We start from the raw sequence: 72,089 nt of genomic DNA, 5'->3' as shown, positions 1-72,089 counted from the left end.
AACAGTTGTATTTCTTTTAGACTTTTACTTGTAGTAAATCCTAGAAGTTCGTAAATTGTGACTCCAGATCCGGGTTGTAGTAAATATTGAGGCTGTTATATTACTCCGCACTCGTTTTAATTCGTTTTACCTTATTTGCTATTATTTATTGAATTGAATAAGGATTGGCTTAATGATTCTCTAACGTTGGCTTGCCTAGCAAGTGAAAGGTTAGGCGCCATCACGGTCCCAACGGTGGGAATTCCGAGTTGTGACACAGGATCAAATTAATTCACTTGTTTATAAGCCACATATAAATTCAACTGTACCATTTTACGGGTAAACATATATATTCTTTTAAATACAAAAACAATACTATAGAAAAAACTATTTGATTAATTTGTCTTTTGTTGATTCAAATTAAAATGTAACTTTTCCATTAAATATAGATATTTTGCTTATTAAGTGTTATACGTGACAAAGTTAATGTTAAAATGGTTTTAACAAAAGAAGTAGAATGATCTCACAAGTCAATGTTATTGGTAAATAATAAGTGGCGAAGCATGAATTTGACTAAGAATATTCAAGATTTAATATATACATATAAAAGTAATTTTTAACCTATGTACAAATATAACTTTTTATATATGCAATATAATTTTCTATATATAAAGTATCATTTCTCGACGAAAAGTATTCAATTGCCCATACTTAGTTGTATGGGGCCATGCTTAACGATCATCCCGAAGAACAATATTGATGCAACAATATACTCTTAGGGCTCTACAATGACAAAATCTTTGCAAGGTGTTTCTTACTTTTTTTAATCTAATTTGAACAGGAATCGATAGGCACGTACGTTAATGTACTTTCATGAAGATCAGCACAGCACCTGATCAACTTTATAATTGCAGCAGCTTGTGGTTTGAAAAATGCTTGCATATGCAATATGGTGCACCAGTACTTTCACATAATCAAGAACATGCAGTCTTTTGCATATTAATAAACATGAAGCAAACAAAAAAGGAATTATTATTTACTCGTAAAGTGGTACAGTTGAATTTATACCGTGGTTTATAGATAAGCGAATCGATTTGACCCTAAATTAAATAAAATGCAAGGCTTAGCGTTGAAATTGACATAAGATGACAGACAACTTGGTTACGGGAGCAAGGCTTTCGAAGGCAGCGATAAGAATATTGATAGACAGAAAATAAAGTATTATTTAGCTTAGAATAATGTGTAGTATAAGTTTGTGAGAAATTTTTATGTCTTACAATGGCCGTTGAAGTCACTATTTATAGCTAAACATAGGGAACAAGGTTCTAGGATCAACCCCCTCTTAAATGACAATAATGAGGGCCATTGATGAATATGCAACGGCAAGCTATGAATGCCAAAATTCTCTGTAATGGATGTGTATTTAATGCTAAGAAATATTCTGCATTGAATGTCATGGTAGCAAATATTCATTTGTCCCCGTTGATAATGCTCAAAGGGGTCTACCCGATGTCAACCAAAGTTGTTGTCTTCGGCCTTGACTTTCATTTGCTTCATCTTCCGCCTGTCCTCAGTTCCACGTGTCATTCTGTTATTCGAGTATTTAATGTGAACCGATTTTACCATATACAGATTGTCCCCCTGCTTTCCGATGGCACGTCTTTGTGTCACCGAAAAGTTGGTGAAGATTCCTTTCTTGGCGGAAAATTTTTTGAACCCTTCTGAAAAGTTTCTGACGCTTGATTAGACGCATGTCTCTTCGCATTTAATACCCCGAACATGTGTGACTCCATGATTTAATAATATTTTTGTCGATTCTCGAGGTAATCATGGCCATGATTTTAGCCGCCTATTCCTTTGCTTATACGCCTCATTCTTCTTCTTTTACACTTAACAGTTTGACAAACTCTCTCAACTTCTTTGCATTCAAATATTTCATGCTTTCACTCTTCTTTAAACTTCTTCTTCAAAGAACTCTTATCACCTTCTACTGATCATGGCTTCTTCTTCCAAGAACTCACGTACGTTTTCTCATCGGTGGGGGTCCGAAGGAGAGCTGTTTACCCTTAAAAATGAGTAACAATTAAATTTGTTCACGGTTTAAAGGATACATGATTTAATTTAACACGAATGATGTAAGAACAATAAATGATTAAATTAAAGATAGATAAAATGATCAAGCCAAATGCAATGTAACAATTAGGCCCGGATTTGAATTGAACACTAAGATTGGCTCCGATTGAGCCCTAAATATGGGCTCGGTTGTAACTAAAGAAAAAGAGAACCGAAGAATAGTTTTTAGCAACAACTAGAAGACAAAAATGAACTTTATTTCTATGATATGTGTGCTAACAATGATTTAAAATATAAAAGTTCTGCCATTTATATAGTAGGGGAATATCAATCCTAGTACAAGTCTAAATAACGTAAAAATCTTGTTTTTTCGGTAAATGTCGATCTGTCGTTGTTATTGGACGGGATTTGCACCATAATATCCGGTTGAGGGCGGATATTACGGCTCCATGCTCATCGTGCTAAACCATTTCTCTCTTTCGTTAGTCCCGGAACTTCATGCTACCCGGATCCGATGTTCAATCGTACCCGATATCGGGTGTGCAGTCCGTCCTCTCGGTTTCAAAAATGAGAAACCCTTTGGCCTTACTCGAGGTTGCGTCAGATCATGCTTTGCTCTCATTTTTTTATCGGGAAGTCGGAGATAATATTATCCTTGATTTTACCCGTACACAGATAGTCCCCTCAATTTTCGGAGAGCAGATTTATTAGAGTGACGAGAAGTGATTAATTGACCCCGGCTCATCTCTCTGTATGCTACAATCAGGTCAATGGGTCAGTAAAACGTCCCATCAGTCACGTCGTTCTGACTTCAGACACATGTTAGCCGCCAATTGACCGTCCTTGAATGTGAAACGTCACACATTAATTACCTCTTCCCTATAAAAGCTTTGGTCCTTTTTTACTTTTTTACTTTTCAATTCCAGAACTTCTTAATTTACCCCCCAACTTTTCACTTGCTCTTAACCCCCTCAAATCTTCATACATTGTTTTTTATATCCTCATATCTTTATCTTCCTATCTTGAAATTTTCATACCTCATCCTTGAATCTTCAAGTTTGACCTTCAAACCTTCATCCCCATCTTCAAATCTTCATACGCGCCTTCATACATTCATATTTTCCAGAATTCAATAGCAAAGACTTCAAAATCTGTTCCCCAATAGACCGTCCCTTGAACTTCTAACCCGGACATGGATGGTGAGGTGGCCGTACCTGAAGTGGCTCCGGAACCTCCTCTAAAGAATTTCATCCCTAGAGGTTGCTCTATAGAAAATGACTTCAAGGTGGAAAAAGCTTCCAGCAAGGGGATCGAGGTGAGGAGGTTTAGAGGTACATATGCTCTATCACCGAGGACACGCTTCCTACTGTTCGGGAGGACAACAAGTGGGAGGGCAAAAAAGTGGCCGTCCTTGGTCCTGATGAGGACGTCACCACACATGTGGAGGGGTATCTAAGTGTTTATACATATCCCTTCACACTTTGCCCGGTGGATACCATAGTCCTCAACGTTTACAAAAGGTACAAGATTTGCCTCAGGAAGATTCACCCGTCCTTTTAGAGGATCGTGATCCTTCTCCGCCACTTCATCAATAACACTGAGGCACCCCGATTTCCCATCGACCATTTGCTTCATGTCTACAGTCCCCGAATCTTCTGAGGGGGATTAATCAAGCTCGTTCGTCTGGCAAAGAAAGCTCCATTATCAAGCATTGACAAAGATAGGGATCGAGGCTCGCAGGGGAGATTCGTTCGGGTAAAAACCGAGGATCTCATTCTCCACGAGTTCCTGCCGTTCCCTGAAAAGTGGAACCTAGCCCGTAAGTTCCTTTTCTTTTTGAGTATTTAGAATTCTACGTGGATTTTTGTTCTTCTTTCTTATCGCCTAGTTCTACCATCGTGCAGCGGTTGCTCGAGTCCCCATTGCAGTTCTCCGGTTCAAAGAGTGGGTCGATGGGATCTACAAACAACTATCGTACTTCAAGCACGAATGGCGCAAACTCTCGAAGGGCAAGTGGGAGGCCCGCTCCCATGGTGAGTGTTCTCCCACCGATCAAGCTTCCTTTTATATTCAACTGATATTTTCACTAAGCCCATCTCTTCCTTTCACATGTTTTCCCAAGACCTCTGAGCTCCAGGCAGTGGACGAGGATGAGGCTTCGTCCTCACCTGCTAAACCCTCCACTTCGCGACAGCCTGAGGCCGCTGCAAAGGAGGAGAAAAAGAGAAGAAAAAGGAAGTCTTCGGGTTCCCCAGACGTGAACGCCGAGGCTAAGAATAAGAGGGTGGTGGTCCAGGTTCGAAAGAGTAACAAGAAGAGTACCCGGGCTAGGGGACCAGACCCCGAATCCCTTTGTCGGCTCAGGGAATACCCTGAAGATGACGACTTGGAGTTCGTCGCCCATGGGCCGGCCGTTGATGAAGAAGAGCGGGCAGCATCGGGGGGAAGTGGCCGGGAAGTCGAACCCTCTTTTGCTCGGGAGCCCGAAGGAAAGCCATTAGCTACGGCCTACCGAGAAGCAACTCCTGCTCCGAGAGAAGCTGTCGGTGTCATTGACATCACATAGTTTCCGTCTCACACAGAGTCTTTATTTGACATGGCTTAGCTCATCAAAGGGAAACCAAACGATACATCACGGGCCGCAAGCGAGGCCCTCAACCTGTTCTTTGAGGACATAGACATCGGTGCATTGAAGGACTACTCCAGGGTCGATCACCTAGAGATCCCGAAAAAAAATATGCCGTTAGAGTCAGGCGGGCCAAGTTCGAGCCCGAAGCTGGTGAAGCAGTTCCCCGCCTCGAGCGTGGATCTAGATCGCAAAAAAATGGTCGTGTTTATGATCCCGACGGATACCTGAATGCTATTTGTACTTGTTGGCATTGCCAGCTATCTTCGTTGCTTGGTGATCGAAGAGGATCAGGCAAAAATGAACGAGGTGAGTGCATCGAGCCTCTTCAACGAGGCACAACAGGCGCTGAACCGGGTATGCTTCCCTTTCTTTGTGTCCTTCGTGTAGCTCACTTAACCTTAGCGTATCTTCATGATCTCATCAATTTGTTTCTCAGGCCTCGGTTCTTCATCATGAAAGGTACCATCGGTCTCGGATGGAGGTGAGCTAGCTCGAGTTCTAGCTCATGGAGCAGGTCTCGCAGAAGGACATGTATAAATCTCTCAGCAAGCAAAGAGATGAGGCCCTCAAGGACATCCCCATTCTCTAAGCTGGGCTGGAAAATGCTCAAAAGGAGGCCTCATCAATGAAACAGGAGCACGTCGTACTGGTCGAAAAGGTAAGGATATTTGAGATTAATAATGAGAGGTGAAGCGTAGTAGCTAACGCCGCAACCTCCCAGGTCCAAGAGAAGATAGACCTGATTTTCCAGCACTGAGTTGAGATGAACGAGCTCAAAGCTTTGGCCGAGACGTTAAGGAGCATGATGGATCTTCTAGCCTAGGAAAATGAGGCTACAAAAGAGGAGTTGGCATCGGTCAAGGACCAACTTAGGGTGATGAAGGATAAGGCCGACAAGTGGTCTCGGCTAAATGATGAGCTCCGAGCAAAACTGCATTCGGCCATCTCGGAACGAGATGCCCTAGGCCGGGAGTATATCACGTTGAAGTCTAATTTAGAGGTAGCTTTGACCAATTCCTCCAAGGTCCAAAATATGTTGGCCCAATACAAGAACGATTTGGAAATAGCAGAGTCCCGCTTAACAACAAAGGCCGTATAAAGTGGGTATCCCGGAGGGATACCCTCAAGGAGATTCATGCTAGGGGGTTCGATCTATCGGTCGAGATTGAAGAGGATAAAAGGCTTGAGGCTGAGGCTAAAGAGATATATGAGCCCAAGGGTTCCGGCAGTGAATCGGGCTCTATTGAAGACTAGGCGGAGATGCCTTGGTTTATTTTTCGTTTTCTTTTGTACATTATTTTTCCTTTATTTTGAGGCCGTTTTACCATGCCTTTGTAAATATTTTTGGAATATATACAAAATTTTCCCTTCGGCTATATTGTGTCTTTTACTTTTCAGCATCCGTTTGCAACTCTGTATTTGAAGAATGTTATTATTGCATTAGCATAAAATTGGAGATAATTTAGAGTGCTCGTTCCCCCAAATCCCGAATGAGGCCTGGTTTCAATAACAACTCCGAGTTGCTTAGGCTTCGGAATATCTAATAAAAAATAAAGACTTTATGATACTTGAATGTTTCAATCGGATACGATGGTGTTTTGCCGAGGGTGGCCTTTCTTAATAGGTTTTAATCATGTGTAAGGGCCTTACTTTCTAAGTACGGACTTGGACGTCTCCGAGTCATTTTAAGTGGGTCATAGCCTTTCATGTTTAAGCCCTGCCTAATAGGCTCGGTGCCTCTGTGATTCGATAGCCCGAGCTGTCCGATCGTATTATCGGACAACAATCCCCGACTCGGGGAGGCCCGTAGGCTCTAGGATTTTTGACCCATTATTTGTTCTAAATAACTTAACAAATATATCGGTGGTGCAAATGTGAAGTGATGAAATATAGAGGGCAAATTTCTTTCATTACTTTGCATGTAGAGTACATGATTGAAGGCACATAAGCTTTCTGCCATGGCAAGAATGAGCTACATTGATACGGTTTATTTGACCGTTTGACCCTTACAATGAATTCTAATATTCAAGCCTTGGATTTTATCATCAAATGAAAATGTCTTCTAGGGATCCTAACTTAGGGTGTAATGGCTCCCCCAGTATTTGGGACTAATCTCGTAAGGGCTCGAATACTATCGGTCATGTACAGGTGGTCAGCAATTCTGGCCTCAGGCCATTTTTCAAAACTAAGGTAATACGTTTTACAGTTTTCTCGTTAAAAACCTTGCCGTAAAACCCACTTCAGGAAAAATCGGTCCAAGGGAAAAAGAGTACAACACGTGCTTTCAGACATAATTGTCAAATTTATCCTTGACCGAATACTTGCATGAGTTAGTTCAAAGCATAAGAAATTTCAAAGGAAATTGTGTTCGTACCTTAGCAGTAGTACCGCTTTAAGTATGACACATTCCAGTTGATTGGTAGTTGTACACCATTCCCTGACTCAAGCTTATATAAACCTTCCCCGATTATACCAGCAAATCTATATGGACCTTCCAAGCTCGGGCCCAGTTTTCCGTCGTTCGGGTTCTTGGTGTGTAGCGTAACTTTACTTAATACCAAGTCCCCGACTTGGAAATGTCTAAGGTTAGCCCTCCAGTTGTAGTATCTCCCCATTCGCTATTTTTGGGCTACTAATCGGACTAGGGTGACTTCGCACCTTTCGTCCGATATGTCCAAGCTTGTGGCCATTGTCTCGTTATTTGACATCTCGGTAGCGTATTGGAACCTTAGGTTTGGTTCCCCTACTTTGATCGGGATCAAAGCTTCCGCGCTGTAGACCAAAGAGAACGGGGTCGCACCGGTGCTTAACTTCAAAGTCGTTCGATATGCCCACAAGACTTCGGGCAAGATTTCTTTCCACTTTCCCTTCGAATCGGTCAATCTCTTCTTCAAATTTTGGAGTATAGTTTTCTTTTTGACTCCGCTTGAACGTTCCCACTAGGGTGGTAAGGCATCGACAAGATCCTTTTAATTTTGTGGTCTTCGAGAAACATACTTACCTTGCTGCCGATGAACTGCTTCCCGTTGTCGCAAGTGATCTCGGCCGGTATCCCGAATCTGCATATTATATGATCCCAGATGAAGTCGATGACCTCTTTCTCCCGAACCTTTTCGAATGCCTGTGCTTCTACCCACTTGGAGAATTAATCGGTCATGAGTAGATGTATTGGGCTTTACTGGGTGCCCATGGTAAGGGACCGACGATGTCCATCCCTCATTTCCTAAATGGCCATGGCGATAGGACCGGGTGAAGCATTTCCTTTGGTTAATGAATCATCGGGGCGTGCCTTTGGCATTTGTTACATTTTCGAACTAAGTGTTTTTCATCCTTCTCCATCTCGTTCGAGTAGTAACTGGCTCTAATCAATTTCCGAACTAGGGATTCCGCTCCCGAATGGTTTCCACAAGTACCCTCGTGTACTTATCTCATGGCATAGTCAGTCTCCCCCGGACCCAAACACCTAGCTAGTGGCATGAAAAAGGATCTTCTGTATAAAATTCCCTCGACCAAGCTGAACCTGGAAGCTTTAGTACGTAAGGCCCTTGACTCATTGGGATCCGATGGTAATTTCCCTTTTTTTAGGTAGTCTATGTATTTGTTCCTCTAGTCCCATGTCAAGCTTGTCGAGTTTAACTCAGCATGACCTTTATCTACCACCGAGTTCATCAATTGTACTACTACTATGGAGTAGAATTCGTCGGAGTTGACTGCCGACCCTAAATTGGCCAATGCATCGGCCTCGTTATTTTGATCCCGAGGTACGTGCTGTAGAGTCCATTCCTTGAATTGGTGTAATGTCACCTGTAATTTATCCAAGTATCTCCGTATCCGTTCCTCTTTTACTTCAACTTCCCGTTGACTTGGTTGACGACAAGGAGGGACTCATAATTGGCCTCGATCACCTCGGCCCCCAGGTTCTTAGCCAGTTCTAGACCTGCAATCATAGCCTCATATTCGGCTTCGTTGTTAGTCAATTTTATAGTTCTAATAGACTTCCTTATTACGTTACCCGCATGTGGTTTTAATACGATCCCCATCTCAGACCCCTTCGCGTTGGAAGCACCGTCCGTGAATAGGGTCCAGATCCCTAAGCTAGTCCCCGAAGTGAGCAGTAATTCCTTCTCAACCTCGGGGATCAAGGCCCACATAAAGTCGACCATGAAGTCCTCCAAAATCTGATATTTTATGACGGTCCAGGATTTGTACTCAATATCGTACCCGCTAATTTCTACGGCCCATTTGGCCAACCGAGGTGACATTGAAAGTATGATTTTAATTTCCTAAACGCGCTTAACAAGGCGAGCGCTAATATTTCTAAGTGTGGATACCTTATTTCGGCATCACCTATGGTTCTACTAATATAATAAATAGGAAATTGCATATATTCTTCTTCCCGGACCAAGATACTACTTACCGCTACCTCGGAAACTGCGAAGTAGAGGTATAGCTGCTCGCCCGCCTTTGGAGTGTGCAGTGAGGGAAGGCTTGATAAGTATCGCTTGAATTCCTCTAAAGCTCGCTGTCACTCCGGGGTCCAAGAGAAGTCGTTCTTCTTTTTTAATAATGAGAAAAACTAGTGGTTCTTATTTGACGATCTCGAAATAAACCGGCGCAACGCGGCTATCCACCCGGTCAGTATTTGTACTACCTTAACGTCTGATATCTTCTATAGCTTTTATTTTGTCTGGGTTGATCTCTATTCCCCAGTTAGATACCATGAACCCGAGAAACTTGCCCGAGCTAACCCTGAAAACACACTTCTCCGGGTTTAGCTTCATGTTGTACTTCCACAATATGTTGAAGGTTTCCTCCAAATGTTTCAAATGGTCCTCTGCTCGCAGGGACTTAACCAACATATCATCAATATAAACCTCCAATGATTTCCTTACTTGTTCTTTGAACATCCGATTAACTAGGCATTGGTACGTGAAACCGACGTTTTTTAGCCCAAACAACATCACGTTATAATAGTAGGTGCCGAATTTGGTTATGAAAGAAGTCTTTTCCTGATCGTCCGGGTCCATACAAATTTGGTTGTACCCAGAATAAGCATCGAGAAAACTCAATATCTTGTGTCCGGGCGTCACGTAGAACATTCATTTGATTTTAGGCAAAGAGAATGAATTATTCGGACACACCTTATATAGATTCTTATAATCCACACACATTCTAAGTTTCTTTCCTTTTTTAGGTATGACTACTACATTAGCTAACCAATCCGGGTACTTAACCTCCCGGATGAAACTTATTTTCAAAAGTTTAAATACCTCGTCTTTGATGAATGCGTGCTTGATCTCGGACTGCGGCCTTCTCTTTTATTTGACCGGGTGGAACTTTGGATCCAGGCTCAATTTGGGAGTTCTTACCTCCTATGGGATAATGGGATCGGGAAAAACAATCGGCATTAGCTTTAAGAAAATCAATAAGGTTTTTCCCAAGCTTATGAGTTAGTCTCGTGCCCAAGTATACCTTTCGATCCGATAGGTGCTTGATAAGTATAACCTGCTCCAATTCCTCGATTGTTGACTTAGTGGCATCAGTGTCATTGGGTGCTATAAAAGATCCCAGGACACCGTAATCATCCTCTTCGTCCTCTATGTGCTCCTCTTGTTTTTCCAGCCCGATTGAGGTCGGGATCATTTATTGATATTTGGTTTCCTTTTTTTCGGCCATTCATTGCTTTTTGATGTCAAAACCGCGGGCACCAGGATTACTTCATTGACAGCGAACATCTCCTTTGTGGCCGACTGTTCCTCGTAGAGTATTTTGACTCCTCCCGGAGTGGGAATTTTCAATGCCTGATGTAAGGTTGAAGGTACCTCTCTCATTCTATGAAACCATGTCCTCGTATGCCATGTTGAATCTGTTCAACACCCGGACCGTCGGTATAATTTGGTCCAACAATCAAAATTGTTCAACGACCCTCCATCGGATGATGTTGGCCGAGCTAGCTAGATCAATCAACACACATTTAAATCGAGATTTATTAATAAGTACAGATATTACCAGTGCATCGTTGTGAGGCTAGATGATGCCCTTGGCGTCTTCGTCACTGAACGAGATAGGCCCCTTATGGGACATAATCACTGGTGAGTTTTTCCCTTGTGATAGAAACTTTTGTGCGTTTTATCATTTCCCCTTGGGGGACATCCACTCCACCAATGATCATGTTGATCACGTGCTGGGGCTCCTCTTATTTGACCTGCTTGGGCGTCCCTATTTTTGAAATGATTTTTGGCATGTTCGCTTAGGAATTCTCTAAGGTGCCCATTGTTGAATAATCGAGCTACTTATTCCCTTAGCTGTCGATAATCTTCGGTCATATGACCTTGAGTACTGTGGCACTTACACACTAAGATATGATTCCTCTGGGCGAGATCAGACTACAGTGGTCTAGGACACTTGGTCTCTTTGATGCATCCTATGGCTGACACTATACTTGCGACATCTACATTGAAATAGTACTCCTATAATCCAGGAGCTTTCCCTAGTCAGGTGGCACCCAGATCCGTTTACCCTTCGATTCGAGCTATACGACTGATATCAATCTCTGACTGGCCTTGTCTCATGGTCGATGATTCTCTTAGATCTAGCATTCCCCCTTTTTGGGTAAACAAACCCCGATGGGGCCCCAGTTGTTCGTCCTCGACTCAGATCTTCGATTGATACCTGTTATGGACGTCGGCCCAAGTGACCATCAGGTACTCCACCAAGTTTTGCTTCAATTGTTGAGAAGCCACGAAACTTTGGGGGTTGAGCCCTTGAGTAGATGCCTGAACGACCCAATCATCCGCGACCGGGGCAGGTCCATTCGTTCCATCTGGAACCTCAACATGAACTCCCTAAGCATCTCGTTATCCCTTTGCTTGACTTGGAAAAGGTCCGAGTTCCTCGTCTCAACCTTGATGGCACCGCCATGGGCCTTTACGAAAGTATCTGCGAGCATAGCAAATGAATTAATAGAATTTGGAGGCAAGTTATTATACCATATTATCTCTCCTTTGGACAAGGTTTCCCCAAATTTCTTCAACAACACTGATTCGATCTCGTCGTCTTCTAGGTCATTCCCCTTGATTGCGCATGTATAGGAGGTTACATGCTCGTTTGGATCTGTGGTCCCATTATACTTGGGAATGTCGGGTATTCGGATTCTCTTCAAGGTCGGCTTCGCGCCGCGCTCGGGGGAAAAGGCTTTTGAATGAATTTTTTGGAATCTGGCCCCTTCAATATTGGAGGTGCTCCCGGGATCTGATCGACCCTAGAATTATAAGTTTCCACTTTCTTGTCATTGGCCTCTATCTTTTTCTCACCAGACTCCACCCACTTTGTCAATGCTTCAAGCATCCTCATCACCTCGGAAGTTTCCCCGGACCCGAATTTATCCGGTTTCACGGCAATTTGTTCATCCCTTTGAGTGTTTTCCCTGACCCGCTCAGGCTCGATCCTATTAGGGACGTGATTTTGGGTCTGCAATTGTACTATTGCCGCTTGCTTAGCTTGCAACATTTCAAAAATCAACCGCAAGCTAACCCTATCACCTTCCATTTTGGGTGCTTCTCGAGCTGACGGCCGGGGTGCCCGCGAATGCTATTTTTGGGGTCAGTTGGCAGATTGATGTTGATGGAAACCTGTGAGTTAGCGTCGATCGGGTCAGCGACTCGGAAACCATTTGGATCAACAGGGGGCACATCATTACGAGGTACCACATTATTGTTTTCACCGTGGTGGCCTGACTCGGCGTCAACGTTCAAGTGAGTAGGCTGAGAATTTGACATCCTTAGGTTAACCTAAAATCAAACTTCAAAGGACAAGTGTAAAATAGGGTGTGTTACGGAGATTCGTATTAAATCACCACTATTATCTTTTGACCGACGGTGGGCGCCAAACTGTTTACCCTTAAAAATGAGTAATGATTAAATTTTTCGCGGTTTAAAGGATACGTGATTTAATTTAACACGAATGATGTAAGAACAACAAATAATTAAATTAAATATAGATAAAACAATCAAACAAAAATGCAATGGAACAATTAATCCTGGCTTTGAATCGAACACTGATACTGGCTCCAATTGAGCCCTAGATATGGGCTCGGTTGTAAATTAAGAAAAAGAGAACTGAAGAACACTATTTAACAACAACTAGAAGACAAAAATGAACTTTATTGCTCTGATATGTGCCAACAAAGGTTTAAAATATAAAAGTTATGCCCTTTATATATGTAAGGCCCCGTAAACTTTTACCTAGAACCTGTGGTTTTGTGGTGTTGACGTAGGATAATGCGCGGTACAGACTTTTTAGGTTATGCAATGCGTTGGGGAGTTAGAAGAATAATTTTTGTAGGACATGGTATTTCTGCGGTCCACTAAGCGACCGCAGAATCACTCCGCAGACCGCAGATCTGTCGCAGAGAGCAACAGAAGCAAAGCCAATTTTTGGAGGTCATTTTGCAGTCCATTATGCGACCGCATAATCATTAGGTTGGCCGCACATCCATCACAGATTCAGCTTGAGAAATTCCAAATGGTGATTCCACGGTCCATTTTGCGGCCCCATAATTGGTCTACGGACCGCAGACTTGCCGCAAACCTAACCCGACCAACCCAGTTTTGGAGGATGATTTCGTTGTCCCTTATGCGGACCGCATACCTGTTCTGCGGTGCATTCTGTGACCACAGAGATTTCGGAGGGTGCATTTTCCTTTTTATAACCCCTCCCCATTTTGATTAAAGGCCCCGTTGGGGCCCGTTTTGAAGGCAAAAATCAGACATTTTATATAAGGGGAGAGCTAGCTAGATAGAAAGGGTGAAGCTCAATCACTTTAACACTCCACTCTTTGATTAAGCCTTGAGAATTCAACAAAGGAAGCCTGCAAGTCTTCCCCTAAGAGGTAAGGATTCCATACCCTAGTCCTCAATTTCGAATTTAGGCTGAAGATGGGTAATGGGGAGTATGATTCTTGGGAGTAGGGTGTTCTTTGTACATGCATGTACCAATAAAGGTGGTGGGGAGGTCGTTGAGTTGATTTGGGTAAACTATTGGTGTTGGATTTGTTGTGGGGTGAGGGAAATCATATAAAAGAACCTTGTAGTCAAATTTACACACCTTGTGCTTGATGAAATGCCTAGGTGAGCTGAACCCATGAATCTCTTCCTAATTATGGTTCAATTTTTTTATTTCTCTAATAGATTGAAGTCGCTAGGATTTTCGAAACGTTGTAGTAGTTTAAGGAAAGTTCAAGCGAGATATGTTGGCTAAATTAATCTTATAGAATCGAATTTCATGATATTCTCGTAAGTTTCAAGTGTGATTGGCCCAAGTTCTTATTTCTCATGTTCCGAGTCATTCCTATTAAATTCAATTTTTCCAAATAAGCTTTGTGTCAAAAAATATATACTCAAAATGTATTCCAATTGCTCCTAGCATATTATGTTCTCTTTCGGGAATGTATTCAAGTATGACGAATTATCAAAATGTTATGATATAAAATCATGTTTCAATTGCAAGTATATTATGCCTTATTTTGGAAGGAAAGCCCAATGTGCTTAAGACTCCTATTGCACATATACATATTTAAAGTCTTGATTTTAAATGCTCTTATTCTTGATAACCAATGATGATGCTTGAAAGTGAAAGAAGAGAGTATGTAATTTAAAATGCGTCCATCGTGCCAAGAATGACAATTACACTCGTAGGCAATAGTGCCAGTGAAATGAAAGGAAGCGTGGAAGATTATGAAATGAGCTATAACTCCTTTATATAATAAATATTTTGGGAGTATCGTTTAGTCACCGATGAAGGGTAGGTTGAAATAACCTAACCCCAAAACTACGCGTGACGGTGTAGGCGTGATTGAGGGATAAATCCCTGTGTTGGTGTGTTGAGATTATTCACCTTAATTGGGAAGAGATTGATGCGTTGAGATTATTCCCCTTGATTAGGATGAGTTGATTGCTAGCGAAATATGATGTCGACCCACGCGGCATTGTAGTGAGACGGCTTAGACAATCGGGCAGAGATCGAACGTCATGACGCGCACATGGTGGTTTTGTATTTGGATGTCGAGCCTCATACTTCTGGGTGAGACGGCTTAGCCGCTCGGGAAGAGATCGAATTCTGTGCTATAAGCACGGTGGTGTATCGGTGCTAAATATCTCCCAACCTAAAACATTGACTGTTACTTGAAAATTTACTTGAATCTTGATTTGATATTTTAATATTACTTGGTTTCTCATGTATACTTGTTTCTCCCCTATTGTGTTGTTACTCGATTCATTGAGAGAGTGTTTAGCCTTACATACTAGTATTATTCCACATGTACTGACGTCCATTTTTTCGGGGATGCTGCATCTTTAATGGATGCAAGTGGTTCTATAGCATGCGGCATCGATCACTGATAACGGTACACCCTATTCTCAGCTGATTTGGTGATCCCCATTTTATATCGGGGTCTTGTATCTTTTGTTTCTTATGTATAGTGTTTTGAGGTATAGGTGGGGCCTTGTCGCTGGCACATCATATTACTCATTTGTATCACTTAGAGGCTCCGTAGATATAATGTGAGTTGTATTTTGAATTGGAAAAGTCAAACTAGAAATGTTGTATTTGTAACACATGTTTCCACTTCTAATCTACGAAGGTGTAATATATTTTGGAATTCGGGAATGAAGTAATTAATGATAATCAAATTGGTGTTGAACATGAAATTCTCTCACTGTCTAACTAATGGTATGCATCTTCACTTTATTCATGGGTAAGGTCAGGTAGAAGGCGTCGAGTAGGCTTGCTTGACTGGGATATCTCGATTGAGCGCCAGTCGCGCTCCCCAAGGTCAGGGCGTGACAAGCTTGGTATCAGAGCCTAAGGTTTTAAAGTATCCTAGGATGTCTCAGAGCCGTGTCTAGTAGAGTTCTTCTTATTGGAGTGTTGTCGACCACATCTATAATTTGGAGGCTAATTGGACATTTAGGAATGTCACCCTTCTTAGATATTCTAGATCGTGCGATAGAGCTAAGGAAAGGAAGCTAATTTCACCATCATGTCTCTTTTTCCAGATGAGTAGACCTCGAGTTCGAAACAATGAGGAGAGAGTGACCCCGTTATTTAATTTAGGAGAGATCACACAAGAGTTCGTTGGGAGAATGGGTCTTGCCGTGAAGGGATTGGAAGCACTATTTTCTAGGGGAAATGCCCTTGTTCCCCTTAATGTCACCTTGCCACCGGATCATATGGCGCGAGCACCTAGGAATCGAAAGAGGGTTGTTTGTACCAATAAGTCGGAATGTCTGATTTGTAAGAAGCGCCACCTGGGGATATGTTGAATGACTCTTGAAATATATTATGGTTGTGGAAAGAGGGGGAACAAGAAAACAAATGCCTTAGGATGGGTACACCCAGCCTGGTCTGCCCAATATGCGGGATGGAACATTTGGCATCGTGTCGCAAGTATGCTCAGGAGCGTTTTAGTGGTGGAAGTTCAGTATTTAGGGGAGGGGCATCCGGGCAATCCCTGTCCTTTGCTCAGTTTTCAGTCAGTGCACCTCCATCAGGGCCTGGTTAGTAACAGTAGAGCCGTTTCAGGCCCAGTAAGGGAAACAGGGAATCCTACCAGCAGGGTCGGCCGTGTGGGAGATTCCAGCAGCAGCGGAGGCCCCCATGACCTAGGTGTGGTAAGATGCATTTCGGGGCCTGCTACATGGACCTACCCATATGCTACGACTGCGGTATTAGAGGTCATATTCAGAGGGATTATCATTCATCCCGCCAGAATGTTAGTAGGGGTGCGGCACAACCAGCCAATTCTACAGCTACTACATCCGCAACACCTCCTCCAGCTCGAGGCACTCCAACACCTGCAGGTCGTGGTGTAGCTAGGGGGTGTGCAGAGTTCAGGAGGAACCAACTGGTTCTATGCTATGAGGGGTCGCCAGAGTTCAGATAGTTCTCCAAATGTTGTCAAAGGTATATTGACTGCCCAATCTCATGATGTATATGCTCTTATTGATCCTGGTTCAACTTTGTCATATGTCACTCCCTATGTTGCTATGGAATTCAGGATAGAACAACACAACTTCATGAGCTGTTCTCTGTATCTACTCCAGTAGGTGAGTCTATGTGGCCGCGTGGGTTTATATGGAGTGTGTTATCATAGTGCATGGTCGGGACATCATGGCCGATCTCATTGAATTAGGGATGGTTGATTTTGATGTGATAATGGGGATGGACTGGGTTTGTTCATGTTTTGCCAAGCTTGATTGTCGAACCAGAACCATTATGTTTGATTTTCCAAATGAGCCAGTCATTGAGTGGAAGGGGGATGATGTAGTGCCGAAGGGTAGGTTTATTTCTTACCTTAAGGCAACAAAGATGATCAACAAGGGGTGTATTTACCATTTGGTCCGGGTTACAGACACCGATGCTGAGGCACCTACACTTGAGTCCGTGCCAGTTGTGAATGAATTTTCAGAGGTCTTTCCTGATGAGCTCCTTGGGATCCCACCAGACAAGGGGATTGATTTTGGGATCGATGTGATTCCAAGCACGCAACCTATATCCATTCCACCCTACAGAATGGCGCCGATAGAATTGAAGGAACTAAAGGAGCAATTTAAGGATTTGTTAGAAAAGGGTTTCATCTAGCCGAGTGTGTCACCTTGGGGCGCACCCGTTCTCTTTGTAAGGAAGAATGATGGGTCACCGAGAATGTGTATTGACCATCAGCAGCTCAACAAGGTCACGATCAAGAATAAGTACCCACTACCAAGGATAAATAACTTTTTTTTATCAATTGTAGGGTGCTAAGTATTTCTCCAAGATTGACCTAAGATCGGGATATCACCAACTGAATATCAGGGAGCAGGATATTCCGAAAATATCTTTCAGGACCTGGTATAGGCACTATGAATTTTTGGTGATATCTTTTAGGCTAATGAATTCCCCGACAGATTTCATGGATCTTATGAATCAAGTTTTCAAACCTTTTCTTGACTCCTTTTTGATAATGTTTATTAATGACATTCTTGTATATTCAAGAAGTCGAGAGGACCATGTTGATCATCTCAGGGCAGTTCTGCAGAATCTATATCAACACAAGTTGTATGCAAAGTTTTCGAACTGTGAATTATTTGGCTTGAATCTGTCACATTCTTGGTCATGTCGTCTCCGGTGAAGGAATCAATGTTGATCCTCAGAAGATCGCAGCTGTGAAGAATTGGCCTAGACCTACAATTCCAACATAGATTCGTAGTTTCTTGAGCTTAACTGGGTATTACAGGAGGTTTGTGGAGGGGTTCTCTAATCTTTCCTCTCCATTGACTAAATTCACACAGAAGGCGGTAAAAAACCAATAGTTAGCCCTTGCGAAAAGAGCTTCCAAGAGTTGAAGTCAAGATTAACTACGGCTCTAGTGTTTACCTTACCGGAGGGTACAGACGGGTTTGTGGTATATTGTGATGCTTTAAGGATTGGACTCGGATATGTATTGATGCAACATGGCAAGGTGATAGCTTATGCTTCGAGGCAACTCAAGAATCATGAGAAGAACTATCTAACCCATGACTTAGAGCTTGCAGCGGTGGTTTTTGCATTGAAGATTTTGGGTCATTATTTGTGTGGGGTCCATGTGGATATATTCACAAACCATAAGAGCCTTCAATATATTTTCAAGAAAAAGGAATTGAATGTGAGGCAGAGAAGATGGCTTGAGTTACTCAAGGACTACGACATCTATATTCTATATAATCCAGGGAAGGCTAGTGTTGTGGCGGATGCTCTTAGCAAGAAATCCATGGGTAGTTTGGCTCACTTGGAGGACATCAAAGACCGTTGGCCAAGGAAGTTTACCGGTTGGCTAGTTTGGGAGTTCGTCTTGTGGACTCTAGTGAAGGAGGGGTGATTGTACAAAATAGGGCTGAATCATCACTTATTGTAGAAGTCAAGGAGAAGCAATATGATGATCCGTTGTTGGTACAATTGAAGGAGGAGATTCATAAATGTAAAACTATGCCTTTTTCTCTTAGCACGGATGATGGTACACTAAGGTACCAAGGGCGATTATGTGTTCCAAATGTAGATGGTCTCCGAGAAATAATCATGACTGAGGCTCACAGTTCCGGGTATTCTATGGACCCAGGCTCTACAAGGATGTACCATGATCTTAAGGAAGTCTACTGGTGGAATGATATGAAGAGGAATGTAGCGGACTTTGTGGAAAGATGTCGAAATTGTCAACAAGTGAAGGCTGAACACCAAAGGCCCGGTGGGTTGGCACAAAACATAGAAATTCCAATGTGAAAGTGGGAGATGATCAATATGGACTTTGTGGTGGGACTACCTCGCACGCCTCGTAATTTTGATTTGATTTGGGTGATTGTGGACTAGCTCACAAAATCAGCACACTTCTTACCTATTATGGCTACCGACACAGCAAACCAGTATGATCAATTGTATATCAAGGAAATAGTCAGGTTGCATGGCACTCTAGTTTCTATCATCTCAGATCGAGGGGCACAGTTCATAACTAATATTTGGAAGAAATTTCAGCAAGGTTTGGGTAATCAGGTGAATCTTAGTACAACCTTTCATCCACAGACCGATGGTCAGGAAAAGCGGACTATTCAGACGCTCGAGGATATGTTGCGCGCTTGTGCTCTTGATTTCAAGGGTAGATAGGATGATCATTTGCCACTCATAACATTTGCCTACAACAACAGTTACCATGCTAGCATTCAGATGGCACCGTATGAGGCTCTATATGGTAGGAGATGTAGAGCTCCCATGGGGTGGTTTGAGATTGGGGAAGCAGAGTTGATAGGGCCAGACCTCATGCACCAGGCTATGGAGAAGGGAAATATCATTAAGGAACGGTTGAAAACTGCTTAGAGCTGCCAGAATTCCTATTCAGATGTGCTAATGGTAGGATATAATCTCATATTTTAGTCGATTATTACATTCCAATTTACTGCACTTTAGTTGAGTTTGAGCTTTAATCGCTAGTGTTTTGCACTAACTGTGTGTTTTATGCCTTGTAGGAGCAATTCCGAGCTATGTAGATGTTATGGAATGAATTCAAGTGATTTGGAGCTTTGAAGTCTGAGTAAAAGCCCAAAGCATTAAGCCGGGATAGTGTTCGGGGATCAACGGATGATAGTTAAGAACGAACGAAGAATCGAGCAGGCATATTGCGCAGTGTCTAGTAAAATGCACATCACCTTTCTCTCAGAACTCCGTTTGTGCTCCACAATATATTGTTGGAAAGCTAATTCAAAGGGCTACAACTTTGATGTTTTACGTTATTTCAAATTCCTAACAGCACAGGGTGCAACGTGCATGGCAAGTGTGTAGCCGCGCACTGACCGCGCATATGGGGCAAAACAGTGGGAAAATGCACGGCCAAGTGCACGGGCACACTTCCAGGTGCGCGGCCGCACACGTCCAACTTCGAAAAAGTGTCCTTTTTTGCGTAGGAGAAGGTGTATTTGTTTGGGCCCGACCCTACTTGGTATATATATATAGAAAAATGATATTTTGAGGACTTTTGACATAATTTAGACCTAAGGAAGCTAAGGAGAAGAGGGAGAAGCAAGAGCACAAGGATTTCACCATTCATCCTCACTCAAGACAAGGGTTTGGATGTTTTATATTTTCCTTTGACTTAAACTTAATTGTGATGAATTTCTCCATATCCATGGAGTAATTCTTCCTTAGGGATTGATGGATTTGGTGTTTTGAGAATTGTTTGTGGACATTAACTCTAGTTTTATGTATTGAATTGTTTAGGGTGTTTTTATTGTTGCATATATATTCACTTGTTTATGTAATCGAAAGAGGCATAATTTGTGATGTTTTGCATTATCTTATTGGTTGAATTCATTGATTCTTGTTAGTAATTGAAAGAGGCTAGTTGAATTAATGTTTAGACCTAGTTAGGAGGATAATCGAAAGTGGTTCTCCTAAGGATCAATCCACTACGAATTCTTGCATATATTTACCAATCTTAACTTACTTTATATCGTAAGATTGAGACTTAATCGAGAGAGGAGTTTCTAGTGAATGGTTGAACATAATAGAGTGAATTCGGGAGACTTACTTGAACCATAGAAGTGAAGTAACTAGAGTTAATTCCCAAACAAGTATCTTATACCTATCCAATCGACCCCTATTTTCTCCTCTTGATATCTTCTTTGCTTACTCTTGTTGCGATTGTCATTAGCCAATAGTTTAAACTTTTAGTTAATTTTAGTTTTAATTCACACAAATCCAAATTGTTGATCATCTTGAATAGCAATAAGACTAGAAGCTATGAAAACACTGTTTAAATCCAATCCATGTGGATATCATATTTTTTATACTATAATCGACTAGCGAGAATAATTTTGTGTCCTATTTTTAGGTCGTCAAATTTTGGCGCCGTTGCCGGGGATTGGTAATCAATGGTGTTTGAAATAGTTTTTGGTGCTAATTTAGGAATTATGTTTTACTTTTTTTTTTCCTTTTTCCTTTTCTATTTTATTTTCTTTATTAGTTAACTTCTTTTCAAGATTTGTTTTGTAGTTCTTAACAAGTTGGAATAGATACTATAAATATTGAACTCTAAATGTTGTGAAGATGGAGTACAACCAGCCTAGGAAAACGGTTGAAGAGTTAGAAGTTGAATATTATCAGCGGTCTGCTATGTGTTTTAAATGCGGTGGAAATCATCTATGGGTTGACTGTCAAGCAGTTATGTATTCTTCCTATGGTTCGTATTTTGAAGAGTCTCACTCTATTTCTAGTTCGCATAGGTATGAGGATTCATATGGGCACAATCTTGACTCTGGTTGGGATGAATACCCTTATTATGACTGGAATGGAAGCGAAGTGAGACAACCTCCTTGTCACGGCCCAAAATCTATTAAAGGTCGTGATGGCGCCGGACACCGCTGTCAGGCAAGCCAAAAATAAATACTTAATTAGGTTTTCATTTTAATATTTTTGAAATCATATTTCCTTCAATTAAATAGTAAAAGATAGAATTTAAAGAGTAAATAATAATATTATTAACAATTTCTATACAGGACAACCCAAATCACCCCAAAACCCGGTGTCACAATTGCATGAGCCTCAACTAGGAATGTAAAATAAAATACAACATCTGTCCGGAATACAAATTCGGACAGGAGAAATATAAATACTCTGAAGGAGACTCTGCTGGCTGCGGACTCGTAACGTTGAATGCAGCTTACCTAATTCCCTGCAATAACGGCGGCTCTGCGCCCACAAGGCCTGTAGACATATATGCACCTGCACAAAAATGTGCAGCAAGTGTAGTATGAGTACGTAAATCAACGCGTACCCAGTAAGTATCCCGCCTAACCTCAAAGAAGTATTGACGAGGGGTCGACTTCGACACTTACTATGGGCTATAAATAAAATGTCAATGATATAATTAAACATGGATTACGTAGAACGACTGCAAGCTCAATATCATGAAATAAGTAAACAATTCTTTTGTTCATAAGAAATTTTCAAATTTATTTTCGTCATTTAACATTTTTTTGTAGCTCGGGCCAATAAAAGCAATATCAATTATTATCAATTCCAAAAATATATCATGCGCAAATCATGCCGAGGTCGTACGGCCAGATCCAACATAATATTTAAACTATGCACTGCCGAGGGTCGAACGACACGAACCATAGATGCATCTATCTGCTACTGAGGCGTTCGACCAGCTCCACAAAAGAGAAAACACATTAAACAACCAATTCAAGATTTATTAAGGGGTAAATATTCCAAAATTTCAAATTCTCATTTAACGGTCAAGTTAATAAAATTTAACCTTTTTACAATTCTTTTATCGAGTTTCTAAATGTCTTAAACAATTAAATTAACAAGTAGGGCGCACCATCGCAAGTACAACATAATATGGGTCCTAGACTACCCAGACACGTGCGTATGTATCCCCCACAAATAGAAGCACATAATAATTTGATTCACCTATGGGGTTAATTCCCTCTTACAAGGTTAGAAAGGAAACTTACCTCGCTCCGAAATTCCACAACCGTCTCCCAAGCCCTTCCAACAACTCAAACCGATGCCCAACGCTCTTAAACTAGTCAATAAATGTGCAAACCCATAAATATGTACTCTAATACTCATTATAATTAAATTTACAACAATTCTTAACTCCGCTTGAAAAGCCGATAAAAATCACCCTCCGGCCCACTTGCCTGGATTCCGAATATTTTCGAAGATAAACTTTACCGATGACACCACGAACTCAAATATATAATTTATTCCAAGTTCCATGTCCAAATTCGTGGTCAAAATCCGAAAATACTAATTTCTAGGTTTTTCTTCAAAATCTCAAATTTTCACAAATTTTCAAGTCTAAATCCATATATAATCCAAGTATTTAACTTGCAATAGGTGGGAATCACTTACCTTGACATATATGACGAATATCTCCCTTCTAAGAGCTCCAAAAATCGCCCAACCAAATGAAAAATGGAGGAAAAATGGCTAAATCCCGTCTTTAAAACTTCACTGCCCAGGTTCGCCCTTCTTCGCGATCGCGGAAAGACCATCGCGATAGCGAAGGCCAAAGAAACACTGCCTCCAAATTTCCTTTTCGCTTTCCCTTCTACGCGTTCGCGTAGGCCAAATGGCCTTAGGCGCATCGCCCCTTTTCTTTTTCACGTTCGCATAGCCTTGGCTGTGTTCGCAAAGGCTGGCCCAGCTCTTGCCTCGCGTTCGCGTTCGCGAAGGCCAACCCATCAGCCTCACAAATTTGCTCTACGCGAACGCAGGACTTCCTTCGCGTTCGCGAAGAAGTACACCAGACACCAGCAACAACAGTCCAAAACAACCTGAAAAGATCCGAAACACACCTGAGGCCCTCGGGACCCCGTCCAATCACACGAACCAGTCCCATAACATAACACAGACCTGCTCGAGGTCTCAAATCATATCCAACAATATCAAAATCATGAATCGCACCCCAATTCAAACTTAATGAACTTTAGAACTTCAAACTTCTACATTCGATGTCGAAACCCATCAAATCACGTCCGATTCACCTCATATTATTCACACAAGTCATAATTGACATTATAGACCTACTCCAACTTCCAGAACCGGAATCGACCTCGATATCAAAAAGTCCGCTCCCGGTCAAACTTTCCAAAAACCTTCAAATTTCCATTTTTCGCCAAATGATCCTGCAATGACCTATGGACCTCCAAATCCACTTTCGGACGCGTTCCCAATACCAGAATCACCATACGGAGTTATTCCCAGACTCGGAATCCCAAACGGACATTGATAACATTGAAATACACCTCAATCTAACTTTTATGAAGTTCTTCCAAAATGCCAACTTCCACAATAGGCGCCGAAATGCTCCCAGGTCATCCAAAAACTGATCCGGACATACACTCAAGTCCAAAATCATCATAGGAACTTGTTGGAACCTTTAAATCCCGATTCTGAGGTCGTTTACTTAAAAATCACGCTTTAGTTAATTCCTCCAACTTAAAGCTTCCGAAATTAGAATTTTCTTTCCAAATCAATTTCGAACTTCCCGAAATTCAATTACGACCACGCGCACAAGTTATAATACCTGAATTGAAGCTACACAAGGCCTCAAACCGCCGAACGATGCGCTGGAGCTCAAAACGACCGGTCGGGTCATTACATTCTCTCCCACTTAAACATACGTTCGTCCTCGAATGTGCTAAGAGTTGCTCTGGAGTTGTCCGAAATCATTGTTTAATACCTCGTGCACCTGCCCGTGCTACCACTTAATCCTCCCTTTTATCTAGTCAAATAAGCCTTAGAGCCAAATTCCAACATCTGAAATCCTCTACTAGGTCTGTTTCCAACATACGAACACCGTATCCATCACTACACGATGCACCAATGCATGATTGCATACCTTTACTAAATTCATACCATGCACCGTGTAACTCACATGACCATAATAACATCCTCTGACAAGATAGTCAAAATTCTAAGAATTTGATGCCCACACGCACCTCACGAAGCATATAAGTCCCGTTTCAACTCTCGTAATACTGCCACAACAGAAAGGATGTGTAGAAATTCATAACCAAATTCTAAGTCGACAAATCATTAAGTCCCTCCTCCTAACAAGGACCATTACCCCATTATGAACCAAATAACGATATTTACTTTTTAATATGCCTCATATAATCCGATCGCATTGATCCCAGGTCCAATAATCTCGTCTCACCCAGTATAAGCTATGCTGGCAATAAGCGACCACAAACACTACCAAAGGTCTCATATGACGCCACCATGTGCCAACAATCCACAAACTCGCATGTGATACATAAGGAAAAATGAACTCCGGAAAGAACTACTCAACCCACGTGACTAATTAAACAACCAAAAAGAAGTTATGAACCTTCCTCAGAAAATGAGAAGCAAAACACACAAGAATAGGTATAGGGAAATGTACTCAACATCACACTACTGCGGTGTGCAACTCGATCCAACCATGATACCGTTGCGTCGTGCAACCCGATCCAACCATGATACCCGTGGCGGCGTGCCACCCGATCCAAACAACGTACCCGTGGTGGCGTGCCACCCGATCCAACCGTATACCCGTGGCAGCATGCCACCCGATCCATATATGACAATAAATAGGGAAGTACCCATCAAGCCAAAATGCTTATGCCTACGAAATACCCCAATGTCAACCACAAGCACGCCAAGTGCACAATACCATCCCTGGGGAGACAGATAGCGCCATACGCTACAAAACGCGAGCACGACTAAGGTGCAATAAATGATCTGCATCTCGGGAGCCATCCTGCTCATATAACACCACAAACTATACGGGATCTCAATACGAGTGAGAATAATCAAACTGCCTCACAACCCATATGGCACAATATAGACTATACGAAAAGGCCGGCAACAGAAATATCATCCAAGGCCCGAAGACCCCTCCACAGTCCGCAACCAAATGAACCGAGCGCCCTTTAGGCATAAATTCTCACATTAGCGATAGTACTACAATCTCTATACTTGGTTTTAAATCTTTAATCAATCAAGTGACTACAGGTCACACTTATACTGTCTTCCCGTGGGATACACTCCCACGACCTTCCGCACTAGGTAATAAGTCTGCACATCCATACCACCGGCCACACTAATGTTGTAAAGCAAATTAAGAAGCCACAAATCATTACACAAAACCTCTTTCACAGGACATCGATCTCAGGTGACGCTAAAGACAATATCAGCTGATTCTAACCATCTGAATTCTTCCCTGATCATCCGAGCTCATGACATTCTTGTCAACACCGAACCGCAACCTTGATCCTCAGCTTCCAATTCCCCATACGGCTCACTGCACCTAACATGCCAATACGTGAGAGTACCGGAATTCCATAATAATCCCTGATCCACTAATAGGATAAACACTTCATCATATAGAAACCTTTTACTTAGATCATTTTAGAAGAACCAATGCAACACGCAACTAAATTCCCAAACCGCAGAAAATACAACCTCATGTCGTAATCTAAACTACCATAACTCTTCCGAAAATCCCTTTACACAACAAAGCCATACGAATCGAATACCTCCCAAATAAACTAAGTTGTGGTGGAGCTCAAGCCCAAGTTTACAACCACAAACTACATGTATAACTTCATGCTGGAGAAACTGGTCGCTGTCATAACTGTGCTGATTCAACCATTACCAACCGAGCCACTTCTTCTAATTTTCTCGGGACTTTCCCTAGAAATAATAATAGCTCCATTCAAAACATCATGAACCCAAATCCGCACTCATCCTGAGGTGGCTCAAAATTCTTAGGCACCGCACTTTGAATCTTTGAACCCACTAGAACCATTATTGAGAGTCACCAACTCTGACTTGTTCCCAATTATGATCAAACTCCAAGGCCCTGCTAGCACATGAACACCTTCTCAAAGAAGCACTCGGCTGACTCACTTTCTTTGTACATCACATCTACACGAAGCATAAACTCCGACTCTTCCCAAAGCCTGAACATGAATCGATAAGGCCAATAGTAGCACACATTCCTCAAATCCTTGGCTCAAATCACCACTGATGTTCTCTTTCCTTAATCGTAACAACCCACCAATATGCCGATAACCAGAAACCTCACAAGTAGACAACCATGCAATCCAATCGTAGGCGGTGAGGCTCTCCCACTTAAGCTTGAAGCTACCATTATATGACCCTGGAACCTACCAAGATTCTTTCTCCCTTACCGACATGACCTCGCGCAATCGACCCGCCAAATTCCTTGAAATCCTTATGTTAACCATTTCATGAACGCTCTGAATCACTAGCCACAGTTACATATTTGACCTCTTACCGGATAGCCAGTAAAATTCTTTGTATATGCTTCATCAACACCATGCAATAGTTAACCTGCTCGCCGGAAATAACCCACCTGTGGAAATTCCATGTCGACATCTTCCAACAACGCTGCACCGAGTACAATTACCACAAAACCAATAAATTATCCTGAGCCCGTACGCATTCACCAGCTGTACAAGTTCGTTCACTCCTCATGGACATCAACTAAAGGTGCGACAATACATTCCAATCCAAAGTCATGTTGTATCCTTCTTCTTACCATGCAACTCCTTTCCATCATATCCAATCCTTCTCCGTAGAGCAACCAATATTCCAAATTATGTTCGTAGACTTAGTCATTGTCCACCATGAATCCCAAATTACTCTAACTTTCCCCCAGGGCGTATGGCTACCCCACCACAGAACCCGTATGTTGCTCTACCACTCTCCCATTTTGGTCAAACCCTCTCCTTTAAGCAACTACTCGACTTCTGTTTCTCACACTTGGCCTTCTAGAATTTTAACCACTGCAAGACACCTCCCACATGTTCTTCCTCATCCTTCGCTGCCCAGTTGTTGCCTTAAAGCAAAATCTATCTCTGTAGCACTTGAACCAATCGATCGCTACCAACTTTAAACCTTTCCAAAGATCATCTTTCTCGAGCCATCAATACTAGAAACACCGATTCGATTCTGAAATCGCAACACCCCGTTATTTCTGATAACCGCTTCTCTGGCGCCATTTCATAATACCCCGCCCCGAAGGCGAATTGAAGAAGACCACAACACCGACGAACTTAATGCATCCAATCCAGGATGATGACACCACATCACAGATGAAAATTCTACCATACTCAAAAATACCAAGTCTCGTTACTCCATCAATCCAACCTGAACATTCTTAGTCTGATTGCCTTTCCTCCGCCGGAACTAAATGCTGAACCTCTAAACCGTGAAACGAGAAGTCCTTATATCAAGTCATTTACTGCCACAATCTATAGATAAGCACCCTACCATTACACCAACACTATGCGATAGAAATGCATGAATTATCATAATAATCAGTGCCAAATCTCAAACCATAGGCAATACTGATACTGAGCTGAAATGACAAAACGACCTTCCGCAAGGCGACGACAATAGCCCAATCAAATACGTAGGGAGAAACATCCCGCACCACATATGTAGTACCATTAAAATTCCTCGATTCCAAATTTATAACAAGCCCTTCACGTCGCACAAGATTGAATAGGAAGGAAATGAAGGGATAAGCCTCAAAGGAATCAAATCGCACGATGAGGAATCAAGAAGGGAGGTGCTCCTAACAGTCCTGTAGCCTCTCAAAGATAAGTACAGATGTCTCTGTACCGATCCGCAAGACTCTACTAGACTCGCTCACGACTTGTGAGACCTAAGTGAACCTAGTGCACTGATACCATGTTGTCACGACCCAAAATCCATTAAAGGTCGTGATGGCGCCGGACACCGATGTCAGGCAAGCCAAAAATAAATACTTAATTAGGTTCTCATTTTAATATTTTTGAAATCATATTTCCTTCAATTAAATAGTAAAAGATATAATTTACTGAGTAAATAATAATATTATTAACAATTTCAATACATGACAACCCAAATCACCCCAAAACTCGGTGTCACAAGTGCATGAGCCTCAACTAGGAATGAAAAATAAAATACAATATCTATTCGGAATACAAATTCGGACATAATAAATATAAATACTCTGAAGGAGACTCTGCTGGCTGCAGACTCATAACATGGAATGCAGCTAACCTAAATCCCTGCAATAACCGCGCCTCTGCGCCCACAAGGCCTCTAGACATAAATACACCTGCACAAAAATGTGTAGCAAGTGTAGTATGAGTACGTAAATCAATGCGTACCCAGTAAGTATCCCGCCTAACCTCGAAGAAGTATTGACGAGGGGTCGATTTCGACACTAACTATGGGCTATAAATAAAATATCAATGATATAATTAAACATGGATTACGTAGAACGGCTGTAAGCTCAATATCATGAAATAAGTAAAAAATTCTTTTGTTCATAAGAAATTTCCAAAATTATTTTCGTCATTTAATATTTTTTTGTAGCTCGGGCCAATGAAAGTAATATCAATTATTATCAATTCCAAAAATATATCATGCGCAAATCCTGTCGAGGTCATACGGCCCGATCCAACATAATATTTAAATTGTGCACTGTCGAGGGTCGAACGGCACGAACCATAGATGCATCTATCTGCTACCGAGGCGTTCGGCCCACTCCACAAAAGAGAAAACACATTAAACAATTAATTCAAGATTTATAAAGGGGCAAATATTCCAAAATTTCAAACTCTCATTTAACGGTCAAGTAAATGAAGTTTAACCTTTTTACAATTCCTTTATCGAGTTTCTAAATGTCTTAAACAATTAAATTAACAGGTAGGGCGCAATATCGCAAGTACAACATGATATGGGTCCTAGACCACCCAAACATAAGCATAATAATAGCTATGCACGGACTCTCGTCACTTCGTACGTACGTAGCCCCCACAAATAGAAACACATAATGATTTGATTCACCTATGGGGTTAATTGCCTCTTACAAGTTTAGAAAAGAGACTTACCTCGCTCTGAAATTCCACAACCGGCTCCCAAGCCCTTCCAACAAATCAAACTGATGCCCAACGCTCCTAAACTAGTCAATAAATATGCAAAACCATAAATATATACTCTAATACTCATTATAATTAAATTTACAACAATTCCTAACTCCCCTTGAAAAGTCGATAAAAATCACCCTCGGTCCCACGTGCCTGGATTCCGAAAATTTTCGAAGATAAACTTTACCGATGACACCAGGAACTCAAATATATAATTTATTCCAAATTCCATGTCAGATTTCGTGGTCAAAATCCAAAAATACCAATTTCTAGGTTTTTCTTCAAAATCCCAAATTTTCAAGTCTAAATCCATATATAATCCAAGTATTTAACTTGCAATAGGTGGGAATCACTTACATTGACATAGATGAAGAAACTCTCCATTCTAAGAGCTCCAACAATCGCCCAACCAAATGAAAAATGGCCAAATCCTGTCTTTAAAACGTCACTCCCTAGGTTCGCCCTTCTTCGTGATCGCGGAAAGACCATCGCGATCGCGAAGGCCAAAGAAAAACTGCCTCCAAATTTCCTCTTCGCATTCTCGACACTCTGATAGTGTTCACGAAAGCCAGCTGCTCAGACCCCTCACGTTCGCGTTCCCTTCTACGCGTTTGCGTAGGCCAAATGGCCTTAGGCCCATCTCCCCCTTTCTTCTTCGCGTTCGTGTAGCCTTGGCCGCGTTTGCGAAGGCTTTCCCAGCTCTTGCCTCGCCTTCGTGTTTGCTTGCTCGCGTTCGCGAAGGCCAACCCAACAGCCTCACAAATTTCCTCTACACGAACGTGGGACTTCCTTCGCGTTCATGAAGAAAGACAGCAGACACCAGCAACAACAGTCAGAAACAGCCCGAAATAATCCGAAACTATCCCGAAACACACCCGAGGCCCTCGGGACCCCGTCCAATCACACGAACTAGTCCCATAACATAACACAGACCTGCTCGAGATCTCAAATCACATCCAACAATATCAAAATCATGAATTTTACCCCAATTCAAACTTAATGAACTTTAGAACTTCAAACTTCTACATTCGATGCCGAAACACATCAAATCACGTCTGACTGACTTCAAATTTTGCACACAAGTCATAATTGATATTACGGACCTACACCAACTTCCGGAATTAGAATTCGACCCCGATATCAAAAAGTTCACTCCCGGTCAAACTTTCCCAAAACCTTCAAATTTCCATTTTTCGCCAAATGTCCCCGAAATTACCTACGGACCTCCAAATCCACTTCCACACGCGCTCCCAATACCAGAATCACCATACGGATCTATTCTCAGACTCGGAATCCCAAACAGACATTGATAACATTGAAATACACCTCAACCCAACTTTTATGAAGTTCTTACAAAATGTTAACTTCCACAATAGGCGTCGAAACGCTCCCGGGTCATCCAAAACCCGATCCGGATATACACCCAAGTCCAAAATCATCATACAAACTTGTTGCAACCTTCAAATCCCGATTTTGAGGTCGTTTACTTAAAATCATGCTTTCGTCAATTCCTCCATTAAAGATTCCGAAATTATAATTTTCTTTTCAAATCAACTCCGAACTTCCCGAAATTCAATTCCGATCACGCGCACAAGTCATAGTACCTGAAGTTAAGCTACTCAAGGACTTAAACTACCAAACGATGCGTTGGAGCTCAAAACAACCGGTCGGGTCGTTACACACCTCAAGGGGAGAATGATAGTTTGGAATAGCTTTTGTATAAGTTCACAAATAAGCTGGTAGAGAGATTTACACAAGATGATGAAGCCATTAACAATCTAACAACGCAAGTGAGTCCAATAATAAATACACTTTCAGAAAGCTCATTGCGTTGTAATGGTGAATATATGGAGGAGATACCCTATGAGAATGAGCCTACCCAAGAGGATGAGCATCTACAGAGAGAGCTTTCCACTATTCAAGAGGACTATAATTCAACTAAGATGATCGAGAATAAGGTTGTGGTTGAGTGTGAAGCAACGGAAGAAGAGTTCAGACTCCCATCTACCTTTTCACATCTGCAACATGTAGTAGAAGAGAATGAGAAACAAATAGTCTTGGACATACTAGAGGAATATTCACTTGACCTTTCTTCTTTATTTTCTTATTCTAACCTTGTTCATGTGGATTTTATTTTTGGGAATTTACAGGAATATGTATGGATTGATCATGTGAAAGAATGCAAAAACAAGTTAAGGATCATCATGAACAAGAAATTTACCCCTCAAGATGAGGACAAGAAAGAAAGAAAAGAGCGGGTCTTGCAGGTATCCTTAGAAGAATTGGGCTTAATGATCTCCATAAAGAATCCCAAAGAGCAAAAACGAGGAATGAATTCAGAATTAGGGGTGGAGTTCATAAGTTCTCCGAAAACAAGAAAATTCAGGGAAATTTTATTTACCTTATGCTTTTTAATTACGTGTCATGGAGACATGCCACAACTTAAAGTGTGGGGTGGGGGATATGATGTATGTATGTATGTTTGTATATTAGTTTTAGTTTTCTTTTGTTAGTTTGAGTAGTAGAGATAGAGGAAAAAATTGAAAAAAAACATAAAATTTGAAATTTTTTTATTTTTCCCGACAATGGATATCATTCAATGGGTTTCTTAAGGGATTAAAGTCGAAAGGAAAAGAAAAAAATATTTTCTTTTGATAGGTAGTGTATTAATTCCCCCTTGGTTTTTCTTTGTGAAGCGGTTCTTTTCCAAGGGTTTTGTTTGAACCAGGTGTAGTTAATTTTTATATTTGTTAGGTGTAGGAAACCTTGTGATTTGGTTTGAATTGAAAGCAATATTTCTTGACTTGGTTATGCCTTGAGAAGAGTGAGTGCTTTGGTTGTGACTCTTAGGCTCAGTTTTTTACTCTTGTGTAAGTACCTTAAAGTGTATGATCTTAACTTTGCTTAACTGCTTTGACTAGAGTGTCTTGATGAATCCAATATTGAGTGAGTTATATTCCATGTGTGTGTGAGGTTTGTATGATTCTGTGCATTGCATTTGATATCTAGAACTTGCCCTGTGTGTTTGCAAAGCGAAATAGTAGTTTTGTTCAGTCTTGGAAGTGATTTAGGCATTTCTTTGTTGAGCCAGCTATATGTTTTTACCTGTCTAATTGTTATATATCTTTGTTAATCCCGTTGAGCCTGTAATCATGTTTCTTTGGAAACCACATTACAAGCCTTACCCTTTTGTTTGAATTGACCATCTATTTGAACCATTTACCTCCCATGAGCACTTAAAATTGTTATGAACTTTGTAAAAGTTGAAGTGTGGGGTGGTTGGTTTGACTTTTTAGTGGAACTATTGAAATAAGGAGAAAGGTGCAATGTTTTGAAAAAGTAAGAGTCACTTGAATTGAAAAAAAAAAGAGAAAACAATTTGTATTGTTGTGCAAAATATTCCTTAATAGTGGAACTCTTAATGCAATTGTGCTCAAAGAATAGGGAGTCAATGCACGTTGATGTTAAGGTAGAGTATGTTTTGACATAAGTGTGGGGTTTGAACAATGAAATGTATATTAAAGTGCTTAGGGAGGTATAGTCACTCTTATATCTAAATGTATCCTACCCATCCCGCAGCCTATATTACAACCATTTAAAGTCCTATTTGATCCTTGACTGAATGAACTCGATTAGTTGAGGAGTACACTACGGGAAAGCCTATGGTTCATCTTTTGTGACATATGAATGTTGTTTCTCAGAGTGAGTGAATTCTTTCTATCTTGAGTTCCTGATCGTTCTTAATTTTATTATGTGTGAAACTATTTTCTATTATTGTGATGGCACTTGATTCATGAAGGAAAGGTAATGTCATTGACCTCTATGTTAGAGTAAGTGAGTGAGTTGTGAATAATGCGTGGTACTTGTGAGTCAAATCTTGAGGTGAAGATGTTACATTATTGTGCTTAGTCTATTTTAAATATTCTTGGTGTGATGAGTTAGGAGAGTTGCTTAGTAAGGTTGTGTCTATATAAAGTGTGATTTGATTGCTCGAGGACGATCAATGGTTTAAGTGTGGGGTGTTGATGGTGGGCTATAATCTCATCTTTTAGTCAATTATTACATTCCAAATTACTGCACTTTAGTTGAGTTTGAGCTTTAATCGCTAGTGTTTTGCACTAATTGTGTGTTTTATGCCTTGTAGGAGCAATTTCGAGATATGTAGATATTGTGGAATGAATTCAAGTGATGTGGATCTTTAAAGTCAGAGTAAAAGCCCAAGGAATTAAGCCGGGATCATGATCGGGGATCAACGGATGATAGTTAAGAACGAACGAAGAATCGAGCAGGTATATTGCGCAGTGTCTAGTAAAATGCACATAACGTTTTGTTTGGAACTCCATTTGGGCTCCACAATATATTTTTGGAAAGCTAATTCAAAGGGTTACAACTTTCATGTTTTACGATATTTCAAATTCCCAAGAGAAAACACTTCCAGGTGCGCGGCCACGCACGTCCAACTCCGGAAAAGTGTCCTTTTTCGCGTAAGAGAAGGTGTATTTATTTTGGCCCGACCCTACTTGGTATATATACATAGAAAAATGGTATTTTGAAGACTTTTGACATAATTTATACCTAAGGAAGCTAAGGAGAAGAGGGAGAAGCAAGAGCACAAGGATTTCACCATTCATCCTCTATTGATACCTAATTTTGCCCTCATAGTTTTTTCAAAATATATATATATACTTTCAAAATAGTAATTTTTGCATCATTATTTAGTTTACAAATCTATAAAATTATTTTCTATAATTTTTCATAAATGTTAGAGCTTTTAAATTAATTTTCTTGCATTTAAATTATATAAAAATTTAGTAATTATTCCTTTAAATTATTCTTGTGATGATCTCACCATCTAAAATTATTATTTGCATCCATAATACATGTTTCAAATATTTTTACTTTATTTTATATAATGATATTGGTATTCTTAGGCAATTTGCACAATCTTGCAATGATAGCCTATATTTCGCATTTTTATTGCATTTGTCATTTTATTCAGGGTCAAAATGATATTTTTACATTTTTTATAATCTCCTACAATTCTTTAAAGTATTAATTTTCATAAATAGTATTTATTTAACTATTTTATTAAATTATTTCCTTTTTAATCTCTTATTTAAAAGCTGGCCCAATTGTTGAGTTATTTTTCGCACCAGACAGACCCAAATCCCTGGCCCAATCCTCAAGCCCAACCCCAAGCAACCTTGCCCGGTCCAAATTCCGACCCAGCTCATTTTTAATCTCAACCGTTGATCAAAAGCAATCAACGGCCCACAACACCCCACTCCCTTTCTTTATACCCCCAAAACCTAACCCTAACCCCATTGCCTAAAGATAGCCACCTCTATTCCCTCTGTCACTCATCTCCTCTTCACTAAACCCTAGCCGCCTCCCCTTAATCCTTCACCTAATCCCACTGATAATGGGATTCGACTACTATTCTCTTGCCATATTTGAAACCTTTTGGTACTGGTTGTCCGTTTGTGGTGTTACCTAGGTGCTTGCCTAAACATGGCAAGCAATATCTTCTGAAATCGAACCAAAGTGGTTCGAATCTTTGATTTTGAGCATTATTTTGTCTACATACGTTCAATACCATATTATGTGAGTCCGATTTCATTTATATCTCTGTTGATTTACACTTTCCCTAAAAAAACTAGGGTTTACCCAATTTCTCTCCTAAATTGATTTTGAACTAATTTTGCATGCTTTCTTTCTTTATTTGTTGTTCTATTTACTCAGTTTCCTTGTGTGGTCGTTCAATTTTTACTGTTATACAAACCCCTCCCCATTCCCCTTTGAGATAGATTTTGAATCGACATATTCTTCACTAAAATTGGGGGCTTTTGCTATTTTCTATATTCTGTCTTGGCCGGCTGAAAGCCAAGGCCACTAAGACCTTGTTACTCAACCTCCTCTTGGTGCGAGTACTACCCGGAGTTCTTTCAAAGCTCTTGGGAACTTTGACGCATTGAGATTCTAGATTCTTGTGGAATTTTGATTCTTTACTGTTATTCGTTTAACTGGTGAGTTACTGTCTTTTGCAATTTCAATTCTTATATATCTGAAATTCGCATATGTTTTCACTTCTGAGGTTCATAGCTTAATGTGTTTTCTAGGTTATTCTTGTTTGCTTTACTTCAGTTTTAGGTCTCTTTAACCCTTTAACTTCATAATGTTGCTAGCCGAAATGTGCCTAAGCCTGATTCAAGTAATTTAGATTCTTCTAAGTCAATATGTTCTGAACCACTACTGTGTGTGACCTTTGCCCTAGTTAGCATTTTTTTAGTGTTTAGTTCTGCTAAAAATGCCAATTCTGTTATTGGAACATGCTTCATCTGCATAGTTTGTACTCTCTTTAGTACTAGTTGATTGTGTTCAAAACCTGAGTGTTTGCATTTTCTATATGGCATGCGTTTCTCTTCCTATTCTATTCTGAATTTATGTAACGGTATCTTGCCTATGTAGCATGTTTTGATCCTGTATCAAGATCTTTTTTTTTATCAACCATGCCTAGTTCTCTGTTAATATGCCCTTTAGCATATTTTTGGCTCCCTTGATTCACCAGTAACTGTCATAACCTGCTTCCCTATCATGTTTAAATTAACACGATTATTTTGTAACACTAGGACCTATACTTAGCATAATTTGGACCTTTTAGGTTTTCACTTATTTGGTATTATGAATCTGTGTATGATAATTTTTGCCAATCTTGCAAACTTGTTCTTTCCTTAACTCTGCAAATGTGTGACTGCCTATGCACTAAGTGTTGAACTTGTTTCTAAATCTTTACTAAGTTTGTTCTTAAATCCTATGACATGTTCTATTATCTGCTCTATATGCTCAACTTGACTATGTCTGCGTCCCTCAATTCTTGTCTCTCAATCTTGGTTCACTCTCCTTCACTTGTCACCTGTGCTCTCTTAACTTCTGATTCTTAGCCAACTGAAAGCCAAGGCTACCAAGGATTTTACTGCTGACCTCCCTAGTGTGAGCACTGCTCGGGGTCCTTTTGAGGCTCTGGTGAACTCTGACACGCTAGGATTTGGGTCCCAAATCATTTCTCCTAATACTGGAACCTGAATTATCCCAGTTCCTTCTTCTTATTGTCCCATGAATATGTAAGCTGGTTGGTTTAAGTAATTCAATGCTTGGCAATATGATTGTGTGTTTTGGCTTCGAGCTCTTCTATGGATTCTGGGTTGCGTTGATGAACATGGCTCTTTGTTGAAAGTCTGGGTATGTTGCTGAAGGTCCAGACAGTGCTGGGTATTTCATTCGGGCCTGCTATGGGCCTATTGTCATTATTTGTATAACATTTTGTATCTTACTCATTATTGGGCCTATAATAACTTTTGTATAAATGATTGGGGTGTTAGTAAAAATGAGGAAGGGGTAGATTCTTAATGTTTGTGTAAAAGGGGTAGACAGCATGCCTATAGGACTCATTGATTCACTTGCCATATGTGTCGTTCAATTTATATGTGCACTGTAGAAACCATGTCATTAGGATATATACACACACACACACACACTGTCTGTTGGCAAAGATGAATTCAAATGATGCAATTATTTTTACTGCTACGTGTTACTAGAAAACCTGCTTATAGGAACAAATGTCAATGAATTATCTTTCAATTCATTTTAGAATATTCATTAGAAATCATGCCTATAGGATTTTGATCACCTCATTTGATATTATCTAGTACTGTTCACTAGAAACCATGCCTATAGGATTTTAATCATTTCATTAGTTACTGCATCGTACTGTTCACCTAGAAAATATGTCTATAGGGTTGAGTGTAATGATAAAATCAGCTCTAAGTGCTAAACATTAGAGATCATGTCTATAGGACAATACTGTTTCGTCTTAATAAGAGTCAATGTTGCACCTATCAATATGGTTTATTATGCACTTCTGGGATCTTCCCAATGGTCCTTTCATTATTCCTTACTGCACGAGTCACCTATACACAACAGGCTTAATAACCGAAAATCTGCAATTTCATTAATCAGCATGCAAATCGTATAATCCTGTCTATGCGCAATGCCTGGCCTCTGAAACTGTTTGCAAGCCCTGATGCCTTGTCACGTAGAAATCATGTCTATAGGGATTTAAGTTTCTTAATTATAAATTGCTTAACATGAAGTTTGTCTTGCGTGCATTTGCTGCTTAAGTGTGAAGGCAAACTTGAACCTTAACTGCCTATATATGAAGTCCAATGTGTTTTTGTATGTCGCCTAGTTTTGACATTTCTGAGCAGCCTAAGTGAGGTCTAGAACCAGCCAAATAGAGGTCCAATACCTCCTGGACCATAGGTATGGGACGGGTAGTGCACGCATAGGGTACGACTTAGAATTGAATTAGAACTCTTTTAGGTAACCATTTTAACATAGTAATCGGGTAGCAGGAGATGATAGTCTCTGCCCGCTGAATAATATGAGTAACTCCCTATTCCAAGGGAGTTATGAAGTATTATTTATGTTACACGGGGTGATCCTTTAAGCTAAAAAACTTAGGACCCCCCCCCCCCCCATTTTTTTCTTCTTCTTCTTTATGTGTGGTTATTATATCTAAGTAATTGTATCCCTATATTCGTACTAAGACTTGTACTAATCATGTTGTAATAAAATTCTTTGATTTCCGAATTCCCTTTGTATATTTGATCACCTAGTTTAAATGTAATCCACATAATCATAAGTTCGGCCGGGACCCACAGTTGTGGACCTCGAAGAGTGCCTAACACCTTATCTTTGAGGTAATTTGAACCCTTACCCGATCTTTGGTTGCGTTGACTAGTCAAACAGAGTTATTTTCAAATAGGTGCCCTAACGCACCTTAATATCGTTAGGTGGCGACTCTTCTCCTTTAGCACTCTATCTCCCATTCCAAAAAGAGTTGTCACGATGTCGAAACCCGTTTTCACGGGAAAACAGGTCGCGACAACATGGTGACTCTGCTGGGGAAACTTAGGCTCTTACCATAATGAACTTGGCTTATGTGGATTAGTTTTCTTTTTTATAAAATGCACATTCCTTTTCCATATTTATTTGTTAAATTTTGCTATTACATGTACATCCCTTTCCCGTTCACCTTTACTTGTCTAAACCCGTTATAACATGCACATCCCTTCCCTTTTCTACCTTTATTTGCTTAAACTTGTTATAACATGCACATCCCTTTCCCTATTCGCCCTTAGTTGCTCTAACTGCTCTTCATTAGCTATATCATGCCTCTCCCGTCCCTACTCCCTTGTTTGTTTTTTTACATTCTCGCATATATTCCACAGACTAACTTCTTCCTTTGTCTTTCTTTATGTTTTTCATGTTTTACCTTAATACTGTATTTATCACTTTTTACATATTTATCATGCAAATACCTGGCAATGTGTTATTATCTCTGCATAAAGCATGCCCCACATCATACTCCACTCGTGCCAATTATCAACATAGCGGCGCTTGATGAGTGTCCGAGCTCTTCCAAAATTACCCTTTTAAATCTGAAAGGCTTATTTGTAGTAGACTAGTCGATCAGCGGTGCAGTCGACGGTCCCGTGCCTTTCCCTCTCAAGTTGTCCACTTGGGAGTATCAGTCTAGGACATTCTAGAAACCTCACTCCAACATTAAATGTGCGTGCATCATGTTAAGCCTAATACGGGTCAGAACGTTGCTAACGTGATAGCCCGCTAAGATAAGCCGTGTCCAAATTTCGACGGGATTTCCACAATCCCAATGGACACCATCACGTTATTTGCATTACTTGGAGAAAGTAGGCCAATATGTTGATTATTAGTGTGTAAATAGTCAAATCTGGAGGGGGAAAGGGCTAACTCTATTTGTTTGCAGAAAATGAAGCATGAAGTCCCCAGGTTCGGCGTTGTCCAAAACATCCTACCTCTGCTACTTGATTGGTGGAAAACTCTTGCGCCTAGTGACAAGAATCTTGTGAGAAGGGTCCTTGGTAATTTGCCGTCCTTGTTAGATATCCAACCGAATAGAGCATTGATTGAGGCCGCTACTATGTTTTGGGATGAAAAAAGGGCCGTCTTCCGCTTCGGTGACATAGAAACGACTCGTCTCTTATAGGAAGTAGGAGGTTTTGCTAAGCTGTCGTGGGATAGTCCAGGGTTATTAGTGCCAAAGAATCGCACCCCTCGCGGTTTTCTGAAAATGCTGGGTTTTAAGAAAAATGATGAGTTGCTTAGTTTGAAGAAGTCATACATCCCATTTGAATTCCTTTATGAGCGTTATGGGCACAACAAGTCATATCACCTTCATCATGATGAAATTGCCATTACTTCCTTGTGTTGGAAGCAGCGTCGGGTTTATGTGTTCATTGTCTGCTTCTTGGGGTTGTTGATATTTTCAATGAAAGGGGGAAGGATTCATACCCATTTAGCCATGGTCGCCGGGACTTTAATGGAAGGCATCGAGGGACAGACTTATACCATCATCCTCATGATCCTAGACGAGATGTACCACGCTCTAGATCAGTGCAAACAGGGGTTCAGGCATTTTGAGGGTTGTAATTTGTTACTGCAAGTTTGGTTATTATAGCATTTTCAAAGAGGAGAATATCGCCAAGAGCTTCTGTATCGACCATTGAATGACTACATAGCTTACCATCACCCAAAGAGAATGACATTTATCCCATACAGGTTTGCACAACCTGGAAATGCTGTGAGCTGGGTGCATTTCTTCAGTAGTCTGATGGACGAGCAGGTACATTGGAAGTTTAAATGGTTTCCTAGCAGTGAGTTCATCATCAGGTCAAGAGAGACTACTCACCTAGTGCTGATTGGGTTGAGGGACATCTATCCTTATGCTCCTATAAGAGTAATGAGACAAGCGGGAAGAAAACAGGTTATACCTCGGGTTTCCAACATGGTCCAGTACAAAGTAGATTTTAAAGGAGACGTTATTCCATTCAAGTTTGAGGCACAACATATGTGGAATCAGAAGGTCATTGTGGAAAAGGATACTATTGATCCAGATAGGTATCATGCTGGCCATGTGTACTTCTACCCATCATGGTTAGTGGACGATATAGCGGGAGACGTCAAGCCGAGAATTAATCTAAAAAACAGGATCATAGATGACGCTGCTGAAGCACAAGTAAAGTATAGGAGGTTACGCAAAAGGGTCTTCGAGTTTGAAGCTAGGCATCTAGAACAACACAAAGTGGATATGGAAGTAATCAACAAATTGAGGGAAACCGCCGCTAAATCAACAGAAAGATTAGAATATTTGGAGCAAGGGTTGATGGAGCTTGAGGGAAAGAAGAGAAAGAGGCTTTCAGATTGTCAAAACACGGATGACAATGAAGGGGGCATCTAGGAAAGGCTTACCTGTTGTTGGATATGCCCGACCTGGGGAATCTGATTGATGGAGTTAAGAGAGCCAAGCATGGGGAAGGTCCTTCTAGGACCAAGTAGATTAGGAAATGATGTTCTTTACTGCTTTTTAGCTTAGTTTTAGATTTTGATTGTAATAAGGCAAATGCCATTAGTAACTTTCTTATTATTGTCGTTTTAGTAAGGATTTGATTCATTTTCGCATTAATGAAATGACACAATTATTGGCATCAATTTTCTCCAAGTCTATGTATCGGTTACGCCTACCTCGGGCACAACGAGGTCCCCCAAATTAGGACGCGAATCTATTTTTGCAAAGCATGTTCAATATTGCAAGAATTCTTTCAATATCCCTTACTGACTTGGTTACCTTTTGTTTTTCTTTCTTTTGATTATTCCCATTCCCCAAGGTTGGTTCATGCATACTGGCATCATCCGCATATAATACTAGATCCAGAGGTCCTCCACCTCCTCCTCCACCAAGTAATCCTAAAGGCAAAAGCAAAGGGAAAGGAAAAATGGACGATTTAAGCGGTATCAGAAAGGATAATGCAGAGAACGTTGAATTTTGGACGGTCGGAGTACTCCAGCACAGAATGAATTAGTCCTACGTCTGGAACAGAAAATATTGGAGCTACAAAGGGAACTTGAGCAGGTCCGAAACTTGGAAAACTTTTCCCTCACCCTAAATGTCCCTGATAAAAACCAACAAAACACAAACGCCCAAAACGCGACACCTCCCCAAAACACAAAAAATCAAAACCTACCACCAAATACTCCCGCACCACATCAATATGCCACACCTCCTCAGAACCACATCCCTTTGCTGGTACCTACTCCTCAACAACACCATTACCATCCAACTCAATACCCATAAACAACAACATACCACACCCCTCAGAATGCACCACATCCTATTCCTGATCCACAAAACTCAACAAATGACCACCATTATGTCCAGATTCCTGGAGTCCACCAAAGTAATCCCATATATGTGGAAACTTTACCCTACAACAAGCCCTATATATACCAGAATCCACTGAGAAGGACCTGCTAATCAAAAACATGGTGGAAGAACTCAAGAAGCTCACTAGCAGAGTTCAAAGTGTCGAAGGTGGCAAGGGCATTGGGGGTTTGAATTATGAGGACCTATGCATACAACTGGATGTAGAACTACCGAAGGGTTACAAACCTCCCAAGTTCGAAATGTTCGACGGAACTGGTGATCCGAAAGTGTATCTAAGAACATATTGTGACAAGTTGGTAGGAGTTGGCAAAGATGAACGAATCTGTATGAAGTTGTTCATGAGGAGCCTCACTGGAGATGCTTTTTATTGGTACATCAGTCAGAACCCAAAGAAGTGGGTTAATTGGGTGAGCATGGCGTCGGATTTCATGGATTGATTCAGGTTCAACACAGAAAATGCACCATATGTTTTCTACATTCAAAATCACAAGAAGAAACCAACGGAAACCTTCCGCGAGTATGCTACTCGATGGAGGTATGAAGTTGCGAAGGTAAGACCGGTACTTGAAGAAGAACAGATGAATAAGTTCTTCGTCAGAGCTCAAGACCCGCAATACTATGAAAGGTTGATGGTTATTGAAAACCATAAGTTCTCTGACATCATCAAGCTGGGAGAGAGAATAGAAGAAGGGATCAAAAGTGGAATGCTGACGAATTTCGAAGCACTCCAGGCAATAAATAAAGCTTTGCAGTCGGGAGGTATCTCTAAGACGAAAAAAGTGGGTGCAGTAATGGTAGCCCAAGGTCTGAAGTCTCCTCTCACATACCAAACACCTCCACCCGTATACCAGCCTTCACCCCCCAGATACCAGCAACCTGCTGCCACCTACCACACTTATAACACCCAACCCGCATATTACCACTCACCACCACCAGCCCTCCAGAATTATCAAAAACCAAGGCCAAATTTTGATCGCAGACCACCTAGACAATACACTCCGATTGCTGAAACCATAGACCAACTCTAGGAGAGACTGAAGGTTGTCGGTTATGTCACTCTCATTCCCATTGTTCCTATGGAAAAAACTCTTCTCAGTGGATTAACCCTAACAAGACATGTGCCTATCACTCGGGCATGAAGGGTTACACCATTGAGGAATGTCGCACTCTGAAGGACAAGATCCAGACATTAATTGACGCTAAAGTCATACAGGCAAATGAGACTACACCTAATGTTCGTAACAATCTTCTCCCAGATCACAAAGTTGAGGGAGTAAATGTGATAGAGACCGATGAAGAATGGGATCCGGAAGGGTCAATTGGACTCATTCGGGAGGGGGATGATCCTAAAACATCTCCAGTCACCCTCACACCCATTGTAGTGCAAACCCATACACCAATTGAGGTTGAAGTAGCCGCACCAATGCCATTTGAAGTTGAGGTAACCACACCCTTCGCTGTGATGGTAGCACCTACTCCATCTTTGTTACACCCTATATTTTCGTACATAAAAATGCATCGTAAGCATACTAATGTAGGACCAAAAATGAGATAATATTTAAAAGTATATAAAATAATTTAATCATGTTACCTCTGAGGTTACAAATATTGAAGATCATGAACAACAAGTACAAAGAGGGTTGGACGGTTCAGAAGCTAAAGAAATTGAAGAAAATAATGTTTCGTCGAAAGTCGACAAGTTGGGAATGTTATAACATATACCTTTGGGGTGAGACTAGGGTACTTAACATGATAAGGAGATTATGTTATGATTTATATTAGTCGTATGACATCCATGTGTTATGTTTTGAAGTCAAGCGAGTTGTGGAACAAAAGTCGATGAAAGTCATCACAAGTTACATTCATAAGTTTTACTGAAACTTTGGGTCAAATGTAACTGCGATTTTCTCCCAATATACTTAGAGTTATGGGGTGTTCCACCCATTAAATTAAATATCTATGAGTCTATTTTCCAAATCATTAACCTGTTTGTCAATACGACATTGGAGTAGAAAGATATGGGCATTTGTGCGATACTGCGCAAGCTGCTAGGTGACAAGTAGGTGTGTCACCTACTTGCTTAAATGAGAGCCCAAATAAATGGGCCATTTCGGGTCGTCCAAAGAGGCCTTTTAAGGGCCTATTTTCTTCATATATTAGACTTAAAATAGAGCATAATAACCAGACATAAGCTCTGCAAAGAATCCTCCCAAAAATTTCCCACAAACCCTAATTGATTTTCTCTCCCTTTCAAGTTCCAATTGGAGGTAAAACCTAGAGTTTGAAGAACCAAGATAAGAGCTGAGTTATCCAACAAATAAGGTGAGTTTACTGCTCTCTTTCATCCAATTTGTCTTCTGTAAATTCATGGTAAGTCGTTCTATACTTGTAAGAACTCACGGGACAGTGATCGGAAGCCGTGAGTTCGAGTTATTCACTTGTAGCGGACTGTTTTGTGGACTGTTTTGTGTTGCTGTTGGGCTGCATGTTTTATTACTATTTTGTGGAGTTTTGGAGGAGGAAGGGGGTTTATAAACACCATATAAATGTAGGGTGGTTGGCTGGTCGTTCGTCATAACATTTTCGGGTCGTTTGACACTACTACGGTGGTCGTTTTGTGTACGAAGAGATTGGGGTGTGTTGGGCTATTTTGTAGTATTTGATGGTGTATATAGGGCTGGAAAATGATGTATATATGTTGTTATTGTTCTGTTCTTGTATTGTTGGTGTTATCTTGAATTTGGAGGAAGTAAGGATTATAGGGGAGATGCTGCCCGTTTTAATACAAAATAGGTTTGTCGTTCGTTGTGCGATAGTTGTACCTTTCGTAACTTAACGATAGTATTATTATCATTCTTGTAGATTAAGGTGCGAAGAGGTGAGTTCAACTTGGTGATTGGAAAGATTGTGATAAGGTATGTTAAGGCTAAGCCTTCCTTCATTTTGGCATGATCTCGTAGCTACATGTGTTAGTAATGAGACAAAAAGAGAAGTTCATATTCATGAATTTATTCACACTATTCTAGTCTCATAAGTTACAATATTATTCCTTATCGAGACTCTATATTCAATTTTAGTATTGTCTTCTTCCAGTCAAGAGAGCAGCAAGCCTATATATACAGTATTACAGTATTTTCATTACCATCGAGCTATAATCGATGGGCAGGCCCCTATTGGGCAACCTCTGATCAGATGGAAAGTTATATACCGAGCCTACTGTGGCCGAGCGCCTATGAGCGAGCCCAGCATGGTCGAGATACATAGCCTAGTATGGCCGAGCGCCTATGAGCGAGCCTACTATGGCAGAGCAGTTATATATACCGAGCCTTATAAGGCCGTACAATTATTTTACTTACTATATTGAAGGAGTTGAGTCAGTATCAGCAGGTAAGTATATCTCCAGATCATCTTTGACTCCCAGTTACTTCCAGTTATTATATTATCAGTTCAGTTTCGATTTTCAGTTATGTTATTGCCTTACATACTCGGTACATTATTTCGTACTGACGTCCCTTTTCCGGGGACGCTGCATTTCATGCATGCAGGTTCAGATAGACAGACGAGTAGATCTCCTCAGTAGGTGTTTCCCGAGTTCAGCCTGATCGGTAAGCTCCACGCCTTTCGGAGTTGCCAGGTCTAGAGTGTTGTGTACATCTTATGTATATCTGCATATATGTTATGGGTAGGTCGGGGCCATGTTCCGATCATAGTACATCTATCAGTAGAGGCTTGTAGACATATCATGTTGGTTAGTTCAGTATGTTGGGTTTGTAGGCCTGGTATGTATATTTTATGGTTTGTCAGCTGTAGTAGCTATGACGGCCTTGTCGGCCTAGCTTTATATTGATGTTTAGTTAGCGCTAGTTTCCATTCAGTTTTATATTTTGCTTCACAAATTGTCTTGCAAGGTGGCCCCATGGCCAAAGTATGACATTATATGTTCAGAGTCCCTTAGTCGCAATTTGGTCCGCCAGATTAGGTGAGGCACCGGGTGCTTGTCTCGCTCCTAGGTTCGGGGCGTGACAAACTTGGTATCAGAGCAGTTCTATCCTAGGGAGTCTACAAGCCGTGTCTAGTAGAGTCTTGTTTATAGATGTGTTGTGCACCACATTATATAAGCAGGGCACTACAGGGCATTTAGGAGTTGGTTACCCTTCTTTGAAATCTAAATCGTGCTACAGAACTGAGTTATAGGAAATTTGAATTAAACTTATGTGTTGGTGTTTGCATGCACAGATGACGGTGACTAGGAAGACTACGGCTAGCCAGAGGAGAGATACAGCAGTAGGTGAGGGGACCAGCAGGGTACCCCCAGTAGATGGGGCCCAGTCTGAGGCTCAAGGTGAGACCCCTACTCAGCCATTACCGGCTCCTCCACCAACTACGGAGATTCCTAGGGAAACCGCACATCCAGTTCCCCCTCCACTTCCATCAGATCAGGACTTGAGGAGTGCGGTGCATTTGTTGACACAGTTGGTAGCTACCCAGCAACAGGCTAGGGCATCAGCTAGTGCAGGAACTTCTGAGGGGTCTGGGAGTTCAAGGGTCCGAGAGTTTATTGCTTTGAGTCCCCCAGAGTTCACGGGGACAGATCAGAGGGAGGACCCACAGGATTTCATAGATCAGCTTCACAGGATCTTTCGTGTTATGCATGCCACGGAGAAAGAGGCAGTTGAGCTAGCAGCTTTTCGACTCCGAGATATAGCCATCCTTTGGTACGAGGGATGGGAGAGATCCAGGGGACGTGATGCACCTCCAGCTATTTGGGAGAATTTCTCAGATGCCTTCCTTGACCAGTACTTACCACGGGAGATCCGACAGGCTCGAGTCGATCAGTTTCTAGCCCTTAAGCAGGGTAATATAAGTGTTCGAGAGTATAGTCTCCGTTTTGACTTATTGGCCAGATATGCACCATCCATAGTTGCTACTATGCGGGACAGGATTCACAGGTTTATAGCAGCGTTAGCCCCAGAGTTAACCGAGGCATGTGCCACCGCTGCATTGCAGGATAGTATGGATATCTCCCGAATTCAGGCATTCGCCCAGAATATAGAAAGGGGTAGGCATCGGCAGTAGGGTACAGAGAGGGCTGAGCAAGGGCAACGTAAGAGGATGAGATTTCCCAGGTCTCAGGAGAAATATCAGGGTAGTTATAGGACCCAGTACTTCGGACGGCCACCTAGGCCTCCGCCACCTCAGTTACAGGGTTACAGGTATGACCGCTATACTCAGTCAGGACCAGGTGAGAGCTCATGGGCGTAGGGTTTGCAGCGACAGTGAGGATCTGCGCAGACATGGTCATTTCCTCCACGGTGTGACATCTGTGGTAGAGGACACTTGGGCCAATGCCGAGCAGGTTCTGATGCTTGTTATACATGTGGGCGTCCAGGGCATATGATGCGGGATTGCCCAAATAGAGATTCGGGGGGAATGGCACAACCAGCGAGTTCAGCAACAGGATCATCTATGTCCGTGCATCCTTCAGGGCGCGAGTCTCAGTCTTCGGCTGGTAGAGGTCGAGGCAGAGGTAGAGGTTCTAATTCAAGTGGTAATCAGAACCGTATCTATGCTTTAGCGGGTCGACAGGACCAGGAGTCTTCACCAGACGTTGTGACAGGTATATTAACCATTTGCTCTCACGATGCTTATGCTTTGATAGACCCAGGATCTACTTTATCGTATATTACCCCATTTGTCGCGAGGAAGTTTGGTATAGTGCCTGAAATACTAAGTGATCCTTTTGCGGTATCTACACCGGTCGGAGAATCGATTATTGCTAGACGGGTTTACCGAGGTTGTACGGTGACAATTTGTAGTCGTCAGACCTCAGCTGACCTAGTTGAGCTAGAGATGATGGATTTTGATGCTATCATGGGCATGGACTGGTTGGCAGCTTGCTATGCCATAGTTGATTGCCGAGCAAAGGCAGCCAGATTTCATTTTTCGGGTGAGCCAGTCCTTGAATGGGTAGGTAATACACCAACAGCCAGAGGTTGGTTTATTTCCTATCTGAAGGTGAGGAAAATGATCGCAAAAGGGTGCATTTATCATATTGTGCGAGTTAGAGATGCAGATGCTGAGATACCTACACTTCAGTCTATTCCCGTAGTCAAAGAGTATGCAGATGTGTTTCCAGATGAGCTTCCAGGTATTCCTCCAGAGCGAGAGATTGATTTTAGCATCGATTTGCTTCCAGGAACTCAACCAATATCCGTCCCTCCGTATAGAATGGCACCTGGCGAATTGAAGGAGTTGAAGGAGCAGTTAAAAGATTTGCTGGAGAAAGGTTACATCAGGCCCAGTACCTCACCTTGGGGTGCACCAGTACTATTTGTGCGGAAGAAAGACGGCTCGCTGAGGATGTGTATCGATTATAGGCAGCTGAACAAGGTAACTATTAAGAATAAGTATCCACTTCCAAGGATCGATGACTTGTTTGATCAGTTGCAGGGGGCTAGATGCTTTTCAAAGATAGATTTGAGGTCGGGGTACCACCAGGTCAGAGTTCGGGAAAAAGATATTCCGAAGACAGCCTTCAGGACCCGATATGGCCACTTCGAGTTCCTTGTCATATCCTTCGGGTTGACTAATGCACCCGCTGTATTTATGGACTTGATGAATAGCCTATTCCGACCATTTTTAGATCTGTTCGTGATAGTATTTATTGATGATATTCTGGTTTATTCTCGTTCAGAGGATGAGCATGCGGACCACCTGCGAGCGGTACTCCAAACCCTCCGTGATCGTAAGTTGTATGCTAAGTTTTCTAAATGTGAGTTCTGGTTGAAGTCTGTAGCATTCTTGGGGCATATTGTATCAGATGAAGGGATAAAGGTGGACACTCAGAAGATTGAGGCCGTGAAATCTTGGCCTAGACCTACCACTCCGACAGAGGTTCGTAGCTTTCTAGGCTTAGCAGGATACTATCGGAGGTTCGTAGAGGGTTTTTCTTCCCTTTCAGCACCATTGACGAAGTTGACACAGAAAGAAACTAAGTTTCAATGGACAGAGGCTTGTGAGCGGAGTTTCCAAGAGCTTAAGAACATGTTGACCTCAGCTCCAGTTCTAACACTTCCAGAGGGTCTAGAGGGTTATGCCGTGTATTGTGATGCATCAGGTGTCGGGTTAGGATGTGTCTTGATGCAACATGGGAAGGTAATTGCGTATGCTTCAAGGCAGTTGAGGAAGCACGAGAGGAATTATCCGACCCACGACCTCGAGTTAGCTGCAGTTGTCCATGCACTTAAGATATGGCGGCATTATTTATATGGTGTTCATGTTGATGTATTTACTGATCATAAAAGCCTACAATATATCTTCAAGCAGAAAGATTTGAATTTGCGACAGAGGCGATGGCTTGAGTTATTGAAAGATTACGATGTTAACATTCTCTACCATCCAGGGAAAGCTAATGTTGTAGCAGATGCCTTAAGTCGCCGATCTATGGGTAGCTTAGCACATGTAGAGCCCAAGAAAAGACAATTAGCTAGAGAGATTCATCAATTGTCTTCGTTGGGGGTTCGGTTAGTAGATTCTGAGGATAGTGGAGTTGTACTCCAAAACACTACAAAATCATCCCTCATAGCGGAAGTCAAGGAAAGGCAGTACGAGGACCCAGAGTTGGTCGAGCTGAGAGAGCGATTTTCGCAGCAGAAGAAGCCACTGTTAGAGCTAAAGGGAGATGGGGTTCTCAGATATAAAGGTCGTTTGTGTGTTCCAGATGTAGCAGGGCTACGAGACAGGATTATGTCAGAGGCACATTATTCATGGTATTCCATCCATCCTGGGTCGACGAAGATGTATCATGACATTAAGGATGTGTAGTGGTGGAATGATATGAAGAAGAACATTGCTGAGTTTGTCGCCCAATGTACTAGTTGCCAGCAAGTGAAGATAGAGCACCAGAAGCCTGGAGGGCTAATGCAGACTATAGAGATCCCGACATGGAAATGGGAGGCGATAAACATGGACTTTATCACGGGTTTACCTCGTTCTAATCGTAAGTTCGATTCCATATGGGTGATAGTCGATAGGCTCACGAAATCAGCTCACTTCCTACCGGTCAGATCTACATATACAGCAGAAGATTATGCAAAGTTATATATTAAGGAGATAGTGCGGCTACACGGAGTACCAGTTTCTATTATATCTGACCGTGGGGCTCAGTTTACAGCACATTTTTGGAGGTCATTTCAGAGAGGTCTAGGGACTCAGGTGAATCTCAGCACAGCTTTTCATCCACAGACTGATGGACAAGCCGAGCGCACAATTCAGACGCTCGAGGATATGTTACGAGTATGTGTGTTGGATTTTAAAAGAAGTTGGGATGAACATCTACCTCTTGTCGAGTTTGCATATAATAACAGTTACCACTCCAGTATTCAGATGGCTCCGTACGAGGCTTTGTATGGGCGTAAGTGCAGATCTCCTATAGGGTGGTTTGATGTTGGGGAATCTGGGTTATATGGGCCAGACCTGGTTCAACAGGCCATAGAGAAAGTAAAGCTTATCCGGGAGCGACTGTTGACAGCTCAGAGTCGTCAGAAGTCATATTCTGACGTGCGGCGACGAGACTTAGAGTTCAGGATTAATGACTGGGTATTCTTAAAGGTATCACCTATGAAGGGCGTGATGAGGTTTGGCAAGAAAGGCAAGCTTAGCCCACGGTATATTGGGCCTTATAGGATCATTCGGAGAGTGGGCCAAGTAGCTTATGAGTTAGAGTTGCCCTCAGAATTGGAGTCTGTCCATCCGATTTTTCACGTATCTATGCTACGGAAGTGCATTGGCGATCCTACCCGAGTGGTGCCCACGGATGATGTACAGATTACAGAGGACTTGTCATACGAGGAAATTCCAGTTGCCATCCTAGACCGACAAATCCGCAATCTACGAAATAAGGAGGTAGCTTCCGTAAAGGTTTTATGGAGGAGCAAGAATGTAGAAGAGATGACGTGGGAATCGGAGGAAGAAATGAAGTCTAAATACCCCCACCTATTTCAAACTGAAGATATGGCTCGAGATGGGATGCTACAACACAGCTCTATTCAGGCTAGCAGGTCAGCAGGTAAGCTTTTATTTTTCACTTTTAGTATTTATGATTTACGGTTGGTGAGGCAAAGTGTTGCTATTTATAAACATTGGCCATGTGTGGCATGCATAGTATGTTTTCTGGCTACGTACAGGTTGGTTTTAACCTAGTGTACGAAGGATACTCTGGCAAAAGTTTCCAAAGTCTCTAAGAGTAAACATTCGAGGACGAATGTTTCCAAGGGGGGAATGATGTTACACCCTATATTTTCGTACATAAAAATGCATCGTAAGCAAACTAATGTAGGACCAAAAATGAGATAATATTTAAAAGTATATAAATTAATTTAATCATGTTACCTCTGAGGTTACAAATATTGAAGATCATGAACAACAAGTACAAAGAGGGTTGGACGGTTCAGAAGCTAAAGCAATTGAAGAAAATAATGTTTCGTCGAAAGTCGACAAGTTGGGAATGTTATAACATATACCTTTGGGGTGAGACTAGGGTGCTTAACATGATAAGGAGATTATGTTATGATTTATATTAGTCGTATGACATCCGTGTGTTATGTTTTGAAGTCAAGCGAGTTGTGGAACAAAAGTCGATGAAAGTCATCACAAGTTACATTCATAAGTTTTACTGAAACTTTGGGTCAAATATAACTGCGATTTTCTCCTAATATACTTAGAGTTATGGGGTGTTCCACCTATCAAATTAAAGATATATGAGTCTATTTTCCAACTCATTAAACCGTTTGTCAATACGACATTGGAGTAGAAAGATATGGGCATTTGTGCGATACTGCGCAAGCTGCTAGGTGACAAGTAGGTGTGTCACCTACTTGCTTAAATGAGAGCCCAAAAAAATGGGCCATTTCGGGTCGTCCAAAGAGGCCTTTTAAGGGCCTATTTTCTTCATATATTAGACTTAAAATAGAGCATAATAACCAGACATAAGCTCTGCAAAGAATCCTCCCAAAAATTTCCCACAAACCCTAATTGATTTTCTCTCCCTTTCAAGTTCCAATTGGAGGTAAAACCTAGAGTTTGAAGAACCAAGATAAGAGCTGAGTTATCCAACAAATAAGGTGAGTTTACTGCTCTCTTTCATCCAATTTTTCTTCTGTAAATTCATGGTAAGTCGTTCTATACTTGTAAGAACTCACGGGACGGTGATCGGAAGCCGTGAGTTCGAGTTATTCACTTGTAGCGGACTGTTTTGTGGACTGTTTTGTGTTGCTGTTGGGCTGCGTGTTTTACTACTATTTTGTGGAGTTTTGGAGGAGGAAGTGGGTTTATAAACACCATATAAATGTAGGGTGGTTGGCTGGTCGTTCGTCATAACATTTTCGGGTCGTTTGACACTACTACGGTGGTCATTTTGTGTACGAAGAGATTGGGGTGTGTTGGAGCAAGGGTTGATGGAGCAAGGGTTGATGGAGCAAGGGTTGATGGAGCTTGAGGGAAAGAAGAGAAAGAGGCTTTCAGATTGTCAAAACACGGATGACAATGAAGGGGGCATCTAGGAAAGGCTTACCTGTTGTTGGATATGCCCGACCTGGGGAATCTGATTGATGGAGTTAAGAGAGCCAAGCATGGGGAAGGTCCTTCTAGGACCAAGTAGATTAGGAAATGATGTTCTTTACTGCTTTTTAGCTTAGTTTTAAATTTTGATTGTAATAAGGCAAATGCCATTAGTAACTTTCTTATTATTGTCGTTTTAGTAAGGATTTGATTCATTTTCGCATTAATGAAATGACACAATTATTGGCATCAATTTTCTCCAAGTCTATGTATTGGTTACGCCTACCTCGGGCACAACGAGGTCCCCCAAATTAGGACGCGAATCTATTTTTGCAAAGCATGTTCAATATTGCAAGAATTCTTTCAATATCCCTTACTGACTTGGTTACCTTTTGTTTTTCTTTCTTTTGATTATTCCCATTCCCCAAGGTTGGTTCATGCATACTGGCATCATCCGCATATAATACTAGATCCAGAGGTCCTCCACCTCCTCCTCCACCAAGTAATCCTAAAGGCAAAAGCAAAGGGAAAGGAAAAATGGACGATTTAAGCGGTATCAGAAAGGATAATACAGAGAACGTTGAAATTTTGGACGGTCGGAGTACTCCAGCACAGAATGAATTAGTCCTACGTCTGGAATAGAAAATATTGGAGCTACAAAGGGAACTTGAGCAGGTCCGAAACTTGGAAAACTTTTCCCTCACCCTAAATGTCCCTGATAAAAACCAACAAAACACAAACGCCCAAAACGCGACACCTCCCCAAAACACACAAAATCAAAACCTACCACCAAATACTCCCGCACCACATCAATATGCCACACCTCCTCAGAACCACAACCCTTTGCTGGTACCTACTCCTCAACAACACCATTACCATCCAACTCAATACCCATAAACAACAATATACCACACCCCTCAGAATGCACCACATCCTATTCCTGATCCACAAAACTCAACAAATGACCACCATTATGTCCAGATTCCTGGAGTCCACCAAAGTAATCCCATATATGTGGAAACTTTACCCTACAACAAGCCCTATATATACCAGAATCCATCGAGAAGGACCTGCTAATCAAGAACATGGTGGAAGAACTCAAGAAGCTCACTAGCAGAGTTCAAAGTGTCGAAGGTGGCAAGGGCATTGGGGGTTTGAATTATGAGGACCTATGCATACAACTGGATGTAGAACTACCGAAGGGTTACAAACCTCCCAAGTTCAAAATGTTCGATGGAACTGGTGATCCGAAAGTGTATCTAAGAACATATTGTGACAAGTTGGTAGGAGTTGGCAAAGATGAACGAATCTGTATGAAGTTGTTCATGAGGAGCCTCACTGGAGATGCTTTTTATTGGTACATCAGTCAGAACCCAAAGAAGTGGGTTAATTGGGTGAGCATGGCGTCGGATTTCATGGATTGATTCAGGTTCAACACAGAAAATGCACCATATGTTTTCTACATTCAAAATCACAAGAAGAAACCAACGGAAACCTTCCGCGAGTATGCTACTCGATGGAGGTATGAAGTTGCGAAGGTAAGACCGGTACTTGAAGAAGAACAGATGAATAAGTTCTTCGTCAGAGCTCAAGACCCGCAATACTATGAAAGGTTTATGGTTATTGAAAACCATAAGTTCTCTGACATCATCAAGCTGGGAGAGAGAATAGAAGAAGGGATCAAAAGTGGAATGCTGACGAATTTTGAAGCACTCCAGGCCACAAATAAAGCTTTGCAGTCGGGAGGTATCTCTAAGACGAAAAAAGTGGGTGCAGTAATGGTAGCCCAAGGTCTGAAGTCTCCTCTCACATACCAAACACCTCCACCCGCATACCAGCCTTCACCCCCCAGATACCAGCAACCTGCTGCCACCTACCACACTTATAACACCCAACCCGCATATTACCACTCACCACCACCAGCCCTCCAGAATTATCCAAAACCAAGGCCAAATTTTGATCGCAGACCACCTAGACAATACACTCCGATTGCTGAAACCATAGACTAACTCTAGGAGAGACTGAAGGTTGTCGGTTATGTCACTCTCATTCCCATTGTTCCTATGGAGAAAACTCTTCTCGGTGGATTAACCCTAACAAGACATGTGCCTATCACTCGGGCATGAAGGGTTACACCATTGAGGAATGTCGCACTCTGAAGGACAAGATCCAGACATTAATTGACGCTAAAGTCATACAGGCAAATGAGACTACACCTAATGTTCGTAACAATCCTCTCCCAAATCACAAAGTTGAGGGAGTAAATGTGATAGAGACCGATGAAGAATGGGATCCGGAAGGGTCAATTGGACTCATTCGGGAGGGGGATGATCCTAAAACATCTCCAGTCACCCTCACACCCATTGTAGTGCAAACCCATACACCAATTGAGGTTGAAGTAGCCGCACCAATGCCATTTGAAGTTGAGGTAACCACACCCTTCGCTGTGATGGTAGCACCTACTCCATCTTTGTTACACCCTATATTTTCGTACATAAAAATGCATCGTAAGCAAACTAATGTAGGACCAAAAATGAGATAATATTTAAAAGTATATAAAGTAATTTAATCATGTTACCTCTGAGGTTACAAATATTGAAGATCATGAACAACAAGTACAAAGAGGGTTGGACGGTTCAGAAGCTAAAGCAATTGAAGAAAATAATGTTTCGTCGAAAGTCGACAAGTTGGGAATGTTATAACATATACCTTTGGGGTGAGACTAGGGTGCTTAACATGATAAGGAGATTATGTTATGATTTATATTAGTCGTATGACATCCGTGTGTTATGTTTTGAAGTCAAGCGAGTTGTGGAACAAAAGTCGATGAAAGTCATCACAAGTTACATTCATAAGTTTTACTGAAACTTTGGGTCAAATGTAACTGTGATTTTCTCCCAATATACTTAGAGTTATGGGGTGTTCCACCCATTAAATTAAATATCTATGAGTCTATTTTCCAAATCATTAAACTGTTTGTCAATACGACATTGGAGTAGAAAGATATGGGCATTTGTGCGATACTGCGCAAGCTACTAGGTGACAAGTAGGTGTGTCACCTACTTGCTTAAATGAGAGCCCAAATAAATGGGCCATTTCGGGTCGTCCAAAGAGGCCTTTTAAGGGCCTATTTTCTTCATATATTAGACTTAAAATAGAGCATAATAACCATACATAAGCTCTGCAAAGAATCCTCCCAAAAATTTCCCACAAACCCTAATTGATTTTCTCTCCCTTTCAAGTTCCAATTGGAGGTAAAACCTAGAGTTTGAAGAACCAAGATAAGAGCTGAGTTATCCAACAAATAAGGTGAGTTTACTGCTCTCTTTCATCCAATTTTTCTTCTGTAAATTCATGGTAAGTCGTTCTATACTTGTAAGAACTCACGGGACGGTGATCGGAAGCCATGAGTTCGAGTTATTCACTTGTAGCGGACTATTTTGTGGACTGTTTTGTGTTGCTGTTGGGCTGCGTGTTTTACTACTATTTTGTGTAGTTTTGGAGGAGGAAGGGGGTTTATAAACACCATATAAATGTAGGGTGGTTGGCTGGTCGTTCGTCATAACATTTTCGGGTCGTTTGACACTACTACGGTGGTCATTTTGTGTACGAAGAGATTGGGGTGTGTTGGGCTGTTTTGTAGTATTTGATGGTGTATATAGGGCTGGAAAATGATGTATATATGTTGTTATTGTTCTGTTCTTGTATTGTTGGTGTTATCTTGAATTTGGAGGAAGTAAGGATTATAGGGGAGATGCTGCCCGTTTTAATACAAAATAGGTTTGTCGTTCGTTATGCGATAGTTGTACCTTTCGTAACTTAACGATAGTATTATTATCATTCTTGTAGATTAAGGTGCGAAGAGGTGAGTTCAACTTGGTGATTGGAAAGATTGTGATAAGGTATGTTAAGGCTAAGCCTTCCTTCATTTTGGCGTGATCTCGTAGCTACATGTGTTAGTAATGAGACAAAAAGAGAAGTTCATATTCATGAATTTATTCACACTATTCTAGTCTCATAAGTTACAATATTATTCCTTATCGAGACTCTATATTCAATTTTAGTATTGTCTTCTTCCAGTCAAGAGAGCAGCAAGCCTATATATACAATATTACAGTATTTTCATTACCATCGAGCTATAATCGATGGGCAGGCCCCTATTGGGCAACCTCTGATCAGATGGAAAGTTATATACCGAGCCTACTGTGGCCGAGCGCCTATGAGCGAGCCCAGCATGGTTGAGATACATAGCCTAGTATGGCCGAGCACCTATGAGCGAGCCTACTATGGTAGAGCAGTTATATATACCGAGCCTTATAAGGCCGTACAATTATTTTACTTACTATATTGAAGGAGTTGAGTCAGTATCAGCAGGTAAGTATATCTCCAGATCATCTTTGACTCCCAGTTACTTCCAGTTATTATATTATCAGTTCAGTTTCGATTTTCAGTTATGTTATTGCCTTACATACTCGGTACATTATTTCGTACTGACGTCCCTTTTCCGGGGACGCTGCATTTCATGCATGCAGGTTCAGATAGACAGACGAGTAGATCTCCTCAGTAGGTGTTTCCCGAGTTCAGCCTGATCGGTAAGCTCCACGCCTTTCGGAGTTGCCAGGTCTAGAGTGTTGTGTACATCTTATGTATATCTGTATATATGTTATGGGTAGGTCGGGGCCCTGTTCCGATCATAGTACATCTATCAGTAGAGGCTTGTAGACATATCCTGTTGGTTAGTGCAGTATGTTGGGTTTGTAGGCCTGGTATGTATAATTTGGTGGTTTGTCAGCTGTAGTAGCTATGACGGCCTTTTCAGCCTAGCTTTATATTGATGTTTAGTTAGCGCTAGTTTCCATTCAGTTTTATATTTTGCTTCGCAAATTGTCTTGCAAGGTGGCCCCATGGCCAAAGTATGACATTATGTGTTCAGAGTCCCTTAGTCGCAATTTGGTACGCCAGGTTAGGTGAGGCACCAGGTGCTTGTATCGCTCCTAGGTTCGGGGCGTGACAAACTTGGTATCAGAGCAGTTCTGTCCTAGGGAGTCTACAAGCCGTGTCTAGTAGGGTCTTGTTTATAGATGTGTTGTGCACCACATTATATAAGCAGGGCACTACAGGGCATTTAGGAGTTGGTTACCCTTCTTTGAAATCTAAATCGTGCTACAGAACTGAGTTATAGGAAATTTGAATTAAACTTATGTGTTGGTGTTTGCATGCACAGATGACGGTGACTAGGAAGACTACGGCTAGCCAGAGGAGAGATACAGCAGTAGGTGAGGGGACCAGCAGGGTACCCCCAGTAGATGGGGCCCAGTCTGAGGCTCAAGGTGAGACCCCTACTCAGCCATTACCGGCTCCTCCACCAACTACGGAGATTCCTAGGGAAACCGCACATCCAGTTCCCCCTCCACTTCCATCAGATCAGGACTTGAGGAGTGCGGTGCATTTGTTGACACAGTTGGTAGCTACCCAGCAACAGGCTAGGGCATCAGCTAGTGCAGGAACTTCTGAGGGGTCTGGGAGTTCAAGGGTCCGAGAGTTTATTGCTTTGAGTCCCCCAGAGTTCACGGGGACAGATCAGAGGGAGGACCCACAGGATTTCATAGATCAGCTTCACAGGATCTTTCGTGCTACCTACAATCTACTATTGGGATGACCCTGGATACATGCCGCTGGGGCCGTAGCTTTTACTCTGCATCAGGTTGTGATGTTTGAATGGAATCATCAGGAAGTGATCATCCATGGAGACGGGAGTAATCCCATCTATACCAATCAGATTGTTCCAGTCATCGAGAACAGGAGGAAGCTGGGTGGAGAAACATACCATCGTATTGAGCACGTCAACGCAATTGAAAAGGACAAATAGTGGAGCAACAAGATAGAAAGTATATTGCTACGGACAGGGTACGAGCCTGATAAGGGTCTCGGCAAGAATCTCCAAGGGATCACCAAACCGGTACAGTTGAAGCATCATGGTGCAACTTTTAGGCTTTGGTATGAATACACTTGTCAAGAGTATCAGGATTGGTCGCCGCCATGGCGTGGTACTTATTATCCGCTGGAATAACCGGTATCACATTTACACCAAACATTTCATCAAGCCGATATGATGTGGGGGTCTGAAGAAAATGGAGCTCTAGCTGGCATAAAGAAGCTATTTCTGGATGATGAAGACATGGACTGCAGCGTGATAGTTGAGGAGGAGGAGGAGGAGGAAGAAGACCTTACTATTCAGACCATGGAGAAAGGAGTTGTTCTCAAGAACTGGACTGCTGCACCATGTCGGGCCCGTCGAGTTCCCGGGTAGCCTGGCAATTAGCATCAGTTATTTTCAAAGCAATTTTATGAGCTTCTAAAACATTTTCAGTATTTTGTTCTGAACGTATTTTGTTTTGAAATAATTGCTCGAGTCATCGAGTCGTACTTGTTATTTTAGTATTTATTTTTATTCTTTACATTTTTTCTCTATAGCATTACTATTACCTATCTCGATGAACCTACGACTGTGACATGTAATGAGACAACGCAACGTAAGGATAGTGATTCAGAGGATCTGAAAGAGGATGTAATACCTGAGGAAATTGTCGGAGAAGTGGACGAGACCGAGACAGTTAACTTAGGGGATTCCGAAACAATTAAGGAAACCCCTATAAGCATTCACCTATCACCTATCACCGTCAGAGAAGGAAGAGTACATCCAGTTCCTGAAGGAGTATGAAGACATCTTTGCATGGTCTTACGATGATATGACTGGTCTGAGCATATTCATAGTGGCTCACAAGTTACCCACCGATCCCATGTGTCCACCAGTAAAACAGAAGCTCAGAAAATTCAAGCCAGATATGAGTTTAAAGATAAAAGAGGAAGTCACTAAGCAAATCAAAGCCAAAGTTCTCAGAGTGGTTGAATATCTGACTTGGTTAGCCAACATTGTACCGGTTCCGAAGAAGGATGGGAAGGTTAGAGTATGTGTCGATTATCGGGATCTAAACAAAGCAAGTCCAAAAGATGATTTCATGTTGCCCAATATACACATACTAATTGAAAATTATGCCAAGCATGAACTCCAGTCTTTTATGGATTGCTTCGCGGGGTATCATCAGATCTGGATGGATGAAAAGGATGCCGAAAAGGCAGCCTCTATCACACCATGGGGGATGTACTGCTATAAAATGATGTTGTTTGGCCTAAAGAATGCTGGAGCCACTTAAATGAGAGCCATGACAACTATTTTCCACGACATGATACACAGGGAAATAGAGGTGTATGTGGATGACATCATCATCAAATCTAGGAAAAGTACAGATCAAATAGCAGACTTGAGAAAATTTCTTAATTGGCTTCGAAGGTACAATCTAAATATTGCTAGGATTCATCGTCAGCCGCTGAGGGATTGAATTGGACCCGTCAAAGGTCAAAGTTATCCAGGACTTTCCATCTCCAAAGAACAAGAAAGATATGACAAGTTTCTTAGGGCATCTCAACTATATCAGCCGTTTCATAGCATAATCAAATGTGATTTGTGAACCGATTTTTAAAATGTTGAAGAAAGATGCCGCAACGAGCTGGACTGAAGAATGCCAGAAAGCCTTCGACAAAATCAAGGAGTATTTATCTAAACCACCTATTCTGGTCCGACCAGAACCAGGGAGACCTTTGCTGCTTTATTTTTCCGTACAAGATGGGGCTTTTGGTTGTGTTCTGGGACAACACGATGAGACGGGAAGAAAGGAGCAGGCCATATATTATCCGAGTAAAGAATTCACACACTATAAAGCATGGTACTCTTTACTGGAATGCACCTGCTGCGTTTTGACATGGATAGCTCAAACGTTGAGGCATTACTTCTGTGCTTATACCACATATCTCATATCAAGAATGGACCCGTTGAAATACATCTTCCAGAAACCCATGCCTACTGAAAAGTTGGCGAAATGGCAAATATTGTTGAGTGAGTTCGACATCATCTATGTAACCCAAAAAGTAGTCAAAGGGCAAGCATTGGCAGATCATTTGGCAAAAAATCCTGTAGATGGAGAATATGAACCATTGAAAATGTATTTTCCCGACGAGGAAGTATCATTTGTGGGAGAAGACATCACTGAAGCATACGATGGTTGGGGGATGTTCTTCGACGGAGTCGCGAACTTCAAAGGAGTAGGAATTGGAGTTGTCTTAGTATCAGAAACTGTCCAACACTGTTTGGTATCCGCAAAACTCAGGTTTCCATGTACCAACAATATGGCAGAATATGAGGCTTGCATCTTGGGACTCATGTTGGCCGTTGACATGAACACTCAGGAGTTGCTGGTAATTGGAGATTTCGATCTCTTGGTACATCAGGTTTCAGGAGAGTGGACCACGAAGAACACTAAGATATTACCATATATGTACTGTGTGCAAGAGCTGATCAAGAGGTTCACGAAGAGAGAAGTCAAACATGTTTCGATGATTCAGAATGAGTTCGCAGATGCATTGGCCACTCTATCTTCTATGATACAACACCCAGACAAGAATTTCATCGACCCTATCCCAATAGGAATTCATAAGCAACCAGCTTATTGTGCTCATGTTGAAGAAGAAAGTGATGGAAATCCATGATTCTATGACATCAAAGAATACTTGGCAAAAAGGGAATATCCGGAGTACGCAACTCATGCTCAGAAATGCACACTCCGAAGGTTAGCAAACCACTTCTTTCAGAGCGGAGGGATTCTGTACAGAAGGACTCTTGACTTGGGGTTATTACGGTGTCGATGCCAAGGAAGCATCCAGATTGCTTGAGGAAATACATGCCTGAACTTGCGGTCCGCACATGAATGGTTTTGTCTTAGCCAAGAAAATACTAAGAGCAGGGTATTTCTGGTTGACCATGGAGACAGACTGCATCAGGTATGTCCAGAAGTGTCACCAATGCCAGATACATGCAGACATGATACGAGTGCCATCAAATAAACTCAATGCAACATGTGCACCATGGCCTTTCTCTGCTTGGGGTATGGATGTCATCGGTCCAATCGAACCCGCTACTTCAAATGGGCATAGATTTATTCTAGTGGCAATAGACTATTTCACAAAATGGGTTGAAGCTGCATCTTACAAAGTTGTAACTAAGAAGGTCATCGCAGACTTTGTTCGAGATCGCATTGTTTGCCGGTTCGGGGTTCCAGAGTCAATCATCACCGACAACGCCGCCAATCTTAACAGTGATTTAATGAAGGCTATGTGTGAAACTTTCAAGATCAAGCATAAGAATTCCACATCATATAGGCCGCAAATGAATGGAGCTGTAGAAGCCGCCAACAAGAACATCAAGAAGATATTGAGGAAGATGGTAGATAATTACAAACAATGGCACGATAAGTAGAAATCATACCAAGGTTCGCACATCAACTGGGGCAACTCCTTAGATATTGGTTTACGGTACTGAAGCGGTTATCCCTGCCAAAGTAGAAATCCCTTCTCTGAGAATCATACAAGAAGCCGAGCTCAGCGACGCAGAATGGGTACAGAGCCGATATGAGAAACTGGCCCTCATTGATAGAAAAAGAATAAGTGCAGTATGTCACGGTCAACTCTACCAAAACAGGATGGCAAGAGCTTTCAGCAGAAGGGTCAGACCAAGGCAATTCACACCAGGGCAATTAGTGCTAAAGAGAATTTTCCCGCATCAAGATGAAACTAAAGGGAAGTTTTCACCCAATTAGTAAGGTCCCTACATGGTTCATCGAGTACTAACAGGAGGGGCACTTATACTTGCAGAAATGGACGGAGAAATTTGGCCAAAACCTATCAACTCAGACGCAGTCAAGAGATACTATGTTTAGGATTGTTTAGATTTCTTCATTTGATGTAACTGAACTACGCTTAACCTGATTTCCGTTTAAAAGGGGATACGTAGGAAGCCCTGTAGGTTCGGTCACATCTTAATAAAATCTTCATGTTGCCATGATCAGAAAACTGGTGCAGAGTTTTGAAGAGGACCCTCAAAATTCTAAAACAAGTTCAGCCGACATCGTCATACACAGAACAGCCAAAGTATTACATTTAAACTGGGGCAGAATTTTGAGGGAGCAAGGAGGTCGCAATGTCTCTAAAATATGTCACAGTCACCGGTTCATCTAAATTATTTGAAATCACATACTACTACATTTCAAATAACTATATTTATCAAATGCATGCATATTTTTTGAAAACTTTATTTCTATAACAACCAGATGCTACCCAGGGTAACTCAAACAGGACCTCAAGACAGGAGCAAAGGCAAAACAGAAGACAAAAGCGCAAACCAACCTTCCCCCACAGAACTAACAATTTTTCTTTGGATGCAGGCACAATAAGACAACGATATCCGCAGACACATCAAGTCACTGCCTTCAAAATAACAAATTTTCTAGCGCAAAAATCTCCAGCTAAGAAGTACTTTGCTTTCTCACTATCACTCATCATGAGGCTAAGCATTGCCTCCCTAATTGCATAAGTCTAAGCACTTCCTTACTGAGACTAAGCATTGTCTCCCTGATTTCATGAGGCTAAGAATTGCCTCCCTAATTGCATGAGGCTAAGCATTGCCTCCCTAATTGCATAAGGCTAAGCACTGGCTTACCCTGCATGAGACTAAGGCACCATCCTCATAGCCTGAAGACACTATTCCATGGCCTGAGGATCTCTCGAAACTGCACATCAGGTTTCAAAGGCGTCATAGTCCAGAGGCACTATCCTCATGGCCCGAGGACACCATTTCATGGCCTGCGAATCCCTTGTCATACGCTTCATAGCCTAGGACGTCATGGTCCAAGGACATCATCCTCCTCTTCCAAAGACAACCTTCATGGTCCAAAGGTAATTTGCATCATATTTAAATTTTCGCAATAACCCATATATATTCGCATGCACCGTGTTTTATGTTTTGTACGCAACTCGGGAGTAACTGTTTTGCAAACGGGAGAAATCTTCGCTCTAGTTTCCGTTCACAGCACTCACAACCTTCGATTACTTCAAACGTAACCGAGTACCAGTAATTGACTACCTTTTACTCTACGACCGTTCGAACATTTGCCTCATACACTCGTAACATCCAAAATTCGCATTCATGACCCCATTAAAATTGCATGTTACTTACAACATTGTCCTACCCAAAAGAACCTTTTCGAAACATGTGACCATTCTTATAACAACTCCATCGGTTTCAGTTCACCATTGGATCCAGAACTACACGCGGCCTGATTCCCGTAACACCAGGGATATGTAGGCAACAAAGGAACCAGGGTTCGACCTCCATTTTTCAAAATCACGTCATTCGACCAAAATTGGTCATGATTTTCTTTACCTAACAACTCTTTCATCATTCCCGGGTAAAGAGGGGCAGCTAATGATACCCAATTTTACCCTCATATTTTTTTCAAAATATATATATACTTTCAAAATAGCATTATTTGCACAATCTATATTTTGTATTTTTATTGCATTTGTCATTTTATTCAGGGTCAAAATGATATTTTTACATTTTTTATAATCTCCTACCATTGTTTAAAGTATTAATTTGCATAAATAGCATTATTTATATATTTATTTAACTATGTTTTTAAATTATTTTCTTTTTAATCTCTTATTTAAAAGCTGGCCCAAGTTTTGAGTTATTTTTCGGACCGGACAGACCCAAATCCCTGGCCCAATCCTCAATCCAAACCCCAAGCAACCCTGCCAATCCAAAATCCGACCCAGCTCATTTTTAATCTCAACTGTTGATCAAAAGCGATCAACGACACACAACACCCCACTCTCTTTCCTTATACCCCCAAAACCTAACCCCTAACCTCATTTCCTAAAGATAGTCGCCTCTATTCCCTCTGTCACTCATCTCCTCTTCACTAAACCCTAGCCGCCTCCCCTTAATCCCTCTCATAATCCTACTGATAATGGGATTCGACTACTATTCTCTTGCCATATTTGAAACCTTTTGGTATTGGTTGTCCGTTTGTGGTGTTATCTAGGCGTCTGCCTAAACATGGCAAGCAATACCATCTGAAATCGAACCAAAGTGGTTCGAATCTTTGATTTTGAGCATTATTTCATCTACATATGTTCAATACCATATTATGTGAGTCCGATTTCATTTATATCTCTGTTGATTTACACTTTCCCTAAAACCTAGGGTTTACCCGATTTCTCTCCTAAATTGATTTTGAAATGATTTTGCATGATTTCTTTCTTTATTTGTTGCTCGATTTACTCCGTTTCCTTGTGTGGTCGTTCAATTTTTACTGCTATATAAACCCCACCCCATTCCCTTTTTGAGACAGATTTTGAATCGACATATTCTTCACTAAAATTGGGGTCTTTTGCTATTCTCTATATTCTGTCTTGGTCGGCTGAAAGCCAAGGCCACTAAGACCTTGTTACTCAACCTCCTCTTGGTGCGAGCACTACCCGGAGTTCTTTCGAAGCTCTTGGAAACTTTGACGCATTGAGATTCTGGATTCTTGTGGAATTTTGATTCTTTACTATTATTCATTTAACTGGTGAGTTACTGTCTTTTGCAATTTCAATTCTTATATATCTGAAATTCACATATGTTTTCACTTCTGAGGTTCATAGCTTAATGTGTTTTCTGGGTTATTCTTGTTTGCTTTACTTCCGTTTTAGGTCTCTTTAACCCTTTAACTTCATAATGTTGCTAGTCGAAATGTGCCTAAGCCTGATACAAGAAATTTAGATTCTTCTAAGTCAATATGTTCTGAACCACTACTGTGTGTGACCTTTGCCCTAGTTAGCATCTTTTTAGTGTTTAGTTCTGCTAAAAATGCCAATTCTATTATTCGAACATGCTTCATCTGCATAATTTGTACTCTCTTTAGTTTAACTAGTCGATTGTGTTCAAAACCTGAGTGTTTGCATTTGTTATATGGCACGCGTTTCTCTTCCTATTCTATTCTGAATTTCTGTAATGGTATCTTGCCTATGTAGCATGTTTTAATCCTGTATCAAGATCTTTTTTTAATCAACCATGACTAGTTCTCTGTTAATATGCCATTTATCATGTTTTTGGCTCCCTTGATTCACCAGTAATTGTCATAACCTGCTTCTCTATCATGTTTAAATTAACACGACTATTTTGTAACACTAGGACCTATACTTAGCATAATTTGGACCTTTTAGGTTTTCACTTATTTGGTATTATGAATTTGTGTATGATAATTTTTGTCAATCTTGCAAACTTGTTCTTTCCTTAACTCTGCTAATGTGTGACTGCCTATGCGCTAAGTGTTAAACTTGTTTCTAAATCTTTACTAAGTTTATTCTTAAATCCTGTGACCTGTTCGATTATCTGCTCTATATGCTCAACTTAACTATGTCTGCGTCCCTCAATTCTTATCTCTCAATCATGGTTCACTCTCCTTCACTTGTCACCTGTGCTCTCTTAACTTCTTATTCTTAGCCGGCAAATATGAATTCAAATGCTGTAATTATTTTTACTGCTACGTGTTACTAGAAAACCCTCCTATAGGAACAAATGTCAATGAACTTTCTTTCAATTCATTTCAGCATATTCATTAGAAATCATGCCTATAGGATTTTGATCACCTCATTTGCTATTATCTCGTACTGTTCACTAGAAATCATGCCTATAGGATTTTAATCATCTCATTCATTACTCCATCACACTGTTTACCTAGAAAACATGTCTATAGGTTGAGTGTAATGATAAAATCAGCTCCAAGTGCTAAACATTAGAGATCATGTCTATAGGACAACACTGTTTCGTCTTAATAAGAGTCAATGTTGCACCTCTCAATATGGTTTATTATGCACTTCTGGGATATTCCCAATGGTCCTTTCATTATTCCTTACTGCCCGAGTCACCTAGACACAGCAAGCTTAATATCCGAAAATCTGCAATTTTATTAATCATCATGCAAATCGTATAATCCTGTCTATAAGCAACGCTTGGCCTCTGAAACTGTTTGCAAGCCCTGATGCCTTGTCACGTAGAAATAATGTCTACAGGGATTTAAGTTTCTTAATTATAAATTGCTTAACATGAAGTTTGTCTTGCGTATATTTGTTGCTTAAGTGTGGAGGCAAACATGAACCTTAACTGCCTATATGTGAAGTCCAATATGTTTTTGAATGTCGTCTAGTTTTGATATTTCTGAGCAGCCTAAGTGAGGTCTAGAACCACCCAAATAGAGGTCCAATACCTCTTGAACCATAGGTATGGGACGGGTAGTGCACGCATAGGGTACGACTTAGAATTGAATTAGAACGTTTTTAGGTAACCATTTTAACATAGTAATCGGGTAGTAGGCGATAATAGTCTGTGCCCGCTGAATAATATGAGTAACTCCCTATTCCAAGGGAGTTACGAAGTATTATTTATATTGCACGGGGTGATCCTTTAAGATAAAAAACTTAGGAACCCCACCCCCTCTCCTCCCCCCCCCCCTTTTTTCTTCTTTATGTGTGGTTATTATATCTAAGTAATTGTATCCCTATATTCGTACTAAGACTTGTACTAATCATGTTGTAATAAAATGTTTTGATTTTTGAATTCCCTTTGTTTATTTGATCACATAGTTTAAATGTAATCCACATAATCTTAAGTTCGGTCGGGACCCACAGTTGTGGACCTCGAAGAGTGCCTAACACCTTCTCTTTGAGGTAATTTGACCCTTACCCGATCTTTGGTGGCGTTGACTAGTCAAACAGATTTATTTTCAAATAGGTTCCCTAACGCACCTTAAAAATCGTTAGGTGATGACTCTTCTCCTTTAGCACTCTATCTCCCATTCCAAAAGGAGTTGTCACGACGTCGAAACCCGCTTTCGCGAGAAAATGGATTGCGACATCCTCACTCAAGACAAGGGTTTGTATGTTTTATGTTTTCCTTTGACTTAAACTTAATTGTGATGAATTTCTTCATATCCATGGAGTAATTCTTCCTTAGGGATTGATGGATTTGGTATTTTGAGAATTGTTTGTGGATATTAACTCTAGTTTTATGTATTGAATCGTTTTGGGTATTTTTATTGTTGCATATATATTCACTTATTTATGTAATCGAAGGAGGAATAATTTGTGATGTTCTGCATTATCTTATTGGTTGAATTCATTGATTCTTGTTAGTAATCGAAAGAGGATAGTTGAATTAATGTTTAGACCTAGTTAGGAGGATAATCGAAAGAGGTTCTCCTAAGGTTTAATCCACTACGAATTCTTGCATATATTCACCAAGCTTAACTTAGTTCATATTGTAAGGTTGAGACTTAATCGAGAGAGGAATTTCTACTGAATGTTTGAACATAATAGAGTGAATTCGAGAGACTCACTTGAACCAAAGAAGTGAAGTAACTAGAGTTAATTCCCAAACAAGTATCTTACACCCATCCAATCAACCCCGATTTTCTCCCCTTGATATCTTCTTTGCTTACTCTTGTTGCGATTGTCATTAGCCAATAGTTTAGACTTTTAGTTAATTTTAGTTTTAATTCACACAAATCCAAATTGTTGATCATCTTGAATAGCAATAAGACTAGAAGCTACGAAAATACTGTTTAAATCCTATCCCTGTGAATACGATATTTTTCTATACTATATTCGACTAGCGAGCATAATTTTGTGTTGTATTTTTAGCTCGTCATGTGCGTCACAGGGATTTGGAATTCAACGAGGAATATTGGGTATTCTTGAAGGTTTCCCCCATGAAGGGTATAATGCGGTTCGGGAAGAAAGGGAAATTGAGTCCGAGGTATGTCGGACCATGCAGAATTATTCAAAGGATTGGTCAAGTGGCTTACAGGCTCGACTTATCTCCAGATATATCCTTAGTGCACCCGGTGTGTCATGTGTCTATGTTGAAGAAGGTGGTTTGAGACCCGTCACTCATTGTTCTAGTAGAGGATATTGAGGTTAATGAGGAATTAACTTATGAGGAGATTCCGGTTTCCATTCTTGATAGGCAAGTCCGAAAGCTGAGGAATAAAGAGATTGCCTCCGTGAAAGTGCTATGGCGAAACCAATAGGTTGAGGAGGCCACCTGGGAGGACGAGGAAGAGATGAAGAAGAAGTACCCTCATTTGTTTGAATAACTACATAGTTGTGTCCTATGAAAATGTTAAGAGCTTACTTTCTATAAATTCTGCTCCACTTGCACAGTTTATGTTAATGATGCTCCTTTTCGGTAATATAACGCTTATAAGGTCACGGTTGGTGTTGTTTTCATGCTATGTTATGTCGTTGGATTATAAATATGTTGTTAGGATTGGTTTCTGGGGTTCTATGAGAGATGGATTTGCCCAAATACAGGGGAGACTCTACCGAAAAATTCAAAAATTTGGTGAGTTAGCAAAAATTGGGATTGCTGGTGTGTGAACTAACAGTTGTGTCACATTGGATGTAAATTATGGACTTTGACCCTCATTCAAGGATAAATGATCCTAAGCGGGGAAGGATGTAAGGCCCCATAAAATTTTACCTAGAACCCGAGGTATTGTGGTGCCGAGGTAGGCTAACGTGTTTGAGGGTTGTAGATAACCTTCACGACGAGCTTGCTCGCCGCGGTACAGACTATTTGGGTTATGCAATGCATTGGGGAGTTGGAATAATAATTTTTGCAAGACATGGTATTTCTGCGGTCACCTATGCGACCGCAGAACCACTCTGTGGATCGCATATCTACCGAGAGTGCAACAGAAGCAAAGCCAATTTTTGGAGGTCATTTTGTTGTCCATTATGCGACTGCATAACCATTTCGCGGGACGCACTTCCATCACAAATTCAGCATGAGAAATTCCGGAGGATGATTTCACGGTCCATTTCGTGGCCGCATAATTGGTATGCGGACTGCAGACCTGCCGCAGACCAAACCCGGTCAACCGAGTTTTGGAGGATCATTTTGCGGTCCCTTATGCAGACCGCTTACCTGTTCTACGATGCATTCTGCGACCGCAGAGTTGAGTTCGAATGGTCAATTTTCTGTTTTTATAACCTAACCCCATTTCGATTAAAAGCCATTGGAGCTCATTTTGAAGGAAAAATCAAACATTTTAGAGAAGGGGAGAGCTAGCTAGAGAGAAAGGGTGAAGCTGAATCACTTAAACACTCCACTCTTTGATCAAGCCTTGAGAATTCAACAAAGGAAGCCTACAAGTCTTCTCCTAAGAGGTAAGGATTCCATACCCTAGTCCTCAATTTTGAATTTGTGTTGAAGATGGGTAATGAGGAGTATGATTCTTGGGAGTGGGAGTGTTCTTTGTTCTTGCATGTACCAATAAAGGTGGTGGGGAGGTCGTTGAGCCGATTTGGGTAAACTATTGGTGTTGGATTGGTTGTGGGGTGAGAGAAATTGGATAAGAGAACCTTGTAGTCAAATTTTCACACCTAGTGCTTGATGAAATGCCTAGGTGAGTTGAACCCATGAATGTCTTCCTAATTATGGTTCAATTTTGTCATGTCTCTAATAGATTGAACTCACTAGGATTTTTGGAACGTTGTAGTAGTTTAAGGAAAGCCCAAGCGAAACATATTGGCTAAACTTCTCTTATAGAATTGAATTCCATGATGTTCTCGTAAGTTTCAAGTGTGATTGGCTCAAGTTCTTATTTTTCATGTTTCGAGTTATTCCTATTAAATTTGATTATTCCAAATAAGCTTTGTGTCAAAAGATATATACTCAAAATGTGTTCCATTTTCTCTTATCATATTATGTTCTCCTTCGGGAATGTATTCAAGTATGACCAATGTATCAAAATGTTATGATTTAAAATCACGTTTCAATTGTGAGTTTATTATGCCTTATTTTGGAAGGAAAACTCAATGTGCTTAAGACTCATATTGCACATATACATATTTAAAGTTTTGATTTCAAAATTATTGTTGATAACCAATGATGATGCTTGAATGGTGCCTCAAAGTACCATCATCTCCTCCTTGTTCAAAAGCCATCGTCTTATGCTTGTGTATCCCTTATTCCAGCTGCAACAAGTAGGGTCATTAATATATTTCTCCTTCATTTCGGCTACTAAAGAGGAACAAGTCCTGTTCTGGACAATACCTTTACCATCTTCGTAGTCCGAAAGTCAAACTCCTTGCTTGGCTAAGTAGTGAACTTCTCTCACCACAGTTCTCTTGTCTGCCTAAACCATGTGCTATAATTCCCATACTTGATTATATTTTTATGGTACTTCCTAAAAATACTTATAGCGTTGTTGTGAGCTAAGTCTTTGACCAGTAATCCGAAGATTGGAGACTCGTGCAATGGCACTACCCTCGTGATACATAACTGGGCATGATTTTATACTTTTTTGTTATATCTCATGCTAACGATGTGGGTTTCAAATCTCCAACTGGACTTATTAACAATTATCACATCTCCCCCTTAGACCAAAGGTTACAGTCTTGTACTTGCAGATCCTTTTCTTTTGTTAGTATCCGAACAAATTTCCTTATCTTTTACAATTCCTTGCACTTTACGGCAATGACGACTCATCTTCCGACTTACTTCTGAGCAATCTTTCTTACTTGGAAAAACTAAATTACTTACATAAATAGAAGGCTAATGTATTAACAATTATCATACACAATCTTAATGATTTAACTCTACTCACACTGTCAATCTTGGGGAAACCCCTTTTCGATAACTCTTAAGGTTATTCTTGTGTAATTTGCTCTCTTACTGCTAGCTGATTTATTTTTTCATTCCACTATCACTGAACTTCGGGTTTAACTTAAACTCTTTGGGTTCTAACATGAGTTCAATATTTCAAATTGTCATCCACTCATTATAGTTAACCTGGCTAAGTAAATCAAATCGTACCTTTACTAGCTCTGCTGAAATTGCTAATTCATTGTATCTACTCAAAACTTGCTTGCTATTCCTTTACTAATCACCTGCTAGCATCATATTTTCTTGTTTCGCTTTGAATAACTAAAGTGAACCATAAGGTTATTTCTAACTTCCCTCGCCATCCGACCCTATTCTATGGTCACATACTAACTTTTTTTTTGAACTATGTACATGGATCACACTTAGGAAAATTTCAATTATCTTACATGAAATTGGAATATTTTCACACTCAAGGAAAGTTCATCTGTCTTAAACGAAATTGGAATATCTAACGCCAAACTTTCTATACAGTTCAAAATCATATCAGACTATAAATATCTGGGGAAAACACTTAGTCACATAACCTAAGGGGGAATTGTCACATTTTTTATCTCACAATAATAGTTGTTTCTCATAGTAATTCACTAACGTGGTACTTTCTAATTCTGATTCGAATAAATCTGAACAACTTAAAATCATTCCCTGAAATTCAATATCGCTTGCTCTTAGTCCTCATTTCGTACATCATATCTTCTTAGTTACTTTTCCCTTAGGCTCTTTTATGTCCAAAGCTATAGTGATCAATTCGGTGCCCATTGCGGTTAAACTCTTAACTTGTTACACTGTGGGGTCTGACATCTAAACTATCATCATCCAACATATGGCTTCATTTCCAAGAATTAAATAAAGTTGTTC

General features: G+C 41.0%; 2 protein-coding genes across 2 annotated transcripts; both read left to right on the top strand.

The window, feature by feature from the left end:
* Positions 1-42,108: 42,108 nt before the first annotated feature.
* Positions 42,109-50,179, top strand: LOC138895392 (uncharacterized; the record flags this gene model as incomplete). The annotated part of the gene is made up of 5 exons (XM_070180075.1): positions 42,109-42,380; positions 42,453-42,798; positions 43,107-43,451; positions 49,034-49,828; positions 49,937-50,179. Coding segments are annotated over exons 1-5 (2,001 nt in total), but the record flags the coding sequence as incomplete, so codon positions are not given.
* A 9,930-nt stretch (positions 50,180-60,109) lies between these two features.
* LOC138895391 (uncharacterized) lies at positions 60,110-61,171 on the top strand. Its single transcript, XM_070180074.1, has one exon. The coding sequence runs from the start codon at positions 60,110-60,112 to the stop codon at positions 61,169-61,171; it is 1,062 nt and encodes a 353-aa protein (XP_070036175.1).
* The last annotated feature ends 10,918 nt before the right edge of the window (positions 61,172-72,089 follow it).

This window comes from Nicotiana tomentosiformis, chromosome 7 (genome assembly GCF_000390325.3).
Source record: "Nicotiana tomentosiformis chromosome 7, ASM39032v3, whole genome shotgun sequence".
NCBI classification, from domain to species: Eukaryota; Viridiplantae; Streptophyta; class Magnoliopsida; order Solanales; family Solanaceae; genus Nicotiana; species Nicotiana tomentosiformis.
The sequence above is the reverse complement of the archived record's forward strand: the minus strand, read 5'-3'. Positions and strand labels throughout refer to the sequence as shown.

What these genes read in the sequence shown, in the direction of transcription:
- LOC138895391 (XM_070180074.1), top strand. Translation starts at nt 60,110, where the DNA reads ATGTTGAAGAAAGATGCCGCAACGAGCTGGACTGAAGAATGCCAGAAA.